Source organism: Oratosquilla oratoria, chromosome 15, assembly GCF_046742065.1.
Source record: "Oratosquilla oratoria isolate Oo_2021 chromosome 15, ASM4674206v1, whole genome shotgun sequence".
In the NCBI taxonomy this organism is placed as follows: domain Eukaryota; kingdom Metazoa; phylum Arthropoda; class Malacostraca; order Stomatopoda; family Squillidae; genus Oratosquilla; species Oratosquilla oratoria.
The window spans coordinates 20,635,548-20,707,636 of NC_134791.1; the positions used below are offsets into that span (position 1 = coordinate 20,635,548).

Genomic DNA, 72,089 nt, shown 5'->3' on the forward strand with positions numbered 1-72,089 from the left:
AGGCCGCTTCATAAATTCACTTCCAAGACACACAATCATCGCTGCCCATCACTCCCCACCCAATCTCGCGGCGATGGGGGCAATCCCCCATCACTTAATGACCCCCCATCACACTTGCCACTGTACTTTTCCATGTATGCGTCGCATGGCAATTGGCACTGTACCTGTAATCATTGTTTACACTACGACGCCTGTGCGCGCCACCACCACCTGCTACCACTACCACCTGCTACCACTACCACCACCTGCTACCGCTACCACCACCACCCACCTGCTACCACCACCACCCACCTGCTACCACTACCACCACCCACCTGCTACCACTACCACCACCCACCTGCTACCACTACCACCACCCACCTGCTACCACTACCACCACCACCTGCAATCACTACCACCACCACCTGCAATCACTACCACCACCACCTGCAATCACTACCACCACCTGCTATCACTACCACTACCTGCTATCACTACCACCACCATCTTCCACTAACAAGCTGAATATCCACAACAACCTCACACTGAACTTCTAACCTCCTCCTCCTCCACACAGCTGCACCTCCACCCAACTCAATGGGGGTGCAACTGTCAACACGTCTTCTCACGTCTTGGTTGACAGCGAGTACTGAAATTGTTCCCACAGCGTTGTTAGTAAATGCGGCTTGGGGGGGGGGGAGACATGTGATCAGTGATCATTTTAGCAATCTTATGAGGATCGCTCCAGGGAGCACTTCAGATCACGTACGGTTTACTGTGATCTTGGACCACGTGCTGGGCTCTTGATCGACAGTCGTTACCCTCCCGCCTCAGAGCTATTGTGTAGACAATCTATGGACCTATGTTACCTTTCTCATGTACACAAACATACACGCGCACACAAACATACGCACACACAAGCACACGCATACTTGAGCACACACCCGCGCACGCGCGCGCGCACACTTTGGCAGTCCGTTAATGATCGACGACGACAGTGCTCCGGTGTGTGATGGGTTGAGCGAGGTCAAGTAGTCACACACACACACACACACACATACACAACCATCTCTTTGTTTAAGTGGGGACAGTATCAACTTACACTGTTATTTGTATTGTTGGTGAAAATTTAAATCCGGGAGGTCTCAGTCTCGGGATTGCATCGTCGCAAGTCCTCGCCGCTAAACGCCACCAGAGTGAGTGAGTGTGAGTGTGTGTGTGTGTGTGTGTATGCAGCTTGTCCTATTTATAGAAATGTGTGTTGATTTGCTCCACACTCCCTAACCCTTGTAACAAGAGAACGACAATGCTCTTAGTAGCCGGCGTCTCGCCAGAGAGGCGAGGATATTAGCATAGCTTAACCTTGGCGGTTGGAGTGTAGAATACAAAATAATTCTTGGACCAGGGAGGGGGTGGGGGGCGCTGATGGTCCATGCAATTAACCTTGAAGTTTATGTAGGATTCCTAAATCGCCTACGTTAACTAGCACGAAATTGTCAAGTAACCAGGAATTAATGGGATTATAGTTAGTACTGTATTGGGTACAAGTTATTTAAGTTGAATGAAATTGTTGCTTTCACAGTTTACCAAACAGGTCAAAGGTTTTAAGCAGTCAGTTTGGCGTAACAAGAAAAAATAAAAATACAAATAAAGTTAAATGGATTAGATAAATAATTGTAGAGATCTCTGGATGAAAATAAAGATTTCATTTACATCAATTTTTTACCTTAGTCTCATTTCAACAATGAATTTGAGAGAACAGAATTCGCCTCTTCTGTTATATTAGGAAAAAATCGGTATGAATACCCAAATGTTGAAGAAAATCACGTTTATATTTCATATTGAATTGGATAGCCTCTGATCTGTGTAGCTGATCACACTCTTTCACGCCCGATACTTCCCTCCCGAATTTGGGGGGGGGGATAAAAAAAAATAACCATCACGTGGAACAGATTGAAGGTAGGATGTGGGAGGAAAAAAGCCCAATGTGATATCACCAGCACTGTCCGGCTGTTGTGTAATTGTGCCACACACAATTTAGATTTTATTTTTCTTTGGATGATTTAATGAAGTCCAGTAGGGGATTGGGGGTGAGCTGAACCAGATAATCATCTGCAAGGGTCTGATGCAAATAGGTTTCTTTATATCCCGCCCACACACACCCTCTGTCCCTCCCTCCTTCAATCACTCCCCCTGTTTCCCTCCCTCCTCCCCAATCACTCCTCATCTGTCCCTCCATCCCTCCCATACACCCTCTCTTTCACTCCTCACTCGCTCCCCCTCAGCCCCTCCCTCTCTCCCCCTCAGCCCCTCCCTCTCTCCCCCTCAGCCCCTCCCTCCCCCTCAGCCCCTCCCTCTCTGACCTTCCTTCTCACTCTCCCTCCCTACCCCTCCTCTCAACTGAGTAAAATCTGGCCACAGCCAGAAATACAACATTTAAATGTAAGCTCGAGTCATTGAAGACAAACTCGAATGATGAGGGGCTGATGACCTCTTAATGTACGACCTTTGGATGATTGGGGGGGGGGAGTCTTCCTACATTCACACTCTCCCTTACTCCCGAACTTGCACTCCCAAGAACACTGTGGGACTGGGCCTGACTGTCTCATTGACTGTATGTCTCCCTGTCTGTCTGTCTGTGGCTGTGTCCATCGTTTGGGTTGCCTTTACATACGTTGTCTGTCTGTCTCTCGGTGACAAATTTGGATCAACTGTAGAATTTCTACACTTTTTGTGTGTGTGTGTCTGTGTGTGTATGTGTGTCTGTGTGTATGGTGTGTGTGAAATAACTTTGGTTAAATTTGATTAGGTTATACTATGTATCACAAGCTGTGATCAACTGTACAGTAGATTGCCCATCCCAGCAACACTCGATTGCACAATTCATCCACAAGTTTCATGTTTGTCACCAATAAAGTTTCCTTAATTACCTGGAGGGTACTATGCACCTGCACGACTTTGACTTGCACAGGTGGACAGAAAAACTCTACTTTAATGTACACTGGAGCCCATGTCAACACACCAACCAGGAGGAAAGTTTTCTTTTAATTACTATTGGCATCAGATTGTTTTCTTCATTACCTAGGCACCTTGGTAGCAAAAGGGTGCCTATCAGGATTAACCTCAAATATATTGTTATTTCTGACATATGGCAGAACCTTCTTTTCAAATCTTTCATTGCAAACTGGTAGTAGTAATAGGGCAATTTTGGCTGCTGATTGTTGCATTCTTAAACAAACTTCTGTTGAAAATAATGCAGCACTGCTTGTGAATCCACAAGAAAAAATGTGTAAATCAGCTCGATAAAGAAAAATCTAAAATGTCCACTAGAATTCTTTAATCATCATTTTTATCTAATCTCTATAATTGCTGTTTTTCATACTTTTATTATTTTTATCGTAATTTTTCTAACCGTTCACGTTTTCTTCACCTCCCATCAGATCGGCTCCATCATGTGCATCTTGGGCTCGGCCTTCATGCTAGTCTTCCTGCAGATCTTCCACAATGCATTAACCAGCAGTGAAGTCGACGCGGCGATTTCAAACATGGATGATGACTATGTGGAAGCAGAAGTCCAAGGAATCGTTGAAAGGTTACTAGGGATGGTCACTGAGCATCTTGGAGGAGGTGAGTGGAGGCTATTATTATAAATTTAATTTAATTTGTTCAGGTTGAATCACATGCAAACTCTTAATATAAACTTGTATTTGTTACCAGGCTGAATCAACTAATTTAATCTGAAATATGTTGTTCTCCCTCGGTCAATATGTGATGAAATACACAATTGTACACAAAACTGGGGTGGGAATTGTGACACAGTGGAAGTAGTAATGCCAAATTTAGTGGAATGACGTATGGAAATAAACTGGAAATAGCATGTTTTAAAAGTAGAAATGTGCCATATAAGATAGGTGATATGTTGGTAAAAATATATTGGTATACTAATATACAGGATGGCTACTGAATGATATAATGGACTTCTTCAGAATTGTGTGAAAAACTTTGTTCAAATGACCATTTTCCTCCTTACAAATGCAGGCTCTTTCCATGAACGTATGCAAAGTTCCAGGTCCTAAACGTCTGATTTTGGCTTTAATGTTCTTAAGTTCTTGAATTGTTCAAGGTTTATTTACGTAACCCATTCTTTCAAGTTGCCCCACAAAAAGAATTCTGGTCCCATCAAATCGGATGAATGCGAAGGCCAAACAAATGAATAAATTTTTAAAATTGTGCGTTTATCAATTTGAGCGGCACCAGACTTCTTTTTGTGGGGCTACTTGAAAGAATGGGTTTATGCCAATAAAGCCAAAATCCAATGTTTAGTACCTGAAACCTTGCGTACTGTACAGCATTAGAAAAATACTGTGGAAAGAGCCTGTATTTGTGATCAGGAAAATGGTGGTCATTTGAGTGACGTTACTTTTCACACATACTGAAAAAAGAACTCCATTAATCATTTCCAAATAAAATTATGAAAAAAAAAAAAAAAAAAAAAAAAAAAATACCTCACACAGTGAAGGTTTCGGACTGGGTTCTTTGTGTTTTACGCAAAGCTAGATGCAGGTTGAATTTGTCTCTTTTTTTTTAACAAAAACATCGGAGAGCTTTTGGAGCTCGCTTGGAACATTAACGGGCACACACAAAATATTTCCTAAATAGCATCATAAGAGAATTGCGAGAATGTTCAGTGGAAAGTGCTAAACGCAGTGAGGGTTTCTGATTGGGATGGGTTCCGCATGAAGCATGCGTGCACGAGCACTGCGACACGAGTGCCATGTGGGTTGAAATTTTGTCTTTTCTTTATCAAAAATATCCAAGAGCATTTGGAATGCATTCAGAACATTAGCAGTCATGCACAACATTAGCAGTCATGAGGGCCCTACATTTGATGTATTTCTAGTACTATTATAATACTAGAACTACATCAAATGCAGGACCCTCATGATCGTTGACATAGTTCATACATGAGCATTAATGTTCAGAGTGTGATGCGAATGATCTGATTTTTTGGTCCAACGAAGTACGCAAAAGAAGACATCAAAATTCAACCCGCATAGCACTCGCGTTACAGTGCTTGTGTGTGTGTGTGCTTCGTGCAAAATCCAATTGAAAAGAATTATTGCGTTCAGCGCTTTCCACTGAAAGTCAGTGCTTTGTGCCGGGTCATTATTTCGGAAATAGTTTATGGGTGACTGTCAATGTTCTGATTGTGCTCCAAATGCTCTCAGATTTTTTGGACTAACAAGAAGAAAAGTAAGATACTAAATTTTAACCCGCATATCCCTTCATGTGAAACCCAAACACCCCAGTCAGAAATCTTAACTATGTGAGGCTACTTTATGATATTGAAAAATATTTTTACAACCATATACATTTTTCAATGTTTTTGGAAATACAATTAATGGATTTTTTCAGTTGTGTGAAAAACATCACTCAAATGACCATTTTCCTGCTCACAACTACAGTCTCTTTCCAAAGTATTTTCCATGACTGTATGCAAGATTCAAGTCCTAAATGTTAAATTTTTGCTTAAATGTTCTCTTAGGTTCTTGAGTTGTTTGAGGTTTATACATGTAAACTTGTTCTTTCAAGTAGCCCCACAAAAAAAGAATTCTGGTCCCATCAAATCGGGTGAACATGGAGGCCAAAGAAATTGATTTTTCTTAACCATTCCCTGATTTAATGGCACCAGACTCCTTTTTGTGGGGCTACTTGAAAGAATGGGTTAACATAAATAAACTTTGAACAACTTAGGGAGAACATTACAGCTGAAATCTAATGTTTAGTACCTGAAACTTTGCATATGGTCATGGAAAATGCTGTGGAAAGAGCCTGTATTTGTGATCAAGAGTGGTGGTCATACGAGTGATATTACTTTTCACACGTAATACTGAAAAAGGAACTATTATATTCCCAAATAAAACATGTTTGTAAAAGCTATATTATAATTACCTCACACAGCGAGGGTTTCTGATTGTGTTCTTTGGGTTTCACGCGTGTCTTTCTTCTTCGTTGGACAAAATCTGGGAGCTTTCGGAGCTCACCCAGAACATTAACGGTCACACACAAAATATTTCCAAAATAGAATCATAAGAGTTATGAGACCATTCAGTGAAAAGCACTGAATGCAATAAGGGTTTCTGATTGGGTTGGTTTCCGCACGAAGCGTGTGCGCACGAGCACTGTGACATGAGCACCATGCGGGTTGAAATTTGGTGTCTTCTTCTTTCTTCGTTGGACCAGAATATTTGAGAACGTTCGGAATGCGTTTAGATCAATGGTCACACACAAACTTTGTCAACGGTCATGAGGGTCCTGCATTTGATAAATTTCTAGTACTATTATAGTACTAGAAATACATCAAATGACCCTCATGACTGTTGACAAAGTTCGTGTGTGACTGATAATATTCTGAGTGCGTTCCGATTTTTTTGGTCCAATGAAGAAGAAAAGACGCCAAAGTTCAACCTGCATAGCACTCATGTTACAGTGCTTGTACGTGCATGCTTCATACAAAACCCCATTGGAAACCCTCGCTGCATTCAGCATTTTCCACTGAACGTTGGTGCTTTGCACTGGATCATGATTCTCTTGCAATGCTATTTTGGAAATAGTTCTTGCGTGGACATTAATATTCTTGAATTGTTTGAGGTTTATTTATGTAAACCTGTTCTTTCAAGTAGCCTCACCAAAAAAAAATTCTGGTCCCATCAAATCTGGTGAACGCAGTGGGCAAACAAATTAATAATATAATTTAATTATTCATTCACTAATTCGATGGCACCAGACCCCCTTTTTTGTGAGGCTTCTTGAAAGAAGGGCTTAAGTAAACCTCGAACAATTGAAGAACTTAGGGAGAACATTACAGCCGAAATCTTATGTTTACTTGAAACCTAGTGTATGGTAATGGAAAATGCTGTGGAAAATGCCTGTATTTGTGAACAGAAAAATAGTGATCATTTGATTGATATAATTTTCACACAATACTGAAAAGAAAACTAATCGTGTTTCCCATGCCCTCCTGTCTTCTCTCCCTACCTCCCACATTTCCCTTCCTCTTCTTTCCCCTCCACTACCTGTCACACACCCCTCCTGTTCCTACTTCCTCTCCTATACATTACCTCACCCCTCACCTTCCTCTTATTCTCTTTACCAAATGACATTAAATTGGAAATAAAATGAAAATTGGGAGCAAGTCTCATAACTCCTGTCTCTTGCTAATTCTTACCATTTTTTTCTCCCATGCCTGCCAGTCCTGATTGCTCTATACATCACGCTGGCCCTGAGTTTCCTTTGGCTCATCACCTCTTCACTCTTGCTTCACGGCGTCAGACGGGTAAGTTGCAAACTTTCACAAGTTGTAAGATAATCATAGTAAACATTACATGCATCATGTATGTTCTTTATGACTGATAATACAGGTGAGATGTTCAGGACATTAATAGTAAATTAGTATATCACAGTCCCTATTAATTGTATGATGTCATGCATTTGATCAGTTGTGTACATCATGGCAAAAGCCACCAGATAAGCTTAATATAACTTGAGGGCCTTCCTCCAATCAGGGGATGGAGTACCAACCCACAAGGGTACAACCATAAAAAGAGGTAAAGTTGCCTAAAAGGAGTGGGTACATATAATTTTTGCCACAAAGAAATATCGTGAGCATATCAGGGCACGAAATCTTACATGGCTTATTTTCACACAACACCGACAGCAGTACAGTCATGAGCAAAAGTTTAGACCCACCCATATTTTTTCATTATACAAAATTTAATTTTTTTTTAATCTGTTCAAGAAAATTACTTAAAGTATTGATATGAGAGATGTATCTTGGGTCAAAAATCTTTGCTTGGGACTGTACCTCAGAAATATTGTTCCTCATTTAGAGATTCACATACTTTGTGGCTACACTTTCACAAAATTGTACACACAAAACTACAATATGCCTAAAATTGTGTAAGATCTTGGTAATAGTTGATAGTTCTGATAAAATAAAATTTCCATGTTGCAAATCATCTTGTGTTTTACAGAATCGTCGTGGATTCCTGGTCCCATGGATCTTGGAGGAAGCAGTCATTCTTCTTTTATTCATTGCAATCATCATCGTGTGCTTCGTTGTGTACGGCGTTAGCGTGGCTGTTGCTATCATCGTTGTGGGTGTTGTAGTAACAGCCCTCGTCCACCTCTACTATGTCCTTGTTGTCATCTCTCAGTACCAGGCCTTGGGCCTGATCAGGATGCACGAGGAGATAAGTCTCAAGTAGTAGTTAAGTGGAAGCTTCAGAACTGGCTCTTAATTGAAAAGAGAGGGAGAATTATTTTTTGTGAAGACAAAGCAGCAGGAGTGTTGCCAAGTAGCAGTTGGTGCTAATGGTAAATCTCTATTTTATGGCTGGATGGATACTAAGGAAACTAATTCAAAGATTTTCTCATACTTGAATAGGTTTGCCCAGACCATGAGTCTGTCTTTATATTCTCCAGGCAGACTTTAGGTTGCTGCAGTAGTTCAAGTGTAAAATAGAGCTTTGTCAGTCAGTACTATTGATAATTCTGGAAGTAGGCTCTCCAAGCGCACTTCTTCAGAGGACTGAAAGAATATGTATTCCAGGGAACAAGTTACAGTATGGACAATAACTAAATGAATTGGAATGCCCATTCCTACTTAAATCTAGAACTAGAATTCTTTTTCTTTTACACTTTTGATACACATTCTTGTTGTATGAATTGTTACTTATCTGCACACCATATCTCGGTACTATTTTCACACAGCCAAGGACAGAGAGTGACCTTTCATTAACAAATATTGTAAATTCCTTAAATCGACCCTTTCAGTGTTGCACTTCACACAACTCTGGATGGTTGTATTCAGCATTTGTGCTGTTCAGATTATATAAAATTGTATTCATTAAGTAATGAAAGTCCAAACTGATGTATTTTTGTATGACTTTCTGAACAGCTTATGAAAATTTGGGTCTGAAATTGTGTTGATTAAACTTTTTTCAGGAAAGCAGCTGTTTTTATTTAGATTTATAGTGCTATGGACAGAAATTGTTATGTATGTTTGAAATGTGAATGATCTATGTTTATGCATTTTATGTTGATACTGTGACTTCATGTAAAAGTTTTGTTACAATCTTTCCATTGCATTAGAGGAAAGAAGTTTTTGTTGAATAGGAACCAGATGTTTGTCAAAATCTAGCTCTATGTATATATATCTGTATACATATATTGGACTAAGATTTGGTATGACATGCTTACACCTTAACATTAGATATATTGAAATCTGGATGAAAGTCCATTGCATTTAAATTGTTACAAGTATGAACTTTAGGTTTAGCTCTGATTATTTGTAGATGTGGAAATAAAGCACTATGGAATATTCAAGTACAATTGATTTTGTCCTTTTAACTTGTTCTTCAACTATGCAAAATTCGTATTTTTTCCCAACAGAACAGGAATATTGCTCGTATTGATAACAAGAAAGTAGTATAGGAGGATCTAAACAAGTCAGAGGATAGAGTAATAGGGAAATATGGTGTACCAGGAAGGAATGAAAGCAGTGAAAAAATATTGGAGTTGTGTACTGGCTTTAGTATCATCCTGATCAGTTTTCCTAATGAGATTATTCACTTTTACTTGTGAGAACCTTTGAAATTTGCCATTTGTAGTATAAAAATCACATGTGCATGGATGAGGTACAGACAGGAATAAAAGGGAAGAGAGGCAGTGGGTTTGTTAAACGAAAGATGGACGTGTTGGTGCCGAGTGAAAGTTGAAAGGGAGCGAGTTTGAGTTTGGTGGTGTAGTTGGGAGGGTGTTAGGAGTGATGGGAGAAGGGGTGGCTATACTAGTAAGTGAAGAGATAGATGAGCATGTGGTGGAGTGGAAGGAGGTTTCTTCGGATGAAGGTGAAACTGGAAAGGGAGATGCAGGTCTTTGCAAGTGCATATGGCCCTAGTAGTGAGAAGAGTGTAGAGGAAAGGGAGGATTTTTGGATAGATTTAAAAGAGTGCATATAGGGTTTAGAGAGAGATGTCAATGTAGTGGTATTGGGAGATCTCAATGCTAGGGTAGGAGATGGACCAATAGACAGTGGTTGGGAAAGTGTGGAGTGCCAGGGAAAAATTGTAGTGGAGAGTTGGACATGTGTCTAGAGTTGATGATGGCAAATACAGTGTTTAGGAAGAAAGTCGAGCTTAAGTACACATGGGAGAAGGTGGTGGATGGGGCTTTAATGGCATATATAGTGGTAACCAAGAGAAGAGTAGGAAGAGTTTTGGATGTACTTGTTCTAAGGGGAGAGAGTGGAGTAATATCAGATCATTTTTTTGAAGGTAAGTTGAGAGTGGAGGATGGATGGAGAAAGACGAAAAGAACAGACCATGAAGAAAAGGAGAGAGTACAAGAAGAAATGAGAGAAGAGTGAAGGAGGAATGGGGATGTCTCAAGAAGGGAATCACAAGGCGAGCAAAGATGGGGGTATGGAACAAGGAGGATGGGAGGAAATAGATGGAAGGGTAGCGAATGGTGGGATGAAGCTAAGAAGATTGTAGATGAGAAGAAATGAGCATTCACAAGTTGGTTGCAAAATAGGATGAGAGGTACAAAGAAAAGAAGTAAAGCATGAAATAGGGCAGATGTGAAATGGGGTAGACAAGTTTTTGAAAGTAATAAAAAAATGGTTTAGAAGGAAATTAAGAGAGGGAGGGAAGGCAAATCAATTTGAGAAGAAAAGGTAAAATATGCAGACAGATGATAATGGAAGAAATTGCAGTAATAGGAAGATAGGCAGAGCATTTTAGGGAGTTGCTAAATGTGAAGGAGGATATGGAGGGAAAGGTAGATGCAGTGGGAAGGGTTAAGAAAATGATACATACATATACCAAGGCTTTTTCCCCCTTACAAGGGAGGTAGCCAAAAAGGAAAAGGCATAGAATCATTCCCACCCATTCCATGCCTGAATACACTCCACACCCCTGCACCTTGTCCACTGCCCTGGGTCAGAAGCAGTGTTGCCAGACACAGCACATCCACAGCAAGGCCACTACATTAAATTGGCAACCCCCTCCCCTCTCTTTCCCCCCATGCATAAAAGAAGACGGGGAGAAATCCCTCCGGGCTGCGTCAAATTTTGCTCACACATACTACCCATTCCACCTCATGCATCACAACATCATCCATATACAACCATTCTCCATTCACCCGTCTTCTGTCCTCTCCCGTCCTTTGTCAACAGACATTCCCCTCTTCCCCAAAGCCCCCTTCACCCCATCCATCCACCTCATCCTAGGACGTCCCCTCATGTTCACTCCCTCCACATTTGCCTTCCATACCTCTTTTATTAGTCTTTCTTCACTCATTCTTTCCATGTGTCCTAACCATCCTAATACCGTTTCATCAACCCTATCTCCCAACCCCCTTTCCACCCCCATTCTTCTCCTCACCTCCTCATTTCTCTCACTATCTAGCCTAGTAACCCCCATCATACTTCTCAGACACCTCATCTCAAACACATTCAAACTCCTCTCTTCCTCTCTTATGTTCCATGTTCCTGCCCCATACAGCGCTGTTGGCACAATCACTCCTTCATACAGTCTCCTCTTAGCATCCATTCCCAAATGTCTATTCCTCATTACACTCTTCAATCCACCAAGGCATTTACTCGCTTCTCTCAATCTACATTCTACCTCCACCTTCACTCCACCTTTTCCTGCCACATTTGCACCCAAGTATCTAAAACTATCCACTTCCTCCAGTCGCTCTCCCTTAATGCTCACTTCCAGTCTACTGCCACTTTCACCCCTTGTACATCTCATCACCTTACTTTTACCCACATTTATCTTTAGCTTTCTTCTATCACATACTCTCCCAAACTCTGTCACCAACTTCCTCAGTCCCTCCTCCGATCCTGCCACAAGCGCAGCATCATCAGCAAACAACAGCTGGCTCACCTCCCACTTTTCTCCATTTTCTTTACCCATCTCCAATCCCTGACCCTCTACCCTTCCATTTACCTCTCGCACTACCCCATCCATGTATAAGTTGAACAGCCAGGGCGACATAATGCATCCTTGACGAAGTCCTACCTTTACCTCGAACCACTCACTCTCTCCATTTCTAATCCTGACACAAGCTCTACTACTCTCATAAAAACTCTTGACAGCTCCTAGAAGCTTTCCTCCTATCCCATATATCTGCATAACCTCCCACAGTGCCTTTCTGTCTACCCTATCGTAAGCCTTTTCCCGATCCATAAAAGCCCAAAAAACATCCTTCCCCTTTCCTATAGCTTTCTCACATATTTATCTTGCCACAAAGATCTGATCTATACTACAATGAGGAAAATGGAGGAGAAATAAGAAATGATGAGGTGAAAGCAGTTATTAAAATGAGAGCAGGTAAGGTATCTGGGTTAGATGGGTGTCATGTGGAGTGTCTAAAAAAAGAGGTACAATGATGGTGGACTGGCTGGTGAGGTCGTTTAATGTTTGTCTAAATGAGGGTAGGGTGACGGTGGACTGGAGGAGTGCCTGTATAGTTCCATTTTACAATGGAAAAGGGGACAAGTGAGTGTAGTAGTTTCAGAGGGATCAGTTTGTTGAATGTAGTTGGGAAGGCTCATGGGAGGGTTTTGATTGAGAGGATTAGGAGAGGAACATAGGGAGTAATTGGTGAGGAACAGTGTGGGTTTAGGACAAGTAAGGGTTGTGTGGATCAGATTTTTGTGGTAAGGCAGGTATGCGAGAGCTTTAGGAAAAGGCAAGGATGTTTTATTTTTTATTTTTGGGTCTTTATGGATCTGGAAAAGGGTTATGACAGGGTAGATAGGAAGGCACTGTGGGATGTATTGCAGATATATGGGATAGGAGTACTGCTGTTAAGAGCAGTCTAGTTTTTACGAGAGTAGAGCCTGGAGAGAGCAAGTGATCGGAGATAAAGATGGAACTTTGCTATGGCTGTTCATTTTATACATGGATGGGGTGGTGCAAGAGGTAAATGCAAGGATAATGGGCTGGGGATTGGAGATGGTTAAAGAAAATGAAGAAAATTGGGAGATACGCCAGCTGTTGTTTGCTGATGACACTGCACTTGCAGCAGGATTAGAGGAGTGATAAAGGAAGTTAGTGACAGTTTAAGAAGGTGTGCCAAAGAAGTAAGTTGAAGATAAATGTGGGTAATAGTAAGATGAAATTTGCAAGGGTAAAGGATGGCAGGAAATTGGAAGTGAGTATCAAGGGATAGACTGGAGGAAGTGGATAGCTTTAGATACTTGTGGGTGAATGTGGCAGGAAAGGTGATTGTGCTGACAGCACTGTATGGGGCAGAAACCTGAAACATAAGAGAGGAAGAAAGGAAGAATTTAAACACGTTTGAGATGAAATGCCTGAGAAGTATGTTAGGGGTTACTAGGCTGGATAGTGAGAAACAAGGTGAGGAGTAGAGTGGGGGTGAAAAGGGAGTTGGGAGCTGGGGTTGATGAAAGAGTATTGAGATGGTTTGAACACATGGAAAGAATGAGTGAAGAAAGATTAATAAAAGGGGTGTGGAAGGTAGAGGTGGAGAATGTAAACATGAGGGGATAACAAAGAATGAGATGGATGGATAGGGTAAAAGGGGCATTGGGACTGAGGGGAATGTCTGTTGAGGAAGGAAGAAAACTGAAGATAGGGGTGAGTTGAGAACAGTTGTGTATGGATGATGCGGTGATGTATAGGGAGGAGGGAATATGTGTGAATGATATTTTGATGCAGCCTGAAGGGATTTCCCTCGGCCTTCTTTTTTCTGCACGAGGTGATGAGGGGGTTCACTGATTAAATCAAATGGCCTTGCTGGATGACGGGGCGATACGATTACAGTATTCAGGTCACTAAAGGGGATATATTGCACTGACAGAAGAGCTCTCCTGATTAAAGATGTGAGGGCTTTAGGAGGTCATGGGAGCAAATTAAGAAAGAACACATGATGTGAAGAAATGCAGTTTTCCATACAGATGCATGCATACTTTGAATAGCTTAGGAAGTGATATAGCCCAAGCTAAAAAAATACACGAATTCAAATCTAAATATGATAACAGGAAATCAAGGATATAGATTAAGTTGGAACTGTACAAGAATTTGAGGCTAGGTATGATAAAGAATTAGAGAATAGAAGATGGGACCCAATAAGCATTGCTCCTTTCGTGTATGCTACAATTAGGTAAAATTCCTACATCTGTGGGTCAATTCTGGAGTTGCCTTTGTTGGTGGGATACAATCAAGCTCTTAAGACTTCTTTGAGAAGAGACCCTGTTACATCTCATTCTTTTGTCAGGTTACTGGTACAATCATGCAATAACACCACAAACCTCTTTAGAATAGCTATAGATTCTTCAGTGATGCGTTAATTCTGGGAGGACAGTCCATACGTTCCATGCCATCTTCTCTGATCTGTAGGTTACCCAACAGTCTTCAAGGGGGAGTGAACTGGCTCCTGAAACTGCGAGTACAACCACATCTGTATCATTATTATACATCTTGATATGTCAATGCCCCCTTGGTGATACATCAAGCTCTTCATGGTTGGAGGGTGTGGGGGTGTCCAGATTGGTTTCATTTGAAGTGGATACCATGCTATCACCATAATTACTGTAGATCTCCTTACCCTCCAGAATTGGCAGTGACACAACCTTAGAAACAATAAACACCAAATTGTGAACATTGGATGAATGTAGTACCTGTAATGGATTAGTAACACTCACTAAAAAAGAGCATTATCTTACATACCTTAGTTGCTAGAAGTTGTTGTTGTTGTTGTCGTCGTTCCCTAGACTGTCTGTCCGAGCAGTCCCGTCTCCCCAAGGAATGCCATAGCTGAAACTGGGTTTTCCCACAAATCCTTTATAGAGCATATGTTGTGTTGTTTGCGTGCATGATTGTGTATAATGCAGTCTTCCATTATGTGTTGTATGGTATGGGGTGAAGTGTTACATCCTGGGCAGCTGTTCACAATGCGGTCATCCAGCCTCTTCTGGTAGCTTAGAAGTGCTGGGTGGTGACTGCACCGCAGTCTGGCCAAGTGGACTCTGTCCTTTTGTGGGAGAGAGGATTCAGAAGGGTGGATATCAGGGGGTCTGGCATGCAGCAGTGTGTTGTCTTTCAGTGTGTTAATGGAGCGGTGAGTGATATGATTATGAATATGTTTCCGGAGGCTGGTATTTGGTGGTTGTGGAGGAAGAGTAGAGAGTATCTGTGCGTGATAAAGGTCTTTGGGTGTTGTTTTAATGTTTCTTGGTGTGTGTGGGTGTTCTGCTATGTAGTGTAGCGGGTGTAATGTGTTTGTGGTGGCTGCGGCAAGTGTTTGTGTGCCTCTCATGTCGAGGTGGTCCTTGACTTTGAGGACTTTTGTTTCATGGTGTAAATGGTCTGTAGGTGTTGTATTTGTGCAGCCTGTAATTGTTTTTAGGGCTTTGTTTTGTATGATTTGAAGGGTGTTGTGGTGTGTCTCACTGAGATTAGGAGCCCATGCAGGACTCGCATAATTCAACACTGAGCGTATGCATTGTTTGTATATTGTTATATTAGTTTCTTTGATTTGTCCAAATGTTGTTCCAGTGATTGACTTAAGTGCGTTAAGTCTGGATGTGCATTTGTTTTTTATGTTTGTGATGTGTTGTTTGAAAGACATGGATGTATCATATGTTACACCAAGAATTTTCGGTGTGTTTGTGTGTGGTATTAGAGTGTTGTTGATGTAGAGATGAGGTATGTATTTGTGTTCTTTTGTCCAGTTGGTGAGAAGTGTTGCTGTAGATTTGGTTGGAGCTATTTTGAGTCTGTTTGTGATGAACCATGTGTTGAGTGTGTCAAGGTATGGCTGGATTATTTCTGCAGCTTTGTCTGTGTTACGATGTGTGCATGTGATTGTTATGTCGTCTGCGTAGGAAGAGATTTGTATTTCTGAGGTGTCTGGCGTGGGTAAGTCATGCATGTATAGATTAAATAGTGTGGGGGATAGAACTGAGCCCTGTGGTACTCCGTTCTTAATGTTTCTGATGTGCGATGATTGGCCATTATATGACACGTAAGCATTCCTACCTGCCAGATAATTGGCCAGCCATCTTTTGGTGTTATTGTGCATGTCTGTGTTATATATTTTATTTGTTAGGTTGTGGCGGGGGATAGCATCAAAAGCTTTACTAATGTCTAATGTTATAAGAAGTGTTCTTTGGTGGGGCCTATTTGAATTGATGCCATCTAAAATTCTTTGTGTGAGGTTTGTCAGAAGAGTGTTTGTGGAGTGTAGTGGCCTAAAACCGTGTTGTGAGTCAGCAAGGGGAATATGTGGTGTGACAAGTTTAAGTATTAGGCGTTCAATGACTTTAGAGGGGGTGCAGAGAAGTGTGATTGGGCGGTGCGATGTTGGGATTGTTGCTAGAAGTTGGAAGAGTTGCTTGTTACACTCACTCTAAGAAACCCTGGATTCCAGTCTGTACGGATTCTCGTTGATCTGAGGACTTTTCACTGCTGCTCAGATCCTATCTTCTCCCTAAGAAATTATTTGAAGGAATCCTCTTGGTAGACATCCCATACGAGATCCATTCATTTGGCGTTCTCCAAGTACCGTATTTTCCGGCATATAGTGCGCAACTTTTTTCTGTTGGAAGGGCCTAAAAATAGGGTGTGCGCATTATCTACGGCCTACGATAAAAATTCTGCGGCTGTGTGTGTAATTTTTTTCACAACAACGTGACGATGTTGGCCGTCACAAAGTCGGGATGGCACACTTCTCCGTGAGAACAAGAAGAACAGCCATGGTGACATGAAAGAATACGCCAGCATGGGCTACCGTATATAAATATACCATGAAACATGATCAATATTCATGATATTTGCCCATGTTCACAGCATCCTAGTTTGAATTTTTATGTTGGCTTTGTTGCTTCACTTTAGATATAGTACAAATTCCGTTGCGGCCGTTCATAAACTCATGTCAAACACCTGACTACAACACCCTCTTTCAGGAGTTATATTAACTAAACGTCACCTCGATGAGAGACTGTCCTATTTCACCACTGTCATTGCAGGTTCAAAGCTAAAACGAAACAGTCTGTAGTTTGTTTCAGTATTAAATAAAATGGTAAAGACGAATTATTTCCTCAAGATATAAAATTAACATTCTGTAAAAATCCTGAAATTTTTCTGTATATTTTACTTTCAATAAACTTTTTTTTAGATCATATTTTCTACAAACTATTTAAGGTACAAAGTAATAAGGGACCAATGCACAACATGAGTCATATACCGGTACATGTAGTTCCGACCTTTTCTTAGTTGTGTCCTGATTGATGCCTTTACTGACACTTAATTTAGTGACAAATCAACAGATTTCCCAGTGGTGGCTCTAGCCAATGAAAAATACTTCTCCATGTAACCTTGTTCACATGATATAAATACCGAGGTAAAACTGCGTTATAAACAAATGCGATCGGGCATGCGCGTTACATGTCGGTGCGCGCTATCTGTGTACTGAGATAACGAAGTGCATGGGTGTGCATTATAACCTGATGCGCATTTTAAGCCGGAAAATACGGTATTGAAGGACATAAGCTGTGTCTTTTCTTGCAATATGGGCAGCCCTTGCTAGGCACCAGGTACCTGAATCCACTTTTTACATCATTTAGAATCCCTCATATGGCATGCCTTGAAACTAGATGGATTTCCCTGCCTTGAGAATGTAGTCAGGTCAGGGATTTTTTTTTTTTTTAAATCCCGTCTTTCAGACACGTTGCATTGTTTTTTCCATGTTCTGCCCCTAGCTCCTATGGTTTTTGGTGGAAAATTTGAACCAGTTCTGATAGTTAAAGTACTGCTAGCTTGTTTATTTCAAGGCTTTTCTCAATACAAGCAATCAATTTGACAAAAGCGAGCTCATCTAAGCTGAATGAATACCAGCGCTGTTTGGAAGCCTGTTTTAACAGTCTTGTCTTGTTATACAAGCTGACAAGATACTGAATATGATACTTGGGGGGGGGGAGTGGAGGTGGAGTTAAATTATAGATTGAGAAAAGCACATAAATGACTTGAAGGATTAAAAAGTGTCATGAGAAATAGGCATCTGGGAATAGATGCTAAGAGCATGAAGGGGTGTGATTGTACAGACTGCTTTGCATGGGACAGCGACTTGGAATTTAAGGCAGAAAGGAAAAGTTTGAATGTGTTTGAGATGAAATGTCCGAGAAGTATGGTAGGGGTTACTAGGCTGGATACAGTGAGAAACAAGGAGGTATGGAGGAGAACATTTCTGCTACTACAAGGTGGTCTATGTTAAATTTTTGTTTGTATTATTACTATTTCTTTAGCAGAGGTGGGCTGGAGAACCTCAGACCATAGAGGATGACTGTTTAGATCTATAATACCAGTATCATACAGTACTCCATTGACACTGCAGGTTAATCAACAACTAATAATTCTACTTGCATAAAGTACAGAGGGTTACCAATATACTACTTGTAAACTTTATTCTCATTTTATTTCATGTACACCAAGTTATTAATCTAAAAGAAATAATCTAAATAAATATTTCTCTTCATGTTACAATCTGGAGGGTTCCTTATTTTCCCATCAACATACTCTTCTTTTTCCCAAATTTTTTAAAGTAAGAGGGGGACTCCTCTTTCCTTCAAGCCTACATTTCTAAAGACTAAAAAATAAGTTACCATGCACACTGAGACCACTTTCTCTATAAATTTGATCATCTAAAAAATTTTGTATACACTATTCTGTGCCAGCCAGTATATTGCATACTTGGTTACATATTTCAGTTACAATGGTTTCTTATTCTTAAGCTGCACATCGCAAGTTACTTAAAGGTATGCTAAATATAACTTATGGACATTTTTAATGGTTTTTGGCTTAAATCTTCAGTTTGTTTTTTCCCTACATATATGAACTTTTTCATCTCTATTTTTCTATTTTTTGGTTTTCATATTCTTTTTTTCTGTTGAGAGTAACCTGATAAACTATGCTATACAAAAGCTTCCATCCTAGCAATGTGCCCAAACCATCTTTTTAAAGGATGCCCTAATTTCTACTCAATTGCATCCACAATCCTTCACTTCACATGCATCTTATCATCTGCTCAGACTAACTTGACAAAAGTATAAATCAGTCAACTTGTTGCCCTGGTCCAGCAGTGGGCAAGAGGCAGGGATGAGCTGTCATCCAGGGGGTGCCAAGATAAGAGGGAGGGAAGAGGGTGGAAGGGAGTGGAGTATGTTAGGGATGGAATGGGTGGGAGTTGTTTTTATACTTTTGTTTTTTTTGGCTACCTCCCTCATAAGGGGAGAAAGCCTTTGGTATATGTATGTATGTGTATATATATATATGAAGCGACCTTGCTGTGGATGTGCTGTGTCAGGGAAGAAATATTGTGTTGTTGTCTAAGGATTGTTAGTGAGGGGCAATGCAGATAAGATGCTTCCTATTTTCTGTGTAGTGGTTGCATCTAGGGCAGTTTGATCCTGTGGCTAAGTCAATACTGTGTTGGTACTAAGAACTGGATGGTGTCCTGAACATAAATGTGCCAGAATGGTCCTCACTTCTTTTAATTTTTCTGTGAAGCTGATGTGTGGGGTATTCTGATGAAGTATTGAGTTGGGTGGTCTATCTTGAAGAATTTGTTTATTGACCTGGGTGTGAAAATGTTTTTGTGTGGCACAAGTGGTAGGATGTTGTACATCTTTATGTAGTGACCTGCTGGTGTGTGATTCACTATGGTCTTGGATCATGTGTTGGACTCATGATCGATAGCTATCTCCCTCCCGGAAGAGAGCTGAGAGCTCATATATGACCGATCTATGGGTAATGCTGTGATCTTATACACACTCACACCCTCAACTCCCTGCCCACCAGAGTTGGAGTAAGGGCTCACAGCCCTGGGCAGGATTTGAACCCAGACTGCTGTAGTGGCTGCTGCAAATGCTACCACTGTGCCACTGAGTCATGTGTGTGTTTTTATTACATTCATTTTGTTGTGGTTGTATGATATAATGAGATGGGCGAGTGGGGTTGAAGACACTAATAAAGAACTATGTACCTATTATTTCCATATTTTTCATAGGGAGGATTTTGGTTTCTGTGTGCAGGTGCCTCCTGTTATTACTCTTAATACTTTATTTTGTACAGTTTGTACAGTGTGTCTGTTTTGCCAAATGTTGGGAACCATGCTCTGGAGGTGTTGTCTAGTGTGGTTCTCATGAACTGATTGTGTAGTAATTAGTTTCATTCTGTTGTCCATGGCCCTTGCTTGTAACTGATTTAGTCAGTTTATGTGAAAATGTGGCAGGGATATGATTTTTTAATGTCCATCTTTCTGGACTACAAACTGCAGGTACTAGTCATTGATCTCATGATATCTAAGAAATGTAAACAAATTATTCAGTACCACTAGAGGAGGCAATCTGGAGTGGGGAGATAGGGTTGATGAAAGAGTATTGGGATGGTTTGGACACATGGAAAGAATGAGTGAAGAAAGATTAGTAAGACAAGTGTGGAAGGCAGAGGTGGAAGGAGTGAACATGATGGGGTGACCAAGGATGAGATGGATGGATGGGGTAAGAGGGGCACTGGGAAAGAAGGGAATGTCTGTTGAGGAGGGAAGGGAGAAGACAAAAGACAGGAGTGAGTGGAGAATGGTTGTGTATGGATGATGCTGTAATGCATGGAAGAGTTGGTGGGGGATGGGGGGCTGAGGGAGTATGTGTGAATGATATTTTGATGTAGCCTGAAGGTATTTTTCCCAGTCTTCTCTTCTTCTGCATGAGGGGACATAGAGGGGGTGGGTGGGGGTCACTGATTAAATGTAGTGACTTTGCTGTGGATATGCTGTGTCTTGCAACACTGTTTCTGACCCAAGGTAGTGGCTGATATGCAGGGAGGAGCCAAGAAAAGTGGGAGGGAGGGGTAGTGAATGGGAGTGGAGTATGTGGGGATGAAATGGGTGGGAGTGGATTTATGCCTTTGACTTTGGCTACCTCACCTGTATATGTATGTATAAATCCCCTTTCATGCCTACACTAAACTTGCAAAGCATCATTTAATGAAATGAGAGCATTCTGTATTTTTTGCCATTCATTCCTTTCTTCCACTTTCATTCTACTTCGGACATACTTTACCATTTCCTCTATGTATTCTTTCACATTTAATTCTACTTTTAACATACTCCATTTCTTCTATGTATTCTTTCACATCTGTTATTCTATCACCTTAAGTAATATAACTTCCCAACCTTGACTCCTAAATATTTAAAAGCATATACTTTGTTATTCTTGTGAAGTATTCATTTTCATCCTTTGCAAATTTGTTCTTCTATTGTACAAAACCCAAGAAACACTGAATGTGCCTCTGCCATGGCCTCTTCCAGTTTTTCAATATTTGCCCTTTTCTTGTTTTCTCTGAATGGTCTCACCACAACTCTACCTGTCCTATTTCTAACACTATCCCTATTCTCCAGCCCATTTATCTCCTTTCTCCTCATATATAGTTTTCCTTAACCTATACACACAAACCACTGTCTCCAGCATTTCCATGCTCTTTTTAGGTATCGAATTTATGTAAAAACAAGTGATAAGAATAATCTCCAGCACACCATTTCATATACATTTAGTACCTTGTATCCTTCTGTACCAGTTGGCATCATCCCTTTTATTATGGATGGTGCAAAGTTAGTTTCTTCATTACTGGGGTAGCCCTCATCAGCTTAGGGGGTGGGTTGTAGTGTACCTATGTTATGTCCCTAAATGCCAGATGGGACTTACTCTTTTATTCAGATTCCAGCCGTGCTGTTTTATTCATTCCTACTCTTAAAGCCAATGTGTTCCTTGTATTTACTACACTATTCTAACGCCATTTTCTCAAACATTTGAACACTTTGAACTCTTGCCCAATGCTAAGGTCAGAAACAATACTGCAAACACTACCTCCACAGCAAAGCCCAACAGCCAAAGCTGGTTTATTCCCACTACTTCTTTACATAGTGACTCCCCCTTATCCACTCGAGATTTTTCAGAGTAGACAAGAAGTAATCCTTTTAGGCTGCATCAATTTCTCATACAATCACCCTCCACTCACACCTATTTCTCTCCCTTTCTTCCTCAACAGATTGTACCCTAGGCCCACTTATTATCTATCCATTCATCCCATTCTTAGTCTTCCCATACATACGTACATACATATACCAAGGCTTTTTCCCCCTTACAAGGGAGGTAGCCAAAAAGGAAAAGGCATAAAATCATTCCCACCCATTCCATCCCTGAATACACTCCACACCCCTCCACCCTCCCTCTTATTTTAGCACTCTAGATTAATTCCATTCACCTTTGCCTCCCAGTCATTTTGTAGTTTTTCTTCACTCATTCTTTCCATATGCCCAACCCAGTATTTTTTTTATCAACCTCATGTGCCAGCTCTCTTTTCACCCCTGCTCTCTGCCTTGATCCTCATTTCTCACTGTCCATATTTAAACTTTTGACTTTATTGTACTTGTGTGATCCTACTTATAATGGAGGAGAAGCATTTAAGCATTTTAGTAAATAGATACTTTTAAACATTAGCATTTCACTGATCTTTTATCTAAAAATTCATTGCAATTCATTTTGCTATGTGCTGTTCTTTGCCTACCTTTCCATTCTATACCACTATTCACTGTCATATTCAGCCCTACATGGCTATCCCAAACACTCCTGTTTCTATAAACTTGTTTCCTAGAAATACCCTTTCTAATCTCTAGTACCAATAATTTGTTCTTCTCAATCTAATTTTTTATGTTACCCACTTATTGAGGTGGCTGGGCATGACATCCTTTATCAGATCTTGGGGATTTTAGACTGTAGGCCCTAATTGACATCATATGCCAGTATTAAAGTTTTAAAATTCCTTTCATCACACCTCTCTACTGTCAATTCCCCTTCTACAATAACCAAAATTAATGATTTCCTTCCCCCCCACTCCACCTCTCCTCACTGTTCCATCCAAGTAAACACTGACCTTTACTCAGTGACACCATATAGAAACTTTGCTCTGGTTAATGCATAAAGGTCAGAATCTGGACTCGTTGATTCTGGGGTGTCCTTGATCAAGACTCCTTTTAGTCTAGAATATAGCCTTCTTTTTAGCTGAACAAGATTACCTAACACTGGCCAGAAAAAAAATCTTCACAGCTATACCACTATACTCAAAGAGTTAAACAATTCAAATCTTCTTAAAAAATTCCAAGCATTTAGAAATGTTTTCTTCTGGAACTTTATGTGTAAACCAATAAAACCAATACTAATGTACATTTAACCAAGATCTAATTTAGAATTTTTTGCACACTATGATGAAATACACATATGCACAATCAATTCTTTGATCATTTACTGATGTTTAATACTGATTGGTTTTCTTAACACATAGGCAAATTCAGCACCTACCTCAGTATTCCAATGTACTTTCAGTTCCAAATTCATCTCTTCATCTTCTTGAGATTTGGGCAGTATACTCTGAAGCACAATTTTCTTAACAACACTAAACACTCGTCCTTCAAATTGCTCCTTGGAGTAGTTATTAAAAGTTAATATAACTTTCTCACCAGTACAAGCATTGAAATATATTGTGGCATTCTCTATCGCAAACCAATCAAATTGTACAACTGCCACATACTTAAAAATTAACCTCATTATTATACAGTTCTTTGTGACAGTTTCTGAACTTGATTGAAATAGCTACATTCATATTTTCTGTACAATACTGATCCCAATTACAGAACATTAGCGAACTTTCTAATAAATTTTCAGGATTTTCAGTTCCTAACATTCAAGGAAAACTGTTGAAAAACTAAAGTCCTGCAATTTTTTTTTCACATTTTTTCTTCTTCTTCACCTAGGTTTTAAGATGCACTTATTGTGGACTGTTTTCTTGCGTCATTCCCTGATGAACAGATAAAAATATGTTGCTTACTCCTTGCTTTTACACACTTCTTGGTTACAATTTACAAAAAAATATTGTCTTCTTCGTTGAATAATGTTACACATGCAGACATGGACCTATTTTTGCACTAAAGCACTATGTGACAGAAGATGTGAGAAGAAAATCTGTCCTCAAACTGAGAACTGGAAATGAACACTTGCCTGTTCAATTTAACTTGACAAAGATTCACTTCTGGACTAAGTACATTTTATCAATCAGTCTGTTGCCCTGGTTCTCTCTTGCAAGAGGCTACAAGCCTGAGATACTTGGGTAATATTAATGTTGAAATGTAAATATCAAGAGGATAAAAAATGACACTGTTATGAGAACTACATATCTACCATGATCCAGGCATTACAGATTAGCTATTTAACAGAATTTAAGATAGAAAAATCTCTGCCACTTTAAAGTAAACAGGGTATAGGTATAAGTCTTTATGGTATGGAAGGCTGTGGTAAGAAAGATATGGTTTCCCTATACTTTGTGCTCCTGGACAATCCATTAACATACACAACCAGTGTAAACACGTCATATAAAACTTTCTACATCGCTAAATGAGCCCAAAGTAATTATACCAAATTTCTTTCTCCAACTTGTGCACACTGTGTGAAATCTTATCAATATGAACATGTAACCTTTTCCAAATATACCGATTTCTGAGTGCAATTCTTGATAATGTAAAAAATAGCCTTATGCATATTCTCTCAACTGGGTACCCGGTATGTGACTAACTTCATATTAGACCTTGAGTCTTTTTTTTTCTCCAGAGTTCAAGAACAAAAGAATTTTTTTACCCTAAAGTAAGTGCTGATCCTGAATGAAGAAACTGTTCTTATAAGTTTCACTTAATATCCAATCCCTTCAAGATCATATAATTTCTTTTAAACAATTTCTTCACTCATTTTCATAGAAATGAATTTAAAATTACAGTAAATCCTTGATAAACCAAACTATTTGAGTGGTTGGGTCTGACAATTTATCTGGAAGTTTGGTTCATGAAATGGTTGGTATTTTCGCCAACTAAATTGAACTATGGTGTACTGGACAACATTCAATCATACACATCTATACACTGATGGCCAAATACAAACTAAACTGTGTGATATCAGCTGGCCAATTGGGCTGGCATATGTGAGGCTTGATTGGTCAGCTCACCTATCACAGTATATGCCAAATTAGAGTTCAGCATATCCAAGGCTTGTTCTGTTGGAACAAGGCATTTGGTTTACCCAAACTCAGGTCTAATGAGATTTAGTTCATCGAGGGTCTACTGTATGTAAAAGATCCCAATAAAGCAAGCAAACGGTATCAGATGATGAAGCTATACATATATTGTTTTTATCAATGTTAAACAGGTACAATATAGCTAAACATTAATCCATAAAATTAACAAACCAATTTTGAGAACTATTCTTACCTATCACAGCTGCCCACACAAGAGAATACATGTAGGCTAGTTATTATAAGATATACTAAATAAGAAAAATAAAATCTACAAATAATTAAAAACAAAATACTATTAAAAGAAGAGTTAGCTGAGGCCTGTCACACAATACTGTGGACAGTTTTGACATCGGTGGGGAACATTAAGAGGAACCAAACCAAGCATACATCCTCTGCAAAACAGGTATATACCTTCACCCAGATATGCCTGGGTATCTCTAGGTGTTTACAGTGAAGGCTTTAGTGCAAAGGCAGAGTGTGCATATAGTAAGGTGTTGAATTGGCTTTGTTTACATGTGTATGTTGTATGAATAAGGCATGAGTCGAGCCTGATAGGGTGTAAATATACGAGAATATGGATGAAGCCTTACTACCAGCACACATTATTTAAATTGTAGTCACTCACATGAAGTGAGAGTACTACCCAACTACCCCTTAGCCACCTGGAGCTCTGTCATAAGAAGCAGCAGCAGGAAGTAGGTGTATCCTGATAATAAAGACAAATATTATACATTTCAGTGTACTTACATATCTTCTTTAACCTGACCTGCTATAGGTTCAATACTAAATTTCATCAGGTGCATCAATACCAGTTTAGGGAAACAGTAGTGAGCTCAATAAAAATATAAATAATAAAATAAAAATAAAACTAAGTGACGAGGTTGCAATACTATAAAATAAAGTGTATTTAATCTAGAAACTTATTGCAAATCTCTGAATTATCACAGTTCATTCTACATACCTACCCACTTTCAATTTCTTGATCTATTCTAATCTCTAAACAAGTTGGGCCACAACCAAAGGCAACTAAGTTTCCTTGTTTATCTTCTTAATTTTTCTATTTCTTGTTGCACAATTTCATCCTGTAATGAAAGAAAAAGAATCTGCAAATATTGGTCACGGTAAAATATTCCAATTGTGATATTAAACCAAAACCGATTCATAAACTCCCCTTCTTAGAGAGAGCTAGGATGACCTCACATAAATGGCTTTTTGAAGCAGGGGATTTAATATAGTATGCCCTTACTACAACCTCACTTACTACCAAGTAGGCTTGATCCACCTCCACTCTAACCTCATGCCAAAGCAATGACACTCTAGACTGCTCAGCCAATAAACATCACATTCCAATTATGATGATGATGTGGTTTAATGTCACGCACTTGCCCCATTGGGAGGGTAGGGCAGCACCCCATAGAGAGGACTTTGTAGCATGGAATTGAATAAACTATACCCTTGGTTTCATGGCACGGTTCGAACCACTATCCCCTTGACCTTTGTTGCAAGTAATGATGCCCTAACCTGCTCCACCAATTATGAAATATGATATTCTTAGAAATAATGCCTTTCCATCATTGAGACAGTACCCACACAGAATAGGCCTGGCCACAGATTTTTAAGCTGCCCCAGATGTAACCACCGCAGAGAAGATACAGAACACCTTATACACTACAGTGTCCTACATTGAGTACCCTCGGATAACAATACAATAGCTCTTCTCTAAATGACTTATGGTCCTACTTGGGGGCTGCGGATTTTCTGGGGAAAAAAAAAAAAAAAAAAAAAAAAAAAAAAAAAAAAAAAAACCAGGGGCAACAGATTGATTGATAAATGTACAGAGAATCCTGCAAAGGTTGTAATCAGAAATCTACAACTTTGGTAATTTAAAATGTATACAAGATTATGGACACTGAAATTATATAGGAACATAATATACATGGCTACTTACTGCTGGTGTTTTTATAGGAACTTCATAAGCTTTTTCTACCCATTCATTTGCTTCATCTACCTCGTTGCGTTGTAGGCAGCACTTGGCAATGTAGTGCTTATTGTCTTTCAGCTGTTTTTTTGAGTACTTTTCAGCTGTTAAGAAATGTTGTAATGCTTCATCATAGCTACAAGAAGGAAATTCTCCATATAAAGCCCTGGCCATGTGAGCTGTCCATACAGATACACTTGCAATCTGCAAAGACAAATGAGATTATATAGTAATAGTATCATTCTTAACAGATCTACAAACTCTATATATGAAAAGGCTTCTTCCCCCTCACAAGAAAGGTAGCCTACCAAGGCATGCACCCACCACCTGGCCAACACCCATTTGTTTCCTTTTTGAAAATCTCTTAGCTCCTTTTGGATGATAGGTCATCCCTGCATCCCACCTATGTTTCAGTCACAAGCAATGAAGCAAGACAGCACCTCCACAGCAGCACCTGACAGCCAAAGCTGGTTAACCCCCACTGCTTCATCTAACCACTTCACTCCGGGCCAAAATCTCGCGGGCAGCATTAGCTGCCAGACGTACGATGTTGCATCATAATACTTGCATTATAAAAAATAAAGTCACTGCTGTATCGATCGTTCTCTCTTTCACCCGTGAATTTTGATAACCATAGAAAATATGATGAAGCCAGTTTACAGAGTATGGGGGTCACACAGGTACAACTACAATAAATATAATCAAGACGCCGACATCGGCATCCTCGCGTACCCACTTGCTCCTCATGACACCTATATAGGCGTCACTGTATGGAAGGGGTTAAATGGTGATCCTTACTCCTCATCCCCCTCATGAGTAAATAGACAAAGAGAAATCCCTTCAGGGTTCAGGCCATGTCATTTTACCATCCATTCACAACCATTCCCCACTCACAGCTATCTCTTGCCCTATCCATTCCCTACTCAATATATATTTCCCATTAATACAAGGACACCTTCACCCCATCCATCTGTCCATCCAATTCTCAGTCTTCCCTTCAAGTTCACTCCATCCAGCTCAACCTTCCACACTCTTTTTGCTAGTCTTTCTTTATCCATTCTTTCCACATGTCCAAACCATTCCAGTATTTTTTGATTAACCCTACCTGCCAGTTGCTTTTCCATTTCCTTTCTCTGCTTGACCCCTTGTCTCACTCTATCCATTTTTGTAACTCCACCATACTTCTCAATCACTTCATCTCAAATACATACATACATATACCAAAGGCTTTTTCCCCCTTACATGGGGGGTAGCCAAAAAGAAAAAGGCATAGAAATCACTCCCACCCATTTCATTTCCCATATATTCCACTACCCTCCACCCTCCTCCCTCCCTCCTATCTTGGCACCTCCTGGATGACGGGTTATCCCTGCATCCTGTCCACTGCCCTGGGTCAGAGGCAGTGTCACAAGACACAGCACACCCACAGCAAGGCTGCTTCATAAATTCTGTGACCCCCCTCTCCGTCCCCTCATGCAGGAAAGGAGAAGACGGGGAGAAATCCATTTGGGCTGCGTCAAATTTTTTCTCATACATACTTCCTCACCCCCCATCCCCCACCCACTCCCCCTCATGCATCACAGCCTCATCTATACACAACCCTTCTCCATTCACCCCTATCTTCTGTCCTCTCCCGTCCTTTCTCTACAGACATTCCTCTCTTTTGTAAAGCCCCTTTCACCCCATCCATCCATCTCATCCTAGGACGCCCCCTCATATTCACTCCTTCCACCTCCGCCTTCCACACTTCTTTTACTAATCTTTCTTCACTCATTCTTTCCATGCGTCCAAACCATCCTAATACATTAAATTTTTCCCTTTTTTGCCTCCATTTATATTCCAAGTTTCTGCCCCATACAGGGCTGTTAACACAATCTCCCCTTCTCTTTGTGTACATCCCTAGATACCTATTTCTATGACACTTTTTATCCCCCCTCAGAGACTTTAACAGTTTACATCACTCAATAGTTTACCTCTACCCCCACTATTATATGCCCTGCTACATGTGATCCTAAATACTTACAAGATTTCCCACTTCCTCGAGCCTCTTTCCTTCAAGACTCCTCCAACTCTCTGCCACCCTTGTACATTTTATCACCATACTTTTACACATGTTTACTTTCAAGTTTCTTCAAGTTTCTCCACATTTAGTTCCAAGTTTCTCCTAAATGGCAAAATCCTTCCATTGGAAAAGAACCCTAAAATTCTGGGCCTAAGATTTGATACTTGTATGACTTTCATCCCACATAACGAACCTGGCAGCAAAAATCAAGATAACTAACCTACTTAAATTCATTGCAAGCACTGACTTCAGACAACAGAAACTCTAATAAGAATCTTCAAGCAATTCATAAGCACCACCCTCAACTACATCTCCACACCATGGTTCCCAACAATCAACAAGATGAACACAAATGACTTACTTTACTTTGGAGCACTGAGAATAACAACAGGATGCTACAAAACCACTCTGATTGGACATGTGCATATGGAAACCAAAATATTCCCTATAGAACATCACACACATGAAAATGAGAGGAACACAATTCTACATCAGAATCCTTAATGCCACACACCCATTACACTACATCTTGCAAGCACACACACACACACAGGTGATCAGTGGAGTACCACAAGGATCTGTGCTGGCACCAATAATGTTTGCTATCTATATGAATGACATGGACGAGGACGTGAACTGCTACATGAGCTTCTTTGCCGATGACGCCAAACTGCTAAGGAAAATAGAAACTGATGAGGACTGTGAAGCACTGCAAGAAGACCTAAATAGGGTATGGAACTGGAGTCAGAAATGGGAAGTGGACTTTAATACTAAGAAGTGTAGCATAATGGAGTTTGGAAAAAGCAAAAACAGAATATCAGGAAAATATACAATTGGAACCAAAGAAGTAAAGAAAGTAGGATCCGAAAAAGATTTGGGAGTAATTATCACGAACGACTTGTCCTATGATATACAGATTAACAAAATTGTCGGGGAGACTTACAACTTGCTAAGATCAATAAAAGTGGCGTTTACATACTTGGACGAAGACATGATGAAAAAAATATTGGTTACATTGATAAGGCCTAGATTAGAGTATGCGGCGACATTGTGGTCCCCCAGTACCAAAAAGAATATAAAGAAAATAGAAAGAATCCAAAGAGCAGCTACAAAAATGGCACCTGCACTTGCAAACCTATCATACGAGGAGAGATTAGCTAAACTGGAGTTACCGACACTGGAGCAAAGAAGAGAGAGAGGTGACCTATTGACCATCTACAGAATCATGAGAGGCACAGAGGTACTCGATAGAGAGAACTTACTAAACTGGGACAAAAGAAACACAAGAGGACATGGAAAGAAAATAAAAAAACATAGCTATAGAAGAGAACTGAAGAAAAACAGTTTTCCTCATAGAGTTTTGGACACTTGGAACAAACTGGACAATGAAATAGTATGCGCAAAAACCATTCATGAGTTTAAAAACAAACTAGACACTGCGAGATACAAAGGCGGGACATCACGAGCATAGCTCCCCTTCCCGCAAAATACAACTAGGTAAATACACACACACACAAAAAAAAAAAAAAAAAAAAGTATACTACTCAAACATTTGTGATAGCCTACCACCTATATCACACAAAAGCACATCCACAATTAGATCTCTAAACAAACCTTTCACGACTGACAACCAAAATCAATACTCCACCACCACCTTATAGACATGAGCTACATAGAAAAAAACTAACCCACATCAGGTAGGAACCACACTGGCATGGTTGGGACACCATCCAGCATTGAAATAGCACCAACAAAGAATAGATTCAAATTGCCTCAGATGCAACAAACACACCAGGGACACATAACACTGCATATTGCAATGCCCCACACTAACAATCCCCAAATAACACAATATATCTTCCCTGAGTCAAATTGTATGCCCTAAATCCACAACTCAACCAAATATGTACTGCATAATTGGCACCCCTAACTGGGTTAATTTCAAAGAACAAAGTAAAATGAACATTTAGATATACCATACCTAAGAAGTAGCTAAAAACTACTTGATATCTATACACATAATTACAGGCACATAAGAATAAAGTGCACAATATACAAAAAAAATAATTTAAGCACAAACAAATTTAGATACATAGCATTAAAAGATGAAGGTCTACTTAACCAGCAAATCTACAGAGTAAGTGTAAACAGAATAAATTATCATTTAAGTCACAATACTTGGTATTCACCTCATAACAAAAGCGTCCAAGTAAGTAGTGTAGTTCTGCCTTTGTGGGATCTATCTGAAGGGCTTTTTCAATGTGCTCTTTGAAGACAAATGCACTGGCTATGCGCTCCCTGTTGCTCAGGTAGTCCCCTCTCCGTCCTGCCATGATAGCATACCACTCATGCACCTGAGGCAGGGAGTCATCCATCTCTATGGCTCTTTCAGCATGGTCATACGCTGTTGATGAGCATGTAAGTACATATTTCATGAGCACAAAAGGCCTCTAATTGACTATGTAAATGTAACTGTGATTATAAGATCACCGGCAAATACAGAACAACTGACAGTTTAGTATTTTATTATGTGTATTCTATGTTGACACAATGTAAGAGAATAAGAAACATAGTTTCAAATAACATTTCTATTTTCTTATTAAATATCAAGTCCTTTTTTGGGTACATAGAGGGGGTAGATAGGGTTTACACAGGAAATAGGGTTTGAATAATTGTTGGTGATTAACTATTGGTGCTCTAACAGATTCAAAAACCTTCCAGTTTTAAGCCTGACACTTTCCAATCTAAAGGAATCAAGACAAAATAATACATGAAAACAACACCCAATATATAAGCTGTGTAAAAAAAAAAAAGATAAATAAAGTCTATTTACATAACAAAGGTACTGTGATATTTTACAATTAGTAGCTCCTTCAACTGGGACTGTACCTTTGAATATGTAGTCCTTTTTCTGCTCCTCATTTCCAAGTTTCTCTTCAATAACAGACAGGTTATTGAAAGATTTGGCAATCCTCCACTGGAATTCTGCTTTGTCCTTGTTCTTCAAAGCAATTAAAAAAGAAAAGTATCATCATATCCGCATAAATTTTGTCTGCAAAGCTGAAAAAGGGGGGGGGGGAGGACTGATTTGTCACTATGAATGGGGTGCTTCATCATCACCTTAATTCTTCAATATATCGATCAATCAATCAATCCTTTGCCACAGGTCTCTCTTGCAGCAGACCCACAAATACGAAGTAACAGGCAAGAGCCACCAGATTGGCCCACAAGTCACTCAAAGAGGAGATACTGTATTTACCTAATTGTAGTATACAAGAAAATAGCAACACTCACCAAGTCCTGTCTTCTATTCTCCAATTTTTATCATACCTAGCCTCAAATTCATGTACAGATCTAGCTTAATCTATATCCTTGATATCTAGTTATCATATTTAGATTTGAACTTGTGTATTGTTTTAGCTTGAGCTATACCACCTTCTAAGCTATTCCATGTATTTATGCATCTGTATTTCTTAATATCCTTTAGACATGTTGTCTTTCTTAATTTGTTCTCATGGCCTCTTAAAGCCCTTTAATAAGATATCCTCTGTCAATGCAATCTATCCCCTTTAATGACCTAAATACTGTAATCATGTCACCTCTTTCTCTTCATCTTTCAAAGTTGGCAGACCCAGTGCTTTTAGTCTTTCTTCATATGGTTTATCTGCCAGGCTGGGGACCCGTTTGGTTGCTGCCCTTTGTATTCTCTCAATCTTGCTTATATCCTTCACTCTGTGTGGGGACCATACTACTGACACATATTTGTCTTGGATGAATCAGGGTTTTGACAAATTTTTTCATAATTTCTTTATCCATATTGTGAAACACCACTTCAGTCTTAGTATTGAACTTCACTTCCCATTCTTGGCTCCATGCAAAAATAGTGTCAAGATCTTTTTGCAATAGTTTACAATCCTCCTAATTTTCCACTCTTACGATTTTTGAGTCATTTGCAAACATGTTGGCATAGCTTGTTGTTCCTTCCTTGTCATTATTGGTGCAAGTACCAAACCTTGTGGAACTCTGCTCATTACTGCTCCCCATCTTGACATCTTATCCTTTCTTATTGTCCTCATGTATCTTGCCTTCAAAAAATCTTTCATCCTCTCAGTTCTTCAATGTGCTCCAATTTCCACATAAGCTGATGCGAGGCATTTATCAGATGCCTTGTTTAGGTCCAAGTACACAGTCCACCCACCCTTCTCTCTCTTGCAATGCATCAATTACTCTCAAGTAAAAGCTTAAAAGGTTTGACACACATAACCTTCCAGATCTGAAGCCAAACTATCTATCAGATTGTTCATCTTTTCTGTGGTGTTGTCTGTGTAAGACTGAAATAGGACAGAGTAGGATATAGTGTTCAATGTCTTGAGGTGATTGCATCTGGGGCAATTTGATTCTGTGACTAGGCCTATTCTGAGTTGATGATGTGTTGGATGATGCCCTAAATGCAGTAATGGCCTTGTTTAGGATACCAATTTTGATTGAACAAATTATGGGTAACAGTGCATGGTTGTCATGAAGGACAAACGTTTGGTAAGGATTACCTTCCCTCTCCCCATCTTCACAGTGCATCAACATAATTACATCCACCTGGAGATGCAGCCTCAGGTGAGTAATAATTGGTCTCTTGACCTATGATCTCTTTCACTCTCTCTCTCTCTTTTTTTTTTTTTTTTTTTAATTCCCATCACTTTTTACACTTTAGAGTATACTGGCCACTCCTCTCCTTTTACTTCCTAGTGACAATGAAAAATACCCAGACTCACACAACACAGAAAGGAATAAAAATTTCTTTCCTGGGGAGATCTAAGATGACCTGAGATCCATTACCAGCTGATATGGAGCCAGAGTTTGAAAACATTCCTGTGTTAATCCTCTGAGCTAATTGGTGTAATCATAATCACTACATGATTACTTTGTTGGAAATTTGTCTGACCATTAATTACTGCAAAATTAAAGCAATCTCTTGCAGTGCCATCCATTGTCAGATAAATATATCACATAACTGTCCACTATCTTTGGAATCTACTTGTATGATACTCTTGATTAAATCTATATTATTATCACAATAATCCATGATATGCGATGATGGGAGAGACAAAGAATGGATTTTGGATAGGTGTGGAGTGGGTGTATGTTTTAATTTGGCCAACCTCCTTATACATACATACACCAAAGGCTTTTTTCCCCTTATAAGGGAGGTAGCCAAAAAACAAAGGCATAAAAACCACTCCCACCCATTCCATTCTCATAACACTCCACTCCCTTCCCTCTTATCTTGGCACCTCCCACATTATAAGGGAGAAAAAAGCCTTTTGGTATATGTACAATATCATTTACTTCTTTATTCAACAAATAACACAAAACCTTACCTCTTCTTCATACTGTTGAAGCATTTTAAAGGCTGCAACTTGATCTTCCTTACTGCCTTCCATCAGCCTGTCTACTTGCTCAAATAACTCAACAAACTGTTCTTTGGTCTCCCAAATCTGTTCTTCTAATTTTGCACATGCTGCTAAACTGAAATTTAAGAAGTGAGAGGATTACTTGCTGGGTATTTAGCATGACAACATCTTCAATTTGATATCACTGTTCCCATGAAGTATACTTCTAAATATACATATTTTATTCCTGTTTTTATGAATTAAGATCAACAGTAACATGATCATTAGTAACATAATTTTTATCAGTATCATGGAGAGAGGAAAAAAAAAAAAAATATATATATATATATATATATATAATTTTCATTTTTACGATAAATACAGAACAATGTCATCACAAAATGTCCTATTTCAGTGATACAATAAGCACAAAAATTACATGAAGCCAAGCCTTGTTACTGTTTTCTTAACCTGTCGAAGAGCTTATTGCACATCAACACTCAAAATACACAACCACATAAAAACAAAGATAATAATGAAATATAAATAAAACAAATAAAAAATAAGTAAGAAATTAGATAAAATTATAATAACAATAATAATAATAAAATTACGAGGAAAAAAAAAATAATAATAATAATAAAAAAAATAAATAAATAAATACAAGAAAATAATAATAATATATTCCACCACTCCTCCCATCTCGATATCTGTCCCCCTCCACAATACTTAGGTCAAAAGCAATGCAGTGAGGCACTGCACTTCAAAAAGAGGACCCAACAGCTGGAGCTGGTTTACCTCCACTGCTTCACCATATAGCAACCCTCTCCTCATCCACTGAAAATAAATTATGAAGCAGATAAAGAAAAAGAGGAAAAAGTAATTTTGTGCAGCACCACCCTTTCATGAACTCTGGGTAATGCTAAACAATTCTATTCAATTGAGAGAACCCAGTCCTGGGTGGGCTATAGATTATCATGACTGCCATGTCATAAAAGGCATCTCAATGGGACACAGCAAGAGAACTAGGATCTCCAAGTTTTTTATATTTTTCTCCCACAAAGAGCGGAAGGAGATCTTCTGCAAGCGAGGCCATAAACAACAGCTTGATCCCACAAAGAGTCAAGGCAAAATATGCTTTGACATAGTTACCTTAATAAAAGAAACTATGGCCATGATATTGCATGTGCTACATCATCTTTATCATTCATGAATCAGTTCCTAAACAATGTGCTCCTCTAAACTTTAGAACCTCATGCTCTAGATACAAAATAAAATCGTGTGGAGGAGATATAATAAAATATATATTATTTTTTTTCATTGCGAGGTGCTGAGACAAATGGGGTAGTTGAATGGGTCTTATCTGTGAATGATGCAGATATGTGTGGTTTGAACTGGCCATTCCTCTTATATGGGAGAAAGGGCCTTTATTTGGCCACCAACTTGCAACCAAACCATTGTGATTAACATCAATGGCCACATTCTTACAAAACTGATGATTGTCACAATAATTATGGGTTGTATCTCCTGTGACCATTCTCTATCTACTATATACCAAGGGCTTTTTCCCCCTGACCAGGGAGGTAGCCACAGTCAAAAGGCATATACCCACTCTCATCCACCACCCTTTCATCTTAGCTCCTCAAAGATGATGGGTTATCCCTGTATCCCGTCCACTGCCCTAGGTCAGAAGCAATGCAGCAAGACACAGCACATCCATAGCAAGGCCATTTCACTTAATCATTTCTCATACCATATATACACTAATAGTTACAAACAAGAAAATGGCTGACAATTATTCTCACCATCACCACTTAACATCAACATATACCACATCAAGAAAAAACATTAAACATTAAACATGGCATGAGAAGAAACCACTTCTAGCTGATACAAACAATCTAAAGAAAAATGTAACACACAATGACAAATTCTATTCTTGTATCATATAGGATACACCACCATCCAAACACCACAACACTAAAAAACGACATGAGAAAAAGAACAAATAAATCCCATTTTGAAATAATCTGTGAGAGTTGCACCTCACTGCATTGCTTTTAACTCTAGCAGTGTGGTAAGGGACCGAGTGATCCTTCCTCTCTGATGTTTTGAGATAGGAGAATGGTGAGCCTCCTAAAACACATCAACTTTGTTCCTCATCGCAAAAAAAAAAAAAAAAAAAAAAAAAAAAATATATATATATATATATATTATATATATTATATATATATATATGAAAAAAAAAATCAAATAATGAATCCATAAATAAATAGGAAAAAAAAACATTTATCATGGAGAATTTAGAGGCAACAGTCTAAAAGTTCTTCCTGTAGAGATCTATGGGATAGACACAAGGCCATTGCTGGTTCCTATGGGGGCTGTATGTTTCCAGCCTGTGAAACTTGAGCCAACAGTTACATATAGTAGTATGTTTACATTTATGTATATTCTCCTTCATACTTTTGAAGTCTTACCCTAAGGCATTTACACAAATCTGTGAGAGATCATTACTAATTTTACAGATCTGAAAGTAATTTATTCATGGTGCACCTTGTGTATACAAATGTTAAATATGTATCAATTTTTATCTATCTAGATACTGTAAAAATATACACTAGTGTAATTACTAATTATCTAGTTTATGAAATGCCTTTAGTCAAAGTAAACTTTATAAGCAAGGCTGAGGTGTGTATTTACAAACTTGTACATTACTGTGAACACTAACACAGAAGCTGTAAGAGGCAAAGCATTTATGACAATGATTACATAGAAGCAACAGGTTAGTCTCTAAATGTGATATCTAGATGCACAGCTACAAGAAGTTAGAGAAATACTGTGTACCGACATGGTAACATTTTACACACCACCTGTTTAGTTGAGCTATAAACTGAGACTTGCTTAGTTCTGCCTTGCGATTCATACGAAGATAGCAATATGGAGATCAAGAATCAATATTCTTGTTAAAGAGGACATCATCTCTGTGTGAAATGCAGACAAGCCTAGGTTACAATGGATCTAGAAAAGCAAGTTTTATGATACTACTTCAAACATAATCATATACTGTACGAGTTAATTAATCTGTTAATCATATTTAAATATTCCCAGTCTGGGGTATTGGTTACATGTTACTGCAAGGTTAAAATCTGCTCAGTAGCATACAGCTGATACTTTAGGGTCTATATGGGGTGCCCCTACAGACCAGAGCCACACATCATTTTGTCTGTGATAGAGGAAATCTCTATTCATAGAGAAATGATGCTACTTTATTATACTGTGACTGTCCCTCTGTTATGCTGTCCCCCCACTCTTAATACTGTCCTGTACCACTTCTCTGAATATATATTTCCTTTTTTGCCAAACCCTGTGATAGGGGAGAAAGAATACTGTCACAGAGTGTCCCCACTTGAGTTGTAAAAGGCAATGAAAATGCAGTGGGAATAGGACTAGGCATCCTACTCTCTGTAGCCCCAAAAGGGACATAAATACATACATACACACACACACACACACATATTTATATTATATACAGGGGGGGGGGGATAGGACTAGGCATCCTACTTGCTGTTGCCCTAAAAGGGACATGAAAAAGGCATAAGAGGGTCTGGGAGGAGTTTTCCAACCAGAACCCTAAGGTTTGGGTCTTTTAACGAGTGTGGTACAAATGAGAGTAAAAGGGAAGAGATAGGCAGTATCTTTGTGAGAAGATAGATTTGTTGGCATTAATTGAAACTAAGTTGAAATGGAGGGGTGGTTTTAAGTTTGGAGGTGTAGTGGGGAGGGTGTCAGGAATGAAGAGAGGATGAGGGAGAGAAAGGGCAGCTATACTAGTATGTGAAGAGATAGGTATGCGTGTGGTGGAGTGGATGGAGGTTTCTTCAAGGTTAATGTGGATGAAGGTGAAATTGGCAAGGGAGATGTGGGTCTTTGTACATGCATATGGGCCTGGTGGTGAGAAGAATGAAGAGGAAAGGGAGGCTTTCTGAATATATTTAAACGAGTACATAGAGGGTTTAGGAAGAAATGTCAATGTAGTGGTATTGGGAGATCTCAATGTTAGGGTAAGAGATAAACCAATAGACAGAGTGGTTGGGAAGTGTGGAGTGCCAGGAAAAAATCATAGTGAAGAATGATGATGTGTCCAGAGAGTTGATGATAGCTAACACAGTGTTTAGGAAAAAAGTCAAGCATAAGTACACATGGGAGAGGGTGGTGGATAGATGGGTAGTAGATAGGGCTTTAATGGACTATATAGTGGCAACCAGGACAGGAGTAGGAAGAGTTCTGGATGTATATGTTCTTTGGAGAGTGGTGGAATATCTCACAGTCTTCTCTTTTTCTGCATGAGGGGATGGAGAGGGGGTGGGTGTTGCCAATTAAACAAAGTGGCCTTGCTGTGTCTTGCTGTGGATGTGCTGTGTCTTGCTGCATTGCTTCTGACCCAGGGCAGTGGGCAGGATGCAGGGATGATCAGTCATCCAGGAGGAGCCAAGAGGGAAAGAGGGGTGGTGAATAGGAGTGGAGTATGTGGGGATGAAATGGATGGGAGTGGATTTATGACTTTTGCTACCTCCCTTTTAAGGAGGAAAAAGCCCTTGGAATATGTATATTCCAGGAGGTGCTAAGATAAGAGGGAGGGTGGAGGGGTGTGAAGTGTATTTTGGGATGGAATGGGTGGGAATGATTTTATGCCTTTTTCTTTTTAGCTACCTCCCTTGAAATGGGGAAAAAGCCTTGGTATATGTATGTATATTCAAATGATGTAAAAGGATGAAATCTAGTAAAGCTGTGAATTAATAGTTAAGAAAAGTATATATACATGGAACCAATGAAAAGACACAGATGTCAGAACCATTTTCCTACCACCCATCTTCAAACTTATTAGGCTTTGTTGTGGAAGAACTGTGCCTTACAAAGAACATTGGAACCTAAGAATGAAGGAGACTGCAAAAGACCATAAGGCTTACACTAGGCAGTTCCATGTCCATTACCACCTATTATCCCCATCCATAAAGTTATCTAACCTTCTCTTAAAATAACCAATATTTCCAGCACTCACTACATGGTTGCTAAGTCTATTCCATTCCTTAATCACTCTACTGGTAAACCAGTTCTTGCTTATTTCCTTCTTAAATATACATTTGTCCAATTTAAATCCATTACCGAGTCCTGCCTGCCCCGTTTGCATCACCCTTGTTAAACTCCTTGACCCATTTGAATACCTCTATCTGATCACCCTGCTCTCTGTCTTTACTGAGGGAGCAAGTTAAGGTGCCTAAGCCTATCTCCATAAAGTAAATTTCTGATTGTGACCCAAATAACATCTATTCACCCATCTCTTCCATCTCAGCACCTCAGGGATGAAGGGTCACCCTATCCGCCAGCACATGACTTGGGTCAAAAACAATGCACCTATGCACAATTCACTACAGCAAGGCCCCATTGCTTTGCTGCATAGTAATCATCTTCCGATCCACTCAAAATTGATCATAAAGCAGGCCAGAAGAACATCTCTTCTAGCCACATCAACCCTACATCAATTCACAATCTCCCTCTATTCACTCATTTCTTTTACACTTTCTTCAAGAGAGACCTGTGTCAACAGACTGATTGCTCCCTTACACCCAATTTAATTGTATATGAATATATCAAGCTATTTGGTCCAATTTTGGCATTTTACATCCTCCAGTGAATTCACACAATTTTCTTTCACTGTTCAAAATATGTTACCATATCAAAAAACATCAGAACCAGAAATAATCAAAGATCACTCAATCCATTGCCCCTGGTCTCTCTTGCAGATGACCTACAGCCTTCAGGTAACCAGCAATAGAATAACCAAAGAACCATCCAATAGTAAAATTGAATGGCCAAATCCTTTCATTGGAAATAAACTAAAATCTTGGACCTAACTTTTGATACATGCATGCCATTAACTTGTATATCAAGGGCCTGGCAGTAAAAACCAACACAAAAGTAAACATACTAATATCAGCAGCAAATATGTGCTTTGGGCAGCAGAAGGAAAGTAGTCTCAGTCTGCAATTTCTTAGAACCACACTCGACTAAGGATTCAAAGGGCATATGCCCATGCTTCATTCTCCATTAACAGTTCACTATCATATGGGCTAACCCAGTCAATTTTGCCAGTTACCTGGGAGCTACGAGTCTTCTGCAAGAGATCTGGAGCAATGGACTGATTCAGTGATCACTATAATAAATGGTAAACACTCCACTTTTGGCACTCACATTTTCAGGCCTAGCAATCCACAGTTTATAATTTTTTCTCTATTTTTTTGGAGTTTCATATGCCATAGAATATGGTGCTCCATTACCCTCATAAAAGTTGGGGAGAGCTATAAACAATTCACATCATAAATACAAAAGTTTCTTGGTAAAAAATCAAGGGTCAACTTATACTCCAATAAATACAGTACCTGTTAGTCACTGAAGTATATTTTGATAGAATCTCCTTACAAAATATATCTCACAATAAATGAAATGTAATTGGTTTCACTCCTGTTTTACCTTTCTTCCTCTGAAGACAAGTCGAAAAAGACGTCTTCATCTTCATCTGGCGAGAAATAATCAGTGTCGTTAGCTGTCTTTGTGCTTTCATTGTCTGTGTCTAAAGCTGTGTAATAAGTTCCACTTGCCGAGCTAAATGTAACTCTCTTACTCAGCCTTGAAGATCTTGAGCTGACAGAAACGGTTTCAATGTCTTCACACCGAGATTCAGTACATTCTATATCTGCCAAGGATTTAAAAAACATATCTCAATATTTCTAACCATTTTATGTATGGATAGATATAGCCACTGAAAAGCTCACAAATATCATTTATCTATTCAGTAAGGGCTTTTTCCTTCTCATAAGGGAGGTATACTAAGGGTAAAACATCATATCGCAAACGGTTGGAGGAAAAATATAACTCACATCTCGCACTTGAGATAACCTCCCTAATTAAAATGAGACAAAATAAAAAAGAGAAATCTATCATATAAAGCATATTAGTAGCCCTTTCCCCCTTACAACGGAGTTGAGTCAAAGCACTCATCTTTTTCATAGATTGATGGGTGAATGTTCTATCAGAACAAGAAAAAAGAACAGCTACAGCATCTAAATATGACAATGAGAAATATACAGGATCCTCATATGTAAAAAAAAAAAAAAAAAAAAAAAAAAAAAAAAAAAAAAAAAAAAAAAAAAAAAAAAAAAAAAAAAAAAAAAAAAAAAAAAAAAAAAAAAAAAAAAAAAATCAATCCATCAATCCATTGCCCCAGTCATTCTTGCAGTCATGTCAATACAATTCTTGGGGGGTGGGGAGGTATTTCTTGGCAGAACTATTTAAATATTTAAATCAATCTGTTGCCCTTGGTCTCTCTTGCAGAAGACCCACTGCCTTCACAAAACTGGCAACAGCTCCTGGGCAGGACCATGAGTCACATAGGGAAGAGATGTTGTGTTCTTGTCTGAGGATTGTTAGTGTGGAGCATTGCTATATGAGATGTTCTGTGTCTTTTGTGTGGTGGTTGCATCTGGGGCAATTTGAATCTGAGGCCAGGCCTATTCTGTGTTGGTATGATTTTAATGCCAGATAATGTCTAGAGCACAGGTGTCCCAGTGTGGTTCTTGTCTTGTGGGGGGGGGGGGTTTCCCTGTGGGAATTATATCTGGCGGTTGTTGTTGGAGTATTGAGTTTGGCAGTCTTTCCTGAAGGGCTTGTTCAGTTATCTGGGTGCGAATATGTTTCTGTGTAGATGTTTTGGGTGGTAGGCTGTGGTAGATGTTTGAATAACATGCTGCTGATGATTTTTTTTTTTTTTTTTATTCTGTTGGTGGTGCTTGCGAGATGTAGCATGAAAGGTGTGTGTTATTTAGGGGTCTGGCATAGATGTTCTATTGGAAGGATTTTGGTTTATGAATGTAGGACAATGGCTGGATGGATCAATTGAAAACATTCAAACAACTCCATAACACTAACTCATGCGAGTCATGCTATTATATATATTCGACATATTTGAGAATTTCTGTTAAAATATGGCTTACCTTCATTACTTGATTCTTGCACTCCTTGGGCAAGAGCTACAGGAGAGTAAATTACAGTTACATGTAAAATATTGTATAACGAAGTACTTTCATTACAAACCCACCACATTACTATAAAATCAATTAGATTAGCTACTAAAATCAAGATCATGAGACAAAGTAATAACAATGTCATTACTGATTTCATTCTATGTATATTTGACTTGTACATGCCATATAGCGAGTGCAATGGGACCAATGATGGGTACATGCTTGTGGTGGTCCTCCAAGATAGAGAACAGAGCTGCCCATTTTCAAATTCTGTTATCCCCTCACCTCCATTAAGAGGTGCAGCCCTGAGGGGCTGACACTGTCTCCTGACTGGGTCCAAAATCTCTCTATTAACTTAAAGTGCTGTATATTTCTTAAACCTTTTCACACAAGAGTTAACAAGAAGTGCTTCCATAGAGGTCTGTGGAAAGGTCCAAGGACCACTGCCAGCTACTGTGGGTCTGCAAGTTTCCAGTCAGCAAAACTCAAGGCAACTATTGATCTATATACCAAAAAGCCTCTTCCCCCACATAAGGGAGGTAACTAGCCAAGACACATACTAACCAATCCCACACCCATTTACTTCCCTATTATTGTAACTTCTTGTGGACAAAGGGTCATCCCTGTCTCTCACCCAATGCCCAGTCAAGTAGCACTACAGCAAGACACAGCACATTCACAGCAGAACTTGACAGCCTGAGCTGCTTTATCCCACTGCTTCATTTACATGATGACCCTACCTCATCAACACCTCATGCATAAATAGAGAAGACCAGGAGAAATCTCTCTGGGCTACATCAATCTATTGTCCATTCACAACCATATTGCACTTGTATTTACCTCTTACCTGCTCAACAGACATTTCCTTTGTGCCCAAGGCCCTCTTCATCCCATCCATCCATCTATCTCATTCTTGGTTTTTCCCAAGTTCACTCTGTCCACCTCTACCTTCCATATTTTTTGCTAATCCTTCCTCATTCATTCTTTCCATATACCTAAACCATCCTAGTATTCTTTTGTCAACCCTATATACCAGCCCCCTCCCCACTCTATGCCTCATCTCATTTCTCACTCTATCCATCTTTGTAACCCTAACTATATTTCTCAAACACTTCTTCTTGCATTTAAATTTCTCCTTTCTACCAACCTTACAATACAAGTCTGTCCCCCCCATACAGTGTCATAGGCACAACCACTCCTTATATAATCTCTTTGCATTCATCATTTGATACCTATTTATGGTGCTTTTCATTCTCCAAAGATATTTGATTCTCTCACACTACAACTTACCTCCACCAATACTCCTACATGTACATACATACATACATATACCAAGGCTTTTTTCCCCATTACCAGGGGGGTAGCCAAAAAGGACAAGGCACAAAAACATTCCCACCCATTTCATCCCCGAAAACACTCCACACCCCTCCACCCTTCCTCCCATGTGACCATAAATAATTGAAACTATCCACTTTTTTTACTCTCACCCAATACCACCCTCACCCCTTGTACATTTCATCACCTTACTTTTACCCACATTTACTTTCAATTTCCTCTTATCTCATACTTTCCTGAACTCCATCTGTAAGTGCCTTAGACCCTCCTCTGACCCACCCACAAGCACAATGTTATCAGCAAATAACAATTGGGTCATTTCCCACTTCTCACCACTCAATAGCCATCTCTAATCCCCTACCCATCACTCCCAATTACCTCACAAGAACAAATTAAGAAAGACTACATGTCTAATGGGTGTGAAGAAACAGTTTTACATACATACATATACCAAGGCTTTTTCCCCCTTACCAGGGAGGTACCCAAAAAGAAAAAGGCATAAAATCATTCCCACCCATTCCATCCCTGAATACACTCCACACCCCTCCACCCTCCCTCCCATCTGAGCACCTCCTGAATGACGGGTCATCCCTGCACCTTGTCCACTGCCCTGGGTCAGAAGCAGTGTCGCAAGACACAGCACATCCACAGCAAGGCCGCTTCATTAAATCGGCGACCCCCCCTCACAGTCCCTCCATTGCATAAAAGGAGAGGACGGGGAGAAATCCCTTCGGGCTGCGTCAAAATTTGCTCACACATACTACCTCACCCCCCATCCCCCCGCCCATTCCACCTCATGCAATCACAACATCATCCATATACAACCATTCTCCATTCACCCGTCTTCTGTTCTCTCCCGTCCTTCCTCAACAGACATTCCCCTCTTCCCCCCATCCATCCACCTCATCCTAGGACGCCCCCTCATGTTCACTCCCTCCACATCTGCCTTCCATACCTCTTTTACTAGTCTTTCTTTACTCATTCTTTCCATGTGTCCAAACCATCCTAATATTCTTTCATCAACCCTATCTCCCAGCTCCTTTTCCACCCCTGTTCTCCTCCTCATTTCTCACTCTATCTAGCCTAGTAACCCCCATTATACTTCTCAGACACCTCATCTCAAACACATTCAAACTCCTTCTCTATATTCCATGTTTCTGCTCCATACAGTGCTGTTGGCACAATCACTCCTTCATATAGTCTCCTCTTAGCATCCATTCCCAAATATCTATTCCTCATTACACTCTCAATCTACATTCTACCTCCACTTTCACTCCACCTTTCCCTGCCACATTTGCACCCAAGTATCTAAAACTATCCACTTCCTCCAGTCGCTCTCCCTTAATGCTCACTTCCAGTCTACTGCCACTTTCACCCCTTGTACATCTCATCACCTTACTTTTACCCACATTTATCTTTAGCTTTCCTCTATCACATACTCTCCCAAACTCTGCCACCAACTTCCTCAATCCCTCCTCCGATCCTGCCACAAGTGCAGTGTCGTCCGCAAAGAACAGCTGGCTCACCTCCCACTTTTCTCCATTTTCTTTAACCATCTCCAATCCCTTGCCCACTACCCTTGCATTTACCTCTCACACCACCCCATCCATGTATAAGTTGAACAGCCAGGGCGACATTACGCATCCTTGACGAAGTCCCACCTTTACCTCGAACCACTCACTCTCTCCATTTCTAATCCTGACACAAGCTCTACTATTCTCATAAAAACTCTTGACAGCTCCCAGAAGCTTTCCTCTTATCCCGTATATCTGCATAACCTCCCACAGTGCCTTCCTGTCTACCCTATCATAAGCCTTTTCCAGATCCATAAAAGCCCAAAAAACATCCTTCCCCTTTCCTATAGCTTTTTCACATATCTGTCTTACCACAAAGATCTGATCTACACAACCTCTACCTGTCCTAAATCCACAATGTTCCTCACCAATTACTCCCTCTGTTCCTCTCCTGATCCTCTCAGTCAAGATCCTCCCATAAGCCTTCCCAACTACACTTAACAAGCTAATCCCTCTGAAACTACTACATTCACACTTATCCCCTTTTCCCTTGTAAAGAGGAACTATACAGGCACTCCTCCAGTCTTCCGGCACTCTACCCTCTCTCCAGCAAACATTAAATAACCTCACCAACCAGTCCACCATCACTGTACCTCCCTTTTTCAGACATTCTGCATGGCATCCATCCAGACCAGGTGCCTTACCTGCTTTCATCATCTTAACAACTGCATTCACCTCATCCTTCCTTATTTCTCCTCCATTCTCCTCACTCATCACTCTCATTTTCTTCGCATTTCCCACTGCAGCTATCTTTCCTTCCCTATCCTCCTTCACATTAAGCAACTCCCTAAAATATTCTGCCCATCTTCCCCTTACTGCCTTCTCTTCCATTATCATCTCTCCATCTGCACCTTTTACCTTTTCTTCTCTACTTGATTCGCCTCCTCTTCCTCTCTTAATTTCTTTCCAAAACATCTTTTTATTACTTTCAAAATTTTCTGTCAAACTCTTACCCCATTTCACATCTGCTCTCCTCTTTGCAACCTTTACCTTTTGCTTTACTTCTCTTTTCTTTTCTTTGTACCTCTCATATGACTCCCTCATCCTATTTTGTAGCCAATCTGTGAAAGCTCGCTTCTTCTCTTCTACAACCTTCTTTGTTTCCTCATCCCACCATTCACTACCCTTTCTTCTAATTCCCCCTGTCCTTCTTGTTCCACACACCATCCTTGTACACTTTATGACTCCCTCCTTGAACCATCCCCATTCCTCCTCCACACCCAGCTCTACTCTATCCTTTACTCCCTCCCACTCCTCCTTCAGCTTCTTTCCGTACTCCTTCTCCTTTTCCTTTTCATTCAAGGAGTTCACTCTAAGAACCTCCCTACCTTTTGTCCCTTTCCTTTCTCCATCTGTCCTCCACTCTCAACTTACCTTCCACCAAAAAATGATCTGATATTCCCCCACCCTCTCCCCTTAGCACATGTACATCCTTAACTCTTCCTATCATAATCCTATTTACCACTACATAATCCATTAGTGCTCTATCTACCACCCTTCCCTCCACCACCCTCTCCCATGTGTACTTATGCTTGACTTTCTTCCGAAACACTGTATTTGCTATCATCCACTCTCTTTCTAGACACATTTCCACCATCAACTCTCCACTACGATTCTTTCCTGGAACTCCACATTTCCCAACCACTCCATCGATTGGACCATTTCCTACTCTAGCATTAAGGTCTCCCAGTACTATTACATTGACATTTCTTCCTAAATCCTCTATGCACTCATTTAGATCTATCCAAAAGGCCTCCCTTTCTTCTACACTCTTCTCACTTCTCACAGATGTATAAATACTTGGAATAGCTAAGGTGATATAGCTAAACATGATAACTGGAAATTATGGATACATACATATACCAAGGCTTTTTCCCCCTTCCAAGGGAGGTAGCCACAAAAGGAAAGGCATAAAAACACTCCCACCCATTTCATCCCTAAATACACTCCACACCCCTCCCACCCTTCCTCTCATCTGAGCACCTCCTGGATGACGGGTCATCCCTGAACCCTGCCCACCGCCCTGGGTCAGAAGCAGTGTCGCAAGACACAGTACATCCACAGCAAGGCCGCTTCATTTAATCGGCGACCCCCCCCTCTCCGTCCCCCTTTGCATATAAGGAGAGGACGGGGAGAAATCCCTTCGGGCTGCGTCAAAATTTACTCACACATACTACCCCACCCCCCACCCCCCCGCCTATTCCTCCTCATGTCGTCACAACATCATCCATATACAACCATTCTCCACTCACCTCTGTCTTCCGTCCTCTCCCTTCCTTCCTCAACAGACATTCCCCTCTTCCCCAAAGCCCCCTTCACCCCATCCATCCACCTCATCCTAGGACGTCCCCTCATGTTCACTCCCTCCACATCTGCCTTCCATACCTCTTTTACTAGTCTTTCGTCACTCATTCTTTCCATGTGTCCAAACCATCCTAATATTCTTTCATCAACCCTCTCTCCCAAATCCTTTTTCACCCCTGTTCTCCTCCTCACCTCCTCATTTCTCACTATATCTAGCCTAGTAACCCCCACCATACTTCTCAGACACCTCATCTCAAACACATTCAAACTCCTTCTCTCTTCTTCTCTTATGTTCCACGTTTCTGCCCCATACAGTGCTGTTGGCACAATCACTCCTTCATACAGTCTCCTCTTCGCATCCATTCCCAAATGTCTATTTCTCATTACACTCTTTAAACCACCAAGGCATTTACTCGCTTCTCTCAATCTACATTCTACCTCCACCTTCACTCCACCTTTTCCTGCTACACTTGCACCCAAGTATCTAAAACTATCCATTTCCTCCAGTCGCTCTCCCTTAATGTTCACTTCCAGTCTACTGCCACTTTCACCCCTTGTACATCTCATCACCTTACTTTTACCCACATTTATCTTTAGCTTTCTTCTATCACATACTCTCCCAAACTCTGCCACCAGCTTCCTCAATCCCTCCTCTGACCCTGCCACAAGCGCAGTGTCGTCCGCAAACAACAGCTGGCTCACCTCCCACTTTTCTCCATTTTCTTTAACCATCTCCAATCCCTGACTCACTACCCTAGCATTCACCTCTCGCACCACCCCATCCATGTATAAGTTGAACAGCCAGGGCGACATAACGCATCCTTGACGAAGTCCCACCTTTACTTCAAACCACTCACTCTCTCCATTTCCAATCCTAACACATGCTCTACTACTCACATAAAAACTCTTGACAGCTCCCAAAAGCTTTCCTCCTATCCCATAAATCTGCATAACCTCCCACAGTGCCTTTCTGTCTACCCTATCATAAGCCTTTTCCAGATCCATAAAAGCCCAAAAAATAGCTAAACATGATAACTGGAAATTATGGATACCAAGTATATAAATTTGAGGCTAGGTATGATAAACTGTACCTGCTTCTGACCCAGGGCAGTGGACAGGATGCAGGGATGACCCGTCATCCAGGAGGTGCCAAGATAAGAGGGAGGGAGGAGGGTGGAGGGGAGTGGAATATATAGGAAATGGAATGGGTGGGAGTGGTTTCTACTCCTTTTTCTTTTTGGCTACCCCCCGTGTAGGGGGAAAAAGCCTTTGGTATATGTATGTATGATAAACTGGAGAGTAGGAAATGGGACCTCATATATGTTGCTCCTTTCCTGTATACAATTAGTTAAATAAAATTAGGTAACAGTTGGAGCAAAAAAGACTGGGGACGGAATCTATATATTTAGATTGCAGTTTGCAATCAAGACATATAGATTCCCTGTCTCCAGTCTTTTTTGCTCCAACTGTGGTTTTCATGTGATCAACAAATGTGGTATTACAATTTTCACCAGTAAAATTAGGTAAATATAGAAGGTGAGGTTGAAAAACTTACCTGCATCATTTCTGGCTAACTCCTGTCGCAATTCTTGAATATTTGCATGTATTGTTGCTAATTCCTTGGTAAGCCTGGTCCTTTCCTTAAACGAGAAATAAAGGTATGCAATGCCAGCGCCAACCAAGACACCAGCACCAAGAGCTGTTCCCGCGACAGCCTGTGGAAAAGGATCATAAACAATTAACAATATGAAAGAGTAAAAAATAAATCTATATCAATCAAAAGATAAAGAAGTAACAACTGAGCATTAAGATAACAAATTTCTTTTCTTCATGAGAACTACATGAATACATATGGTAATGCCATCAAACCAATTTGCAATCTCCTAATACTGTATTCTATTGTAAGTAGCTACATGTGATTTCTTAAGTAACTTCTACATCTACTGCAGACATTAAATATACAAAACTACATCAATAAAATTCAAACTCACTTGAGGACTTACTGAGACACTGATGGAAGGAACCTTTACCATGTTGAGATTTGTTAATTAGGCTCCATCATGTCCAAATTACCTGTAATAGATGTCTCTTAGTTCAAATGATCTACATAAACTATGAAATTCATTATCTATATACCTGTAATAGAGGTCTTTTAGTTCAAATGATCCACATAAACCATGAAATTAGCTATCTATATGTCTATATACCTGTAATAGAGGTTTCTTAGTTGAAATGATCTACATAAACCATGAAATTAGCTATCTATATATCTACATACCATGAGCTCTCCCCCCCACCCCTTATAAGGTGGGGGTAGCCAAGCAAAGGCATGTACCTATTCTCACCCATTCCACTCCCCTCCACCACCCTTTCCCGCCCTCTCATCTTAGCTCCTCACGGATGATGGGTCATCCCAGTATCTCACCCACTGCTCTGGGTCAGAACTGTAGTAATCCATCTTTATTTGTGAATTCTTTCTGACAAGATTAATTCTTACTTCAATTTTCACCGACTGAAAATCTACAATTTGACAGAAGCTGGCAACAGTCCACAGGCTCTCCCATAGATTTTCGTGGGAAGAAACTTGGGAAAGTTGCCTGTGTTGTACGAGTATTAAGATGGTACTGTTTCTATGTTCCTGTCTTACAGTAGTAATAGGAAGGAAGCAGTTGACATCTGTCAGCTTTCAACAAGTGAATAGGTTGAAGAAATACAGGTGAAGATGAAAGAGTTTGGGGTCAGTCCAGAGACTGTCATGCACCTCTAGGTGAACATGAGAAGGGGTTGACAAATTTAAAAAAAGGACAGTAAGGAGACAACTTACTCTGCTATTCATCTTGCAAGATCACAAGCAGGTACTCATCATTGGTCTCTGAACCCCTTTTATTACTGGTAAAACAAAGGATTGAGGAAGTTGGTGGCAGAGTTTGGGAGAGTATGTGATAGAAGAAAGCTAAAGATAAATGTGGGTAAAAGTAAGGTGATGAGATGTACAAGGGGTGAAAGTGGCAGTAGACTGGAAGTGAGCATTAAGGAGAGCGACTGGAGGAAGTGGATAGTTTTAGATACTTGGGTGCAAATGTGGCAGGAAAAGGTGGAGTGAAGGTGGAGGTAGAATGTAGATTGAGAGAAGCGAGTAAATGCCTTGGTGGATTAAAGAGTGTAATGAGGAATAGACATTTGGGAATGGATGCTAAGAGGAGACTGTATGAAGGAGTGATTGTGCCAACAGCACTGTATGGGGCAGAAACATGAAACATAAGAGAAGAAGAGAGAAGGAGTTTGAATGTGTTTGAGATGAGGTGTCTGAGAAGTATGATGGGGGTTACTAGGCTAGATAGAGTGAGAAATGAGGAGGTGAGGAGGAGAACAGGGGTGGAAAAGGAGCTGGGAGATAGGGTTGATGAAAGATTATTAGGATGGTTTGAACACATGGAAAGAATGAGTGAAGAAAGATTAGTAAAAGAGGTATGGAAGGTAGATGTGGAGGGAGTGAACATGAGGGGACGTCCTAGGATGAGGTGGATGGATGAGGTGGATGGATGGGGTGAAGGGGGCTTTGGGGAAGAGGGGAATGTCTGTTGAGGAAGGACAGGAGAGGACAGAAGACAGGGGTGAATGGAGAATGGTTGTATATGGATGATGTTGTGATTGCATGAGGTGGAATGGGCGGGGGGTGGGGGGTGAGGTAGTATGTGTGAGCAAAAGTTGACGCAGCCCGAAGGGATTTCTCCCCGTCCTCTCCTTTTATGCAATGGGGGGTCACTGATTTAATGAAGCGGTCTTGCTGTGGATGTGCTGTGTCTTGCGACACTGCTTCTGACCCAGGGCAGTGGACAAGGTGCAGGGATGACCCGTCACCCAGGAGGTGCTCAGATAAGAGGGAGGGTGGAGGGGTGTGGAGTGTATTCAGGGATGGAATGGGTGGAAATGATTTTATGCCTTTCCCTTTTTGGCTACCTTCCTTGTAAGGGGGAAGAAGCCTTGATATATGTATGTATGTATGTATGTATGTATGTATGTAAAACAAAGTAAGGATCTTGGGTGTAAAATATCTCAAATAAAGCAGAAAAATGACCAAGTAGAAACACTAAACATGAGACAATAATTGTTGCATGAAATTTCACATATTGCAAATAGAACTAGGTAAATATAATGGGTGGCAATGTTTCTTAGGCCCCCCTACAGATCTCTCTGAGAAGAAACAAAGGCCTTTTTTGGTGTCACAGTATTGTGAGATTATTTCTATGTCACTGGTTTAGACTAAGATGGGGGTTGGAAGTCACTGGTCATCTCTTCATATGTGGAGAAGGTGAAGAGAATTCACCAGGAGGTGCATTGATGCAGCCAAAGCTGTCACCTTTGTCCTATACACCTGGGGCCGTATACACAAAACTTTTTTGTTAGCCTTAACAATCTCTGCTAGCTAACAGAAAACCACTAAAAGTTATACACCAATGCTTAACTAACAAATGTTAGCTAGCAAACAGTTGTTTGTCAAGTCCCGCTAAACAGTGCTGAAGTTAGCAGCTTATGAACATGTAAATGGACGTTTTATTAAAAATTGCACACATAAAACAGTGTTATTAATGCAGTTGTTCAGAATTTATTAATAGAGTATCATGATAGCACATAGATATCGTATGTATGGTTTTTTAGGAGTACTTATCAACCAACGACAGATATTTTTGGACAAAGGCGCATTGTACAGACGGCCGTTCCACATTCAAATCTTCTGACAGAAGACTCAACAATTATTTCAGAGGATATAGACATGGCAGAAGAATCACAGAAAAAGAAAAGGAAGCCAAACTGGTCACAAGAGGAAACACTCCTCTTGGTCAACGTGATTATGGAGAAAAAATAATTATAAATGGGCGATTCAAGCCAAGTTTAAACCACAAGGACAAGAGGGAGGCATGGCAAAGCACTTTGATGCTGTGGTATCGTTTTCTGTTTACATATAAATGTTCATCGACACTTGGAGCCACAATTCTAATGTTTGTGCCATCTATGGTACCCACAACACCGGGAAACCTTCAGTCTTCCATGAACTCTGCTTGTTTTACTTGCACTTCTTGGCGAGTCAATGGGAATTTTACAAATTGAGTTACAATATCTGGTAATGATAGTGCATCAATTGTTTGAGTAATGACACGGCTGATTGTTGCTTGCGAGGTCCCAAAGTCGTCACTACTGCATTTTACCTGTGGCTAAATATCATAGGGTAATTGCCACCTTCGTCTCAGGACTCAGAGGTCGATTCTGTTCTATTCGGGATTGAAGTTTGTCCCTCACTAAATCAGCCATTGTTATTATACCAGCATGGTTCATTCTGAAGCGTTTGATGAGTTCGTCGTCATTGTACTCGTTAAATATGTCCCGTTGCTGTCGATAAACTCGCTGTCGTCTTTGTAGTTGTTGTTGCTCCACCATCTTCTCTACTAACAGGAATTTGTTAAGAGCTTAATAGTCCTCCACAGCACTTTTACCTTAACAGTACTTTTAAGGCCCTAACAAGTTTTCTGTATCCACTGTTAGTGCTTAACAGCTAAATGTTAGCCTTAACAGGAATTTGTTACCCTTAACAGCTATTTGTTAGTGCTAGCAAGTTTTGTGTATACGGCCCCTGGACAGCTGGGGCATGTAACACTCACTGCTGGGAATCAGTGAGATGTGTTGGGGACTTGAAGCTATGATTAGGAAGATGTAAGACCAGCATGCTTACAACTGCATCACAAGCAGAGGTGAAAGAAATACACATTACAGTCGACAATGAGATCTCAGGCCTGGTCAGAAGACCAGTACCAGCCCTTTAGGGCTGCATCTTCATAGAAAAGTAAAGGTGTTGGTGGGATTTGAAGGGAGGTAGCAGGGAGAAGAGTCTCTCTAATGTCCATAATTTTCAACCACCTGCCACAGGTTCTTGCTAAATATCTAGTAAAAAAACACTAGAATTATCCACCAGAAGGAGACACTTTAAAAGTTTGCATCATCCAATATTTATACTATTAGCAATAGGAAGGAGATGAAGAAGAATGGATGAAAAAATGACAAGCAAAAAAGTAAAGAAAGCAGATGTGGATGAAATGAACTTGAAGAGATGACAACAGGATGGTTGCATAGCTGGGGTGAAAGTAACTTTGGGTACAAGGAGAATGTCAAGTACAGAAGAGAGAGAGAGATAGACATGTGTGAGTGAAAAGTGGTTGCAAACGGATAATAAACTGATGCGGCTCAAAAGGATTTCTTCTTGTCTACTCTAAATTTTGGGGTGGATCATCTTCTAATGAAGTAGTGGGGGTAAACCAGCTTCAGCTGACAGGCCCTGCTGTGAAGGTTCTGTGTCCTGTTGCATTCCTTCTCAACCTACCAGTGGCCAGAGGACATAGATGATCCTTCATCAATAAGGAGTTAGGATAAATGGGACAATAAATGGATGTGGGATGGGTGAAGGATGGGTGTATGAAAGGCAGGGCCACCTACCCTATAGGGAGAAAAGGGTCTTTTGATGTACATATGCATGTATTTATACATGATACTTTTTCCTTGTATCCATGCAAGCACAGGAATACCTCACTATACCCCTGAGTGCAATAAAGGAAGTAAAACAAATGTTGAGTGTATGTGAAAGCCCCAGGAGGCAAAAACTGAGGAGGGGGTTGACAGGATCCTTGAACACAGCCCCCTATTTACATGTAAAACCCACCTCGATTTACAAATTTTCGCATTGTGACCAGTCAGCTGGGAACAACTCTGTTGTATAGAGAGGTATTCCTGTATTTTCACTTTGAGAGCAAAATTTTCTATAAAGTTTATTTTCAACACAAAACTGCTGAAAAATAATATTAGCCCCAATGTTTATTGAAACATATGAAACATCTAATGGGAAGGGCTGAGTGAAGTCACCCAAAAGACACCAATACAGTGACAGTATATTAAACTTCCTAGAATATGAAAAAATTACCAAGAACATAGTTGTCTTTGGGTCAATCAGTGTCCCTAAACATGTAGTTTCAACCTTGTGGCTTTGTAGTAATCCATATTAGTAGCATGCTTTGCAGGGAAGAATGTTAAAAATTTACCCAATGGGCGGGGAGCTCCCAACAGTATAACAGGTAGTTGAATTAGCTACAGTCCCACTCAAAAGAATCCACCCCTTCCAGTCCTAAACCCATCAAACGAAGTTACTAACACCCTATTTCACCACCAGATGTTCAAATTATATTAGTCTGAATGTACATGAGATTATTGGTAATACACTTTGCAGTGTTTAACACCAGAGGGGCAGGTGAGCAAATTAAGGTAATACTATAAATTGTATCCCCCCCAGCTAAGAGGATTGTTAGGTTAGGTGAATAATTTTTTTTCAATGGGATTATTACTTTATGACGATTGAAGTGAGGAGGGGTGTGGGAGATTAAACATATTAAAATCCATTTGAATCTTATAAAGGCCTACATAACAAATTGGTTTTATGAAGAAAAAAAAACCTAAAGTACGGATTCATTACTTTAAACTTCAGACTAGCATCTCTACAATTATCTTTACTTTATGCATGGTTTTCCACATGCAGTAGATAATGGACTGGTATATTCTGTTACCTGCTAGAAAATGCAACTGAACCACACAGACCGAATATGGTTCACAAATTGGATAAACAGGATTCATGTAAAATGAGCATACATTTTCGTCAACAACATTCCAAGCCTATATTTAGTAGTGAAACACAATCCTTAGGCCTACACTCGAAATTCTCCATGTATACCTTATACAGTCACTAATATACAACCATATTTCAGATCTACAAATTCATAATATATTTGAAAGTCTGATATTCATTAATGTGCGTTTGCAGACATATATTTGTAACAATACATGTATTAATAAGCTGCTTACCTTCTTCTCTTTGCACTGCCACTGGCAGGGTTTTTCTTGCAGCAGACAGTTTTTCTATCTTAAAAACACTCTGGAACTAAATTAACATAATAACATTAAGAATATATGACTACTGGCAGCAGTTCTTCACATAATTTTCCAGCTCCGCCCAGCAGACCTGGGTCACGTATTTTGCACAACCGCCGATATGTTGATAACAGCTGCGAACTGTAATCAGCTGTTCGTTGTCAATACTCAAATAGTAAACTTGGGTTGCCTGAAAGTATATTTTGGGCTTCAACTGTTCAGACTAGGCAGATGGTAGTTGTGAATGAAAAGATACTCGCGTTGAGTGGATAAGACCTATATTACGTTTGCGTTGGTGTCGACTTTCTAATCAAATAATTATGCGGCGTCTTCAGCTTTTTTTGACTACCGCTAACCTTCAAATACATAATTTGATAAAATTTCAGTATATAAATTTGTAAGAAACATTTATATTGTTATACTAAAAATAAACAATGACTTGAAGTTAATTATTATTTCCAGACACCCGCCCGGAAACGGGTTAAAAGAAAAAGTACATATATATTGACATAGTATATAACAACTTTCAAAATCATCGGTGAATCTCAACTTCTCATCTACTATATATTTCATTTTCATAATCATAGATATGTATATGTATATATATATATATATATATATATATATATATATATATATATATATATATATATATATATATATATATATATATATATATACACATGTCTTGCTGCATTGCATTTGACCCAGGGTAGTTGGGGGATGCAGGGATGACCCGTCATCCACGAGGAGCTGAGATTGAAGGGATGGAAAGGGTAGTGGAGGGGAGTGAAATGGGGGGGGATAGGTACGTGCCTCTGACTTAGCTACCCCCCTTATAAGGGGGGAAAATCTCTTGGTATATATATATATATATATATATATATATATATATATATATATATACATATATATTATATATATATATATATATATATATATAATATATACACATATGCCAAAGGCTTTTTTCCCTTACAAGGGATGTAGCCAAAAAAGAAAGGCATAAAAACCACTCCCACCCATTCCATCCCCACATACTCTACTCCCATTCACCACCCTTCCCTCTCTCTTAACTTGGCTCCTCCTGGATGATAGGTCATCCCTGCAGCTTGCCCACTACCCTGATCAGACGCAGTGTCACAAGACACAGCATATCCACAGCAAGGCTACTTCATTAAATCAGTGACCCCCTTCTCCATCCCATGTAGAAAAAGAGGGGATGGGGAGAAATCCTATTGGGCTGCATCAAGTTATTTTTTCACATATACTCCTTCACCCCCCATCCCCTACCCACTCCCTTTCATGCATCACAGCATCATCCATACACAACCATTCTCCATTCACCTCTATCTTCTGTCGTCTCCCATCCTTCCTCAACAGACATTCCCCTCTTTCCCAATGCCCCTTTTACCCCATCCATCCATCTCATCCTTGGTCACCCCCTCATGTTTATTCCTTCAACCTCTGCCTTCTACACCTCTTACTAATCTTTTTTCACTCATTCTTTCCCTTTGTCCAAACCATCCCTATACTCTTTCATCAACCCTATATGAGTGCACATGGACTTGCTGCCCAAAGCTGGGAGTATACATTTGCCCACAGATATGACATTGGTAATCAGTAATCTGGACAGAGGAAGATGCTCTTTGGTGTTTGTCTCTTTAGGAAGCAAAGCACTATCATTGATTATCCCTGAAAGCAGCTATCACTTGAAGGTGATTGACCTCCTGCTATCCTGTCTGCAGCCATCACCTCAAGCTTGTGTAGCTGGATGCCACACCATTTGAAGTTGCTCTTCAGGCCGTACTTGCACCTCAGATTAGGTCTTCCAGTTCTATGTGAGCCCTCCTTGAGCACTTCATACGTCAAATGTCAGGGGGATGTGATTGCTGTCCATTCTAATGATGTAACCGGTCCAGCATAGGTGGGCTCTCTGTAGTATTGAATTGATGCTTGAGTTAGACTTGTCCAACATTTCTTGATTATGCTGGTATCACACTATACATCATCCAGATTTTGGTTAAGTTCAGTTAGGTTAATAGAACCATCTGGCTATGAATTTTATATAACATCCACCACTTCCCCTGGTAAAACTACTATCATAACCTTTCGAGTCTAATGACTCACATGAGACTTTCCTATTGCTAACAACAAGCTGCAACAGCCTTGGGGTCACTGTGAAAATAAAGTGGCTGGCCCTGCTGTGTCTTGCTGCATTGCTTCTGACCCAGGCAGTGGGCATGAGCAGGGATGACCTTTCATTCATGAGCTAAGATGGAAGGGAATAAATGGGAGACGGATGGAACTGGGATGGGTTGGGTTGGGTGTGTGCCTTGATTGGCTATATAGATAGGCTGATTGTTGGGAATTATACTATGGAAGCTTAGCTGAGGATGTTTCTTATGAATTGTTTGAAAACCAGAAATAGTTTCCTTCTGTTGCTCAAAGTCCATGCTCAGTAGGTTCATTTTCTTGCTAATTTTCACTACCAGCACTTGGATATGCTGCCATCATGTTATCAAAAGTAAGGCCAAGAATTTTCATTTTGTTTTCTCATGGAAGGGCTAAGCCACTCAGTTTTGCTGTAGGGTGTTTCTTTATATATTTATTTATTTAGCATTAGCATTATCTTAATGGTTGTCTGGAGTGAACAATATTACTGATTTCTGGTGTGTATTTACCTAGTTGTATTTTACGGGAAGGGGAGCTATGCTCGTGGGGTCCCGTCTTCATATCTCATTTTATCTAAACTATTTTTAAATTCATGTATTGTTTTTGCACACACCACTTTCTCATCTAACTTGTTCCAACTGTCTATTACTCTGTGAGGAAAGCTGTTCTTTTTCAAGTCTCTTCTATAGCTGTCTTTTTTTATTTTCTTTCCGTGTCCTCTTGTATTTCTGTCATCCCATTTTATCAGATTCTCTCTATCAGTAATTTCTATGCCTTTCATGATTCTGTAAATAGCTATCAAATCTCCTCTCTCTCTTCTTTGCTCTAGTGTCTGTAGTTCAAGTTTTTGTAGTCTCTCTTCATATGATAGTTTTGAGAGTGTTGGTGCCAGTTTTGTAATTGCTCTTTGTATTCTTTCAAGTTTTTTTATACATTTTTTTGTACTTGGTGACCATATCGTTGCTGCATATTCCAATCTTGGTCTTATCAGGGTGATTAGGATTTTCCTCACCATTTCTTCATCCAGGTATGTAAATGCAACTTTGATTGTTCTTATTAAATTATAAGTTTCTCCAAAAATCTTATTTATATGTTTCTCAGGTGACATATTATTCATAACAATGACTCCCAGGTCCTTCTCATTTTCTACTTTTTTTATTCCTTCTTCTCCCAATTTATATGATCCTGTTATTCTGTTTTTGCTTTTTCCAAATTCCATTATACTACACTTTTTTGTATTGAACTCCATCTCCCACTTCCTACTCCATTCTTGTACTATATTTAGATCTCTCTGTAGTGATTCACAATCTTCTTCAGTTTTCCACTCTTTTCAGTAGTTTTGCATCATCTGCAAAGAAGCTCATATAGCTTTCTATTCCTTCATCCATATCATTAATATATATAGCAAACATTATTGGGGCCAGAACTGTTCCCTGCGGAACACCGCTTATTACTTCATCCCATTTTGAGTGCTGGTTTCTTATCACTACTCTCATTTTTCTTTCTTGCAAAAAGTCTTCCATCCAATTTGGTAATTTTCCCTGTATTCCTCCTTCAGTTTCTAATTTCTTAAGCAACTTCTTATGTGGTACTTTGTCAAAAGCTTTCTTTAGGTCTAAAAATGCACAGTCCGCCCATCCATCTCTTTCTTGTATTATATCTATTAGCCTTGAATAGAAACATATTAAATTGGTGACGCATGATCGTCCTTGTCTGAATCCAAATTGCCTTGGATTTAACACTTTGTTTTTTTTCTAAATATTTTACCCATCTACTTTTGATAATTCTTTCACAAATTTTTGCTATTGTACTTGTTATAGAGACTGGTCTATAGTTTGTAGGTTCTTCTTTATTTCCTCCTTTATATATAGGTACTATATTTGCTTTTTTCCAATCTTCTGGAACTTTTCCTTCTTTCAAGGAACTGTTTATTATGCTATGTATTTTGTCTGCCAGTTCATTCCTGCATTCTTTCAGAATCCAGTTTGCTATATCATCTGGTCCATGCGATTTTCTGACATCAAGATTACTCAAGTGTGTCAATATTTCATTCTTTGTTACTTCTATTTCTTCCATAGGGGGGACTTTCTCTTTCCATTCAATCTCTTCAGGTTGTATGTTCTCCCTTGTAAACACTGATTTAAAATGTTTGTTCATAATTTCCGCCATTTTCATTTCCTCAGTGTATTCAACTCCCTCTTGTCTTAATTTCTCCAAGTCTTGTTTGTTTTTCAGTTTATTGTTTACAAATCTGTAGAATAGTTTTGGTTGATCTTTACACTTTTCTATGACATCTTTTTCATATTTTCTCTTTTCCTCTCTGCACGTTTGTACATATTCATTTCTATAACCGGTATATATTTTCCATTTTTCAGGTCTTCTGTCTTTTTTCCATCTGGTCCAGGCTTTGTCTCTTTTGTCTTTTAGCTCCCTACAACTTTTGTTGTACCAGCATTTTACATATTCTTTTTCTTGTTTTTGTCTTGGGACATACTTTTCCACTCCTTTTTTGTAAATTTTTGTCAAAATATTCCATTTCTCTTCCACTGTTGTTTCTTCTTTGTATATTTCTTCCCAGTTTTCTTGTTGAAAGAATTCTCTTATTTTATCAAAGTTTGTTTTTTCATACATCATTCTTCCTTTTCTATATTGCTCATTTCTTTTCATATATTTTTCTTCATTAAGTTCCAGTTCAATCAATATGTGGTCACTTTTACTTATTGGTGTTTTATATTCAATCTTGTCCACTATTCTAGGTTCAGATGTAATTATTAAGTCTAGTCTCGATGGTTCTTCTTCATTTCTATACCTGGTGTTCTCCTGTATCCATTGTGTCATTGTATGGTCAGTAATCATCTCAAGTAGAGTGTTTCCCCATGAGCCGTCTCCACCCTTTACTGTCATTTCTTCCCAGCAGATTTCTTTGCAATTAAAGTCGCCCATTATAACTATTCTTCCTCCATCTTCCATTATTTTATTTAATGTTATCTTTGTGTCCTCTAACATATTTTTATGTTCACTCTCCTCCCATGAGGCTGTTTTCGGAGGCACATAATTTATCACAAATTTTCTGCTCTTCTTATCTCTGTCTTCCACTTCTATCATAATCATCTCTACTGTATTCTTTCCATATATGACACCCTTCACATTTATATCCTTCTTAGGAAGATAACTCCACCCCCTTGCTTTTTCTCTCTGTTTTTAATCCAATAATTATATGCATCATGTCCTACACTGTTGGGTGGTAGTGGGCCTTTTAATTTTGTTTCTACAATTCCCATTATGTCCGGTTCTTTTTCTTTCAAATAATCATTCAGCTCATTCAATCCTGTTATTAATCCATCTATATTTGTGTAAGACACTCTTAGTTTTCTGTCACTTCCATTGTGTTCTCTGTTTCCCTTTTGTTTTTCTCTTGTATGTCGAACTGCCTTAGTTTCATATTCACTACTCTCCAATAGAATCTCTCTTTCTCTGACTCCGTTCTGTTCTCGTTTTTTGTCTTAGCTTCAAGTCTTTTCTGCTTTTCTTCCTCTCTTTCCTCTTTATTCATTTCCCTTTTTATCCATACCTTTTTATATTGTTCACTTGTTGCTAGTTTCCCTGTTTTGGATAAGATATTCTCTGCCGTCGTTTGTGACCTGAATTTAATCTTAATTGGTCTGGTCTTATCTTTACTATACTTTCCAAGCCTGAATTTTTCCTCAATTTCCTTCATAATTTCTGGTTCATCTTCCTGAACTAATTTTAGTAAACTGCTTACTTTTTCATTTTCCTCATTGGTTCTTGAGGTTCTATCTGGGTTATGTTTCTCTTCCATTCCTAATATAATTATACATTTCTTTTTGTCAGCTAAGTCTCTTACTATATTCTCCTTCTGTCTCATCACTTTAATAGCTGTGTCTTCAGTTTGTTCTCTCATTTGCTGTTTAATTATGTCAGTAAATGCAACTTTACCGTTTTCTTTTATCGACTTCCATCCCTCTCTGTTTTCTTTACCATTCCTCATTCTCCACCTTTACTTCTTTTAACTGTCTTTTCAGGTTTTCTATTTCATCAGTTAAGTTTTTGTTCTTCTTTAGTTCTTCCAATTTTTCAACCCTCCGTATAATATTGTTAACATGACCGAACCTACGCTCCAAGTCCTCGATCATCTTATCAACTTTCTCTTCTAGTCTTGTCAGTCGGGGGGGGGTTTGTGTCCCCCCCACCCTCTTTAAATCCCTGGAAAATATTCTCATCGCTTTCTACTGTATTGCTCTTATCTATACTTCTAATCTTTACATTTTTGTTAGACATTTCATCGTCGTCGGGAGGCCGTTTGTTTACCTTTCGCCTGTCTGCCTGGGCCAAGTCTACTCCTTCCTCATTTCCCTCCCCTTCTCCTCTTTCCCTACTTTCCTACTACCTCACGAGCAATTTCCCCCCCACCCTGTAAATACAATAGGCACTTCTCTTTGCGTTGGGATTCACAATACTTCAATTTTCTTCAGAACGTCTTCTAAGCCGTCCGTTCATTGAAGTGTGTTTTTTAGCCATTATTCTAGTTTATGTAGGTTTGGGTATTCTTAGAAGCTACTTCGCAATTTCTATGCTGGTTTATATTTGTCATGTCATCTGCACATGTGTACTGATGTTAGTTCTGGGTCTGTGGTTGAGATCACTTGTGAGGACTGAATAGCATAGAAGTATTGATTCTTGATGGACCCCATCATACAGTGTTTTTGTCTCCAAGATTTGGTCATTCTGCACTGTTTCCATGCTTAGAAGTTAGTTAGCCACTTCTCGTCATTGTAAAGTGCTGTTTATGTTTGTTTATGTATTGGAGTGAACAATGTATTATCATACATGATGACATCATTGTGTAAATTTCAAAGAAAAGGTTTTGTTTAGTTAAATAAAAACCCCAGAGAAATGGAACAAATATATTAAAACTGCAAAACCAATGGACTCAAACATAACATAATTAAAAGTAAACAATAGGAAACTTTCAAAATCAAAGACACTAAAAGGCATCACTATGATTTTAACATTCAATATTTCTTGTAAGGTCATTGAGAAAAAAATCTGGCTTTAACACCTTCAGTATGGTGATACACTTCATATGTTTCCAGACAATCACTCGAGGATTGGACCTTACACTGAAGACAGTTGTAATGCCTTAACAACAATGTATTATGACACCAGGTTACAAAGATTTAAAGAAATTCATTTCACAGGATAAACATTAACAAAGGAATACAGATAATGCATTTAAAACAACCGAGTAGTACCATAGACTAGCAGAGAGAACAAACTTGAGTTCTATATCTGTGTTTTCCTTTAACTTCCACAAAGTTGAAAAATATTCTAATGTGGAATGCTTCAAAAACAACTACAACTGAATGACTTAAAAAACAAAGATAGTGAGAACACTGTTGATGAAATAAAAATGTTAGTACAACGGTAGTTCTATCTTCATTCAAATTAGCAATGGTAAGAGGAATGACTATACTAGTGGAACTGAATCAATACTTTGTACATGAAAGAAAGGAAAACTCAACCATCTTTATTAGGCAACTTGTGGATTTTCAAAGTTGCTCTTAAGTTGTCAATGAGGACAAACAGACTATTTCAGTCTAAGAAACCAAAGTTTTCTGCACAAAATATTCAAAACTTACCTCCTACACCAAATCTCATCCATCACAATCATGAATCCAGCAATTGAAACAAATATTAATAACTGTTAATTACCATACTAGGTTTAACTTACCACAATCAATTCAATCATTCATGCAAACCCAAATGAATGAAAGTATGCATCTCACCCAACACACTATTCCTGGCTAGCTATCGCAAACTCAATTTAAGCTTGCCTAATAACTATCTACCTTATTCGCATAACAATGAATCTTACTACTCGTCAGATAAACACTAATATTTTTATAATTTAAGTACAACCTTTATAAAGGTGAAGAAGCCTTTTGGTATATAGATTAGATAGATCAAATTAGCTTAAAGCATACATGGCCAATTACTGTCCAATACCCAGGTCCCTTGAATTACACAGCTTTGCTGTATTTACTACCTATCAGAATCTTTTAAATAAATAGAAAGAAAAGGTGGCTCATCATCATTATCATCCCAAAGGAAATAGAAAATGTGGCATAATTTCCTCTACTGGGTGGCATGGAGTTTCTTCTTACTTTCATATCTTGTAGGAACTAAACGAGTCTGTCCTGCAAATGGAAACCCTGGTGGTCTATTCCTAATAGAGAAACTCTGAAGTTAGAGACATATGGTGGCCAAACTAATTTTTCTTGAACTGTATTGCCAAGCAGATTAGATATGGTATATCATATAAATAAGAGTGCTGAGATGGCTGAAGGCCACTCCTTTGCTGAATAAAATCCATTTGCTGTTTGCCTGAGCAAAAATATCTTACAAAGTGTACCATAGTACTGACATGGTTCCAGAACGGCTGTGTAACCTATAAACCTTACACATGTGTAGACATATCCTAGCACGTACTTCAAGTGGAACATGTATGGTAGGTTTCCATTTAATGCATCTGTGGTTTCTTGATTCCATGTACATAAATCAAAACACAATCTACTTAACTGTATAATCCTACAGACTAATTCATGCATTCTTTTTTGTGGTCTGACAAATGGTTTCATTCAGCTTGGGGAAAGCTCTTGTTCAGCTAAAGGGTTAAAACTATCTTAATCCTCCTGTTATGTTTTACTAATGTGTAACTTAGCAATGACCAGGCACTTTCATTTAGCTGAGGAATCCTCTCCTACAACCTATGTCTTATCATCTGCAGCTCTACTTAGAAATGGAGTGGATAGTTGCAGCTCCAAACTACACATTACAAAATCTATTAATATAAGTATCAAAGTATTTTGGACATAAAAGAGTGGAGAAAAAAAAAATATATATATATATATATTTAAATCAATAAATAAAAAAAAATTATATCCCACACCCACTGATTTTCAATAGGGATGGGATGAAGGGCAATTATATGTTATGACTTGGCCACCCTCCCTTTACAAGGAGGGAAAGTATCTTTAGATATGTATAATCATAGTTACTTATCTTTAATGCTTTGTCTTGTTTACATTCATAGCATCCTTCATAGCACTCAGGAAGGTGGGAACAGCCACCAGTCAGACACTTAAATTGTTTAGTGTCACAGAAAAAGTTCTACATTTATGTAATGCAAACATCATTTCAAAGCTTCTTCACAGAGAGATCTATGGGAGTGCATGAGGACCATTGCCAGCTACTGTGGGGCTGTGGGATTCCGGTCAGCAAAACCCGAGGCAAAAAAAAGATTGACTGTTTGTAAATATGCTTACAGGAGATTGATGTTTTTGAGGGTGTTGAAAACTATTGTTATAAAAATGCTCTCGTAGATTCTGTATGGGTATCTTAATGATATGTTGTTCACAATGACCACTCTCTTCTTGAAAGGAATGGCTTTTCACAAAAGAAAAGAAAAGAAAAGAAGAAGAAAAATAAATACAAGAAGAGGAAAAGAAGAAAATAAAAGAAGAAAACAAACAAACAAACTGTATGCCAATATCATAAATATAAGAAAAACCTATATGTCATCCATAAGGAGCTAAGATAGGAAGGACAACAAACATTTTTTGACGAGTGAAGGGTAGGTATATGCTTTGACTTGGCCATCCATCTTTTCAAGAAAAATGGCCTTTTTGGTACATGTATGTATATATCACTCACCAAAACCTTAGCACTCACTTCATAACTTCAACATTATATTCATACTTCTGGGTACATGTGTATTACCATAGCAACCTCCAGCATTCTGCTGAGGCTGCAACAGTAACATAATCTCTTCAAAGTGCACAAATATAAGGAATGACTTTTGTACAAATGTATTATCATTCTGGACCAGTGAGTTTTTAATAGTATTAGCACTCAAAAGGTACACATATTTTGAGGGGTATGTTTATTTAAACCTCAGTAATTTATGGGGTGCCCCTTCCAGGATTTTCTTACTATATTTAGCAGATGTACTTGAATGTCTGCATAAGTAAACATGCCATGATCCAATACTTACAGAACAACTTAAAATGTAATTTAGCACAACAATTTCATTAAACCCAGGAAGTGCAACATTCCTTCCGAAAGATCTAGTACCGGAGCATGACACACCTACAAGCACCAAAGAGGATTCTAATTTTGAAAGATTTGAAAAATTCACTGAACTGAATATTGGGATGATCTGGGCATATGAAGGAAATGAGTGATGAAGCGCTGTCAGGGGGGGGGGGGGTCAAAGGTAGGTGGATGGAACTGGCTTGAGGGACCAAAAGTGAGGTAGATGGATAGAGTGAGGGGTGCACTGGGTGCAAGGGGAATGGAATTGGAAAAGGTGGGGATAGGTGGTAGAAAGTAGTTGTGAATTGATGAGAAAACTGACATAGCCCAGATACAGCTCCATGGATTCTCAAGTGGATGAGAAGGAAGAGGACATCATGTAATAGAATAGTGGGGGTGGGCCACCTTTGGAAGTCGAGCCCTCCTCTGGAGGTGTTGCATCTTGCTACATTGCTTCTGACCTGAGCATTGGGCTGAAGACAGGGATAACCTTTCATCCATAAGAAACTAAGATAAAAGGAACAACTAAAGGTTGCTGGATGGGTGTGAGATGGGTGAAGGGTAGGTATACAGTATGCTTTGGCTCAGCCATATCTTTAAAGGAAAGCACCCTTAAGTATGTGTATGCATGTATTGAACATTCACACCAATTGCATTTACTGGCTTCCTCATGTTCCACGATTTGAGCAGCCACTACCTCTGAAAAATGTGTATATTGAATGAATACCGACCATGCAAGAAACTATTGGACACACCCATACTTTTACGAGGTTTGATAAAATAGCCCTAAGTCTTTGTCATTGTAGCTTCCTTAACCTAACATTTTGCCAGTGGTGGGGTTCAGCCGGTTCTTACTGGTTCATATGAACCTATTCTTGGAATTTCAAAAGCTCAGCAAACTGGGTATCAAAAATTGGCTTATACAGGCTTAAGTGATGTAAGCATGCTACAATTGTTTGAAAGAACCTGTTATTAAAATTCTTTAATCCCACCACTGCATAATGCACATATCTTTTATATATCTATTACACATGCCCCTGCTCCTGGCTTGCTTGTGAAAAGTACTGAGCTCATATTCTTTACTTTGAAACTTTCTTCACCAGCATAGAATTCTTGAAGAAGCTTCTCTTGATATTCTTCAAGTGCATGAGTTGGAACCAATGCAATCATGCATCCTCCCCATCTGTAGAATTAAATATTAATGTTTTTAAAGTTAATGTTTTTTATAAGATTATATATTAGTCAATTTTTTTTTTTAGATTTCTATTTAAAAATTTTGTGCAGGGATGACCCGTCATCCAGGAGGTGCTCAGATGAGAGGGAGGGTGGGAGGGGTGTGGAGTGTATATAAGGGATGAAATGGGTGGGAGTGTTTTTATGCCTTTCCCTTTTTGGCTACCTCCCTTGTAAGGGGGAAAAAGCCTTGGTATATGTATGTATGTATGTATTTAAAATTTAACTAGAGCATGAATGACAAACAGCTGAAAGAAAAAAAAAATTGAACAAAGATTTCCAAACACAACCCAAAAAGTGTCTTTCATTGTATGGTTTCAGATTTGTTTTTATGGTCATTAAAAGGTTATATGTAAACTTTAGAATTTTAGACAGAAACAGCAAAGAAAAAATAACTTACCCAGCACCAGTAAGTCGAGCTCCATAAGCTATACTTTTTGACAGCTCAACCAGTTTATCCAGCTTCGGATGTGAGCATTCATAATAATACTGAGTTGACTCATGGGACTCGAACATCACCTTCCCCAGCTGATTCAGAACGGACTCTACATCTTTGTTGTCGGATTCACAAATCTGCTTGAATTCCCAGACCCTGTGAGCTTCCGTAAAGACGTGCAGTGCTCGGTCATGAAGGTTGAATTCTTGAATGTGGCGAGTATTTTCACTCAATGTAATCTGAAATGTATGTTAATACATAATTTTCAGTACATAGCTGAAATATAATTTCATAAATTTGTTTGTCAAATTAGTGATCAGAAAGAGATTCTTATAGTGATACCTAACAATCAAATCCTCTGGCATTTACAAAGGATTACAAAGGTGGAGCATGACAACAGACCTTTTGGTCCTTAACTAGGTCGGATGCAAAAATAATATAATAATGAAAAAAAAAAAAAAAAAAAAAAAAATATATATATATATATATATATATATATATATATATATATACAGTAGCCGCGAAAAGTTTGGGCGCAAAATTATAGGCGCCCCAACTTAAAAAAAAAATATATATATATATATATATATATAATATAAATAATAATAAATGCATAGGTATAGTTAAATAATAAACAAACAGGTAAATAATAATAATAAACTGACATATAACAAATAATAAACGAGAATCATGCAAATAATAATAAACAGACAAATGATAACAAAACAAATAAACAAATAATATACAATAAATGACAGTCATTACAGCAGCTTGCTTAGGTGTTTATCTAAATGATTCTTAAAGCTTTGAACTGAACTACATTGCATTGCCTCTGCAGGAAGTTTATTCCAATTATTAACTACATGGTTGGTGAAATTGTTTCTACCCACTTTCAAATTAAATTTATTTCCTAACAGTTTGAGACCCTTGTTTCTTGTCTGATTCTCATTTAGTGTTAAAATTTTGTCACTTTTGATGTTGTCAATTCCCTTTAGAATCTTAAAAACCATATCAAGTCAACTCTGAGTCTATGTTTTTTTAGGGAAAGCAGATTCATGTTCTGGTTGATTTTCGTATGATTTATCTTTTATATTTAGAATCAGTTTTGTGGCTTGCCGTTGTACTTTTTCCAATCTGTCAATGTCTTTAATGAGATTTGGTGACCATATGGAAACAGCATATTCCAAATGTGGACAAACTAACGATTTATATGGCTTGTTAATGAGAGATGGACTTTTGAAGTCAAAAGATCGAGCAATCAGTCCTAGAATCTTATTTGCTTTCTCAGTGGTTGAAATACACTGCTTAGATGATTTGAGATAGTTACTGATAATTACGCAGAGATTCTTTTCACTATCCACTTTTGTTAAATTTCCAAATAACTAGTAATTGTACTTATACTTATTGTTATTTTTACCTATGTGCATTACCTTGCATTTGTGTTAAAATTTCATTAGCCACTTTTCAGACCATTGCTGTAATTTATCTAAATCTTCTTGAATATCTAATTGGTTTAAGTGATCATTTGCCATTCTGCACAGTTTTGTATCATCAGCAAATTTGGAAACAATAGCTTTTAGTCTGTGGTCTATATCATTTATATATACTATGAATAGAAGTGGCCCAAGAATGGAACCCTAAGGGACTCCACTTGTAACATTTTTCCATCTAGAAGTTTTTCCATTTAAAAAAACTCTCTGTTTTCAATCATTCAACCAATTACTTGTCCAAGTTATTAGGCTGCCACTTATTCTGCGTGAAGCTAATTTAGTAAGTAGTCTTTCGTGGGGGGACGGTATCAAAAGCTTTAACAAAGTCTAGATATATTAAATCTATATTCTTTTGCAGAAATGGAGTTTTTAGGAGAGTAGTAGAGCTTGTGTTAGAATCAGAAATGGAGAGATAGAGTGGTTTGAGGTAAAGGTGGGACTTAGCCAGGGATGTGTTATGTCACCTTGGCTGTTCAATCTACACATGGATGGGGTGGTACAAGAGGTAATGGGTCGGGGATTATTGTTAATATGCGAGTTATTTATTCTCTATCATTGTCATTATACTCTTATTAAAGCATTAAAAACAATATTATATGTAATACTGTTTTCAATGCTTTAATAAGAATATAGTGAAAAAGATAGAGAATAATTAACTTGTTTATAAACAATAATATGCATGCTCAATTCTACTTATATTTTACATGTAAACCCCAGGAATGATGGCTCATTTGAGCACTCAAGTAGCAAAACTTGCCAATGTTTCTTCCCAGCAAGTTATCCACTTTTCCTAGCTACCTCCCTTGTAAGAGGGAAAAAGCCCTTGGTATATGTACGTAAAAACAATATGAAATCTGAGTTCATTTTTTTCATTTGACTCCTGCAGTAATAGACTCATTTGTAACCCATAGCAGGTGAATGCTTGGTGGCTTGTTATTGATTCTGTTAGCCACAAGTCAAAGTCATCAGCAAAACATTCTCTGTGTGATGGATATGCAAGAGTTTACTAGCAAAGCAAGTACCAAAAGCAAGTAGCGTGCTAGCAAGAAATGCCTAGTGTGCAATCACCTTTACACTGCCCCACCCTATCCATACCCAGACAATGCAATATTTCTTTCTTGAGTGACTTATGGGTCAATCCTGTGGCTGTTGCTGGTTACCTGGGAGTCATGAGTCTCCTGTTGCTTCACCATGTAGTGAAACCCCCCTTCCTTCATTTAATGAAACTTTGAAACTGATGATGACATCTCTTCATACCATTTAAAATCCCCCTCAACTGACTCCTGCTTTTTTGTGCTCAATTTCCCTATAGTAACATGACTATTAGAAATAACAGAAATAATAAATTCCACCTCTACTGACATTACCTCATTCAGGTGAGCTTCTGTAACTTCTAAGATTTCACAAATTTCTGTTTTCGTGTAAGGTTCCTTGTGAATGTTCTTCTTCACCATCTCAATCATTTCAGGAAGGGATTTTCCAAGAGCTTTTTGCAAATCAAGTAATTTCCTCAAGCCTTGCCACTTGATGCTGGCAAGTTTGGCCAGCACTTGGCATGCCAGTCTACACTCCATTACCCGACAATTGTAGTGGGAAGTTGCTGCCTTATTAACAGGTGCAAGGCAGTTGGCTACAACAAAATTTGCACCCTCTGGTAGACTGACAGGCATAGTTTTCAAGGGATTGAACTCTATCAGCCTTGCAGTGCCTGGAAAAGTCAGTGACAGATATGACAGGGAGAAAATGTATTGAAATACTTTATATTCAATTTTGGTACAGGAATTGTTGAATTGCATGAATTTGAATTACACATTTTTGTAACACCATGTTTGGGTACCATTCAAACTTACATGTAATTTTATGTACATATATATTTCAATTTCCAAAAATTTGAATTGTGCAATCATTTCAAGAAAGTATCACCTTGTGTAATTCAAGAAATATCTGTATCAATTTTCTGTGATTTATAATGTATAAACTGGCCTATACATATTATTCAATACTTTTAACATAATAACGTAACTGTCACCTTAAGTGTAATTGACTAGAAACTTGGAGCACTAGAGTAACTAGAGTAACTTGCAGAAAGTGTCCTTGGGCTACAGATATTTCTGGCTAACCACTGCCAGTTGATGAAGACACCACAATGGACTTTGTAGGCATTCATCAGCCCCTCTTTAGTCCTTTGTCTGCCTTTCAGCTGAATACAATTGTCTGCCGCAAAATACATATACATATACTGGAAGACCCTTTTTATACCTCAACAGCATAGCACAGTGAAATGTTTGCATAGGAAATACATTTTTACTCACCTTTAGTGGCAAGGAAGGATATGGCTTGATCCATACCACCTCCCTGAGTTCCGATATGCCTTTCACTTCTTGCACATATTTCTGCCAACTTCTCTTTGCTTAAGTTAAGGTTATGAGCATGTGCCACTGCTAAGGCTGAAGCACAAACAAGTGCAGAAGATGACGAGAGCCCCGAGGATGGAGGAATAGTGCCTTTGACCACCATGTTGAGGCCATGGAATTTGCCCTCCAATCCACCTTCATCCAGGATGCCACGTATTCCACACAAAACATATTTGTACCAGCTGGGCTTGTTTCCCGAGATCCTGAAAGAGCAACACAAATAATATATTATTCATGAGGATTCATAATGACCCACACACCCTCTTCAACATTTTCAATAATGGCATCTGTAAGTGGTTCTACATGATGTCAATGCTGTCATCAATCAATCCCATTACTCATATCCTTTACACTCC

General features: G+C 39.1%; 3 protein-coding genes across 17 annotated transcripts in view; 1 reads left to right on the forward strand and 2 right to left on the reverse strand.

Moving 5' to 3' along the window:
• LOC143033345 (uncharacterized) overlaps positions 1-9,366 on the forward strand; it is a 117,154-nt gene extending 107,788 nt beyond the window's left edge. Inside the window, exons 3-5 of the mRNA XM_076198670.1 lie at positions 3,420-3,606; positions 7,233-7,315; positions 8,013-9,366. Of these exons, the coding sequence (XP_076054785.1) occupies positions 3,420-3,606; positions 7,233-7,315; positions 8,013-8,246 (504 nt within the window). The 3' untranslated portion in view covers positions 8,247-9,366. The remainder of the gene's footprint in view (positions 1-3,419; positions 3,607-7,232; positions 7,316-8,012) is intronic.
• Positions 9,367-13,077: 3,711 nt separating this feature from the next.
• LOC143033346 (regulator of microtubule dynamics protein 1-like) lies at positions 13,078-56,186 on the reverse strand. 9 transcript variants are annotated; one of them, XR_012967169.1, is made up of 11 exons: positions 55,805-56,185; positions 49,897-49,978; positions 49,461-49,620; positions 42,663-42,698; positions 41,143-41,365; positions 34,603-34,750; positions 32,117-32,228; positions 31,417-31,631; positions 27,136-27,369; positions 23,429-26,269; positions 13,078-14,457 (listed from the first exon to the last, which is right to left on the reverse strand). XR_012967169.1 is itself a non-coding variant. In XM_076198671.1 (10 exons), the coding sequence occupies exons 2-10, from the start codon at positions 49,936-49,938 to the stop codon at positions 26,228-26,230; spliced, it is 1,212 nt and encodes a 403-aa protein (XP_076054786.1). In that variant the 5' UTR covers positions 49,939-49,978; positions 55,805-56,185; the 3' UTR covers positions 18,483-26,227. The 9 variants fall into 9 exon arrangements, 3 of the variants coding, with proteins under 3 accessions (XP_076054786.1, XP_076054787.1, XP_076054788.1); XR_012967170.1 differs by lacking the exon at positions 13,078-14,457 and adding an exon at positions 14,480-14,647; XR_012967174.1 differs by lacking the exon at positions 13,078-14,457 and having other exon boundaries at positions 18,483-23,924; positions 26,153-26,269; positions 55,805-56,186.
• A 6,770-nt stretch (positions 56,187-62,956) lies between these two features.
• Positions 62,957-72,089, reverse strand: part of Galk (N-acetylgalactosamine kinase) — an 18,120-nt gene continuing 8,987 nt past the window's right edge. For all 7 annotated transcript variants that reach the window (XM_076198677.1, XM_076198681.1, XM_076198676.1 and 4 more), the window contains exons 4-7: positions 71,632-71,936; positions 70,687-71,027; positions 67,794-68,068; positions 62,957-67,343 (exon numbers count right to left, since the gene is read on the reverse strand). In XM_076198677.1, coding sequence (XP_076054792.1) covers positions 67,175-67,343; positions 67,794-68,068; positions 70,687-71,027; positions 71,632-71,936 — 1,090 coding nt within the window. In that variant the 3' untranslated portion in view covers positions 62,957-67,174. The remainder of the gene's footprint in view (positions 67,344-67,793; positions 68,069-70,686; positions 71,028-71,631; positions 71,937-72,089) is intronic.

Excerpts from the sequence above, each read along its gene's own strand:
- LOC143033346 (XM_076198671.1), bottom strand. The coding sequence starts at position 49,938 with ATGGTAAAGGTTCCTTCCATCAGTGTCTCAGTAAGTCCTCAA. Across the intron at positions 42,699-49,460 it reads GTTAGCCAGAAATGATGCAG|CTCTTGCCCAAGGAGTGCAA; the intron begins GTAAGTTTTTCA and ends ACTCTCCTGTAG. Across the intron at positions 32,229-34,602 it reads TTCAACAGTATGAAGAAGAG|AACAAGGACAAAGCAGAATT; the intron begins GTAAGGTTTTGT and ends ATTGCTTTGAAG.